This window comes from Peromyscus maniculatus, chromosome 3 (assembly GCF_049852395.1).
Source record: "Peromyscus maniculatus bairdii isolate BWxNUB_F1_BW_parent chromosome 3, HU_Pman_BW_mat_3.1, whole genome shotgun sequence".
Taxonomy (NCBI): Eukaryota; Metazoa; Chordata; class Mammalia; order Rodentia; family Cricetidae; genus Peromyscus; species Peromyscus maniculatus.
The window spans coordinates 129572506-129644594 of NC_134854.1; positions in this window are offsets into that span (position 1 = coordinate 129572506).

A 72089-nucleotide genomic window follows, 5' to 3' on the forward strand; every position below is an offset into this window, starting at 1 on the left:
ACCACAACCTTCGAATATACTGTTTTTCACCTCCTTCTCAGCATCCTGTCTTAAAATACCCTGTTGTTTTACCTCCTGGTTAAATTCTGTGTCTTAAAGAGCTTCCCTCCAAAACAGAAGGCATTAATTTTAGAGAAAAGTGCTACACACTATCTGTATTGGCTTAAGAAGTAAATGTAAGGGAGGGCCAGACATACTTCTTTTTGTGTTACATGCATTCAGTATTTTAAGGACAGTATATTGTGTAAAGTTCTGAGAATTGTCAGTTGGGCTGGTCAGTTTTATGAACCTTATAGCCAGTATTCTGTGTCAGGTAAGCTTTACTATTTCTTCCCTGATATTGAATGGATATTTTGTGCAATATCCTTATCCCAGCCTGCAGGCTTATGGGAACCAATCTTTTCTCCTTCCTATTCATGTATTGGCCCATCAGCCTCCAAAAATAATAAGCACAATGGGGGTCAATGTAAAAATGCAACTGAGGAAGATCTAGCTTAAGGTACTTGTATCTTAAAGAAAAAAAAAAGAATAGCATCTAAGAAACTTTCTCCAAGCCTTCTGAATAGCTCCACTTTGCAGCTCTTCTCTTCTTCCTTCTTTCCTTTCTTTTTTCTTTTCTTTCTTTTTTTTTGCTATTTGTCTTATGGAAATTACAAAGTAAAGGCATCTATTTGTAAATTTAACATTGATTTTTCTTTTTGTATATATGCCCAGGCATAATTGTAGTGAAGTCTTTAAAAATTTAAAAATACATTAAACAGATAAATGGGGCTCCTAAAAATGTGCATGTGAACAGTTCTTTCCTTGACAAAGGTTTCTGCTATGAAAACTCAATGCATTCTGGGATTACACTCTTGTAGAGTAAGAGTTATCACCTGACCGCTACTAATTCAGATATTGGCATTCTATAGTTGGGATGCAAATGGACTCTCACGTGTTTTGCCTCTTCTCTTTACATTTTTTTTTTCACTCAGCATGTAAGTCCTGCAGTGCGCTTTTGCAAAAATATCTCCATGTCATTATCATCTCCTTTCCACTGGCCATCACGGCAGTCCAGGCCTTCTCTGCTCTGTTCTAGGTTAACTGAAGCACATATCAAGCTGCCCTGAGAGAGTGTGCATGTCTGGACAGTGGACAGATCTCTGCACAGCAATGTTCCTTGTCTATACCTTCAGTTACTGGGTCCTTTCCCTTGCTGTGCAGACAGTATATTTAGTAGAGGATCTTGGGTTCTACAACTGAATGCCAAATGACTCTCCTACATTTGTTAGCTCTATCACTTTAGGCAAGTAGATTTGCATTTTGAATTCACTTAGAGAATCTACTTATTAGTTGTTATGAGAATTAAATAGAATGATCCCTGTAAAGAACTTTGTATAATGCATGGCATATTGTCACAATAAATAAATAAATAAATAAATAAATAAATAAATAAATAAATAAATAAATAAATAAGCAGTAGCTATTTTATCTGTGGGTCTAAATCTAAAGCCCTCCACTATATTGTATTACCTTCCCTAAACTAAGCCATCCCTTATGCCTCTCAAGTTTTTATTACGTGTTTCTTAAATGATGTTAGCAATGAATGATTCATTCCAGTCGCCCAAAGCCAAAGTTGTAAGCAATCTATCCTCAAGGAAATATGTTTCTGTGGACAAGGCCAGGCAAAGCACTGTAATTCACCATTTTGTTAATTTCTATTATGCCTCAGGCTGGGAAAATCTAATTACCAAGGTAAGGGAATCACCACTCATCACCCCAGATGGAAATGCCTGCCAACCACATTGTAGAAACACAAACATTTTGGGTCGACTGCCGTTCTTATCAAAAGGTGAAAAGCAATGTCCTCTGAGGTAAGAAATTCTGCTCTGGATAATAAGAGGGAAGCTCTGTTTTTATACATGTTGAGCCTCTTTCCCCAGCTGGACTGTAGTAAGTTCCTGGAGGTTAGAATGCAGCTCTCAAACATGTTTTATTGTTTTCAGGAACAAAATTCACTTTTTAGATGATAAAAATAAGGAAGTTTTTCATTTGTCAGTTTTGTCTAGCATACACAGACAGCAGAAGGAGAACTTGTTAGTCCCTAGTCTGTCTCTGTCATTCTTGTTAGAGAAAATAGAGAGGAAGAGTCCTGTCACTACATGTAATAGAAACAAGCTGAATCCAGCTATATATCTGGTGCATGGTTAAATCAATAAATGACTAAAGACTTATGTAGACATTTATCAAAAAATGGCACATATATGGGTAATAGGTTTCTGGGTTAGCACCTTCTACTTACCAGAACAGCACCAATCAAAAGGTCAGTGAGCTATCATCTCACACCTGTTAGGATGAGTATTATCAAAAACACAAGAGATAAATGTTGACAAAGATGTGGGAGGAAAGAAATATGTTATGCATCAACAGTGGGAATGTAAATAGATACAGCCATTGTAGATATCAATACAGAGATTCCTCAAAAACTTGAAAGTGTATCCCTATGGTGTAGCAACCCTACTTCTGAGTACACACCCAAAGGAAGTAAATATCCACAGATGAATGGATAAAGTAAATTTATATATACATACATATATATGTATATATACATATATATGTATATACAATATACACACATATATATAAAAGCCTAATACATACATGCATACATACATACTTATATACATATATTCACAAGCAGTGGGGGGTATTATTCAGGCAATGAAAGAAGGAAGTACTTTTATTGTGACAATGAAGGTGAACCTGGTTGGCACTATAATTAAGTAGAATAAATGAAAAATACAAGTACTCCTTGATCTTATTTCCTGTAGCTTCTAAAATAGGTGAACTCATAGAAACAGAAGTAGACTACAGAAAATGGGACATGTTGGTCAGGGGACCAGAGTTTTACAGGATGAGTAGTTTTTGTGTGACTACACCATGACTACCATGGTGACTACAGTTAACATGCCGCATCGTCTGCTTGAAGTGTGCAAAGAGTTCTCAGGAACCCTTACCATATCAAAAAGAATGCTACCTATGAGGAACTTTGAGTTTCATGATTATTTCATAGTGTACACAAGTATCACAAAATCAGATGAAATCTATACAATTAGTATTTTTCCGTAAAAACTAAAACAGTGAAAATTTTAAAACACTAGCTTAAGCAAAATAGATGGGCCTATTCCATCATAAATTTAAAACTTATGTTTATGCCAAGTCTGAGAATTCTAAATCCTAGAGCTCTAATGATGTCCTTGAAGACACTATTTCCAACTGTTATTACTAATCTTCTTTACACTGGCATCATCCCAGGCTCTTCCTTTATGGTCTTTTCTATGAGATCCATCAACCCCAGTCTCATAACAACTAGGCAAATACAAGCTTCATTTTCCCAAAACTGATGAGTCCTGATTTGATTGGTGGCTTGAGTCTGATGCCTTCCATAACACTATTCACTATCTTTGGGTAAGAGCAGATCCTCAAATTAGTCTCCCAAGAACGGAATTCCAATGGGAAAAGGTAATTCTTAAAGGAACAACTAGAGCTGTTCAAGATAAAGGTCAAAGGGGTCAAGGCTACTAAGATGGTCAGTAGACACCTAAAGCTTTGAACATTGCATGTATAGCCTTTGAGCCCCTAAACTAAGAGCTTAAAGATGACGAGCTTTAATACCAACAAAAAGACATAGTGCACATTTCCCTCTGCAAATTAGAGTCCTTTTGTTCACTCTATATCCTTCTGAGAGTCCATCGCTCCTGTTGTCTCTTTCCTGTTTGTCTTTGCTGCATTCCCTTGTGTGTTCTCAAGTCTGAGGAAATGATCTGTTAAAGCTGGTTTTCACAGGACACTGACTTTATCTGCTCTGAAGCCCAGTAGAATAGGATAATGACTACTTCATTTCATTTGATCTCTACAGCAATGAAGTTTTCCTCTCTTGAAATTGCATCGCTCCCTTCTGTCTCATCATTTATATTTTGATCTGTCCAACATCTCCCAACATGGATTGATTGGTTACCTATACCAAGCACTGGAATAGATATAAGTGCCAAAGGATTTTGATTAAACACTATATGAAGTGGTGGTGTGTGTGTAGTAGCAACATTGTTAGAATGGTGTTGCAAGGATTAAAGTTTACAGACTAGAAACAGATATGGGTTCAGCAAAACAATCCTAAAATTGTAAGGTCTGGAGAGAATGAAAGTAAAATGGATATATTAAAAAGGAAAGATACAGAGAGACAGACAGACAGACAAACAGACAGACACACACACACACACATAGAGAGAGAGACAGAGACAGAGACAGAGACAGAGAGACAGACAGAGAGAGTCATTCCAGAATGAGCAGGCATAGAGGTAGAAAGCAAAGGGCATCTATGAATATCTGAAAGTGATTACTGTGGTTGAAGGCTGAAAAAAGTAGGCTGCTAATTCAGAGAAGATAATGGACTAGAAATACTGGGTGAAAAGAAACCAAAGGACAGAGAGATGGAGATGGTCATCTAGATATTAGATTAAGAGGATATTATTAGGTGATGATAAAGGACAAAGTGTAAGTAAAAAAAAATCATATGAGCCACGAAATACAATATAAAGGCAAAATTTCTAATTTCAACTCCAACATAGTTTACTGACACCTTAGTGGATTTGTAAATGCAACTTTCTGCATGTTGAAGTGGAAGGATCGTTTGTATCTATTCCAAAAAGCATCTAACATGGCTTACTCTTCTGACACAGTAATTATGGCAGTTGAACTTTCTTTGTAATTCCACTGACAATTAGTGCAATAATTATGCATAACTGGTCACATAGCTAGGCAAAACATTTGTCATATTGCCCCCCTTTAAAAAGTGATTAAAAATTATTCTGGAGAGAGAGGTGTGTCATCTAATATTTTCCCCCTTTTCTTCTGTAAGCTATGTCAAGGCAGGGTGTTGGTACACACCTTTAATCCTAACACTAGGAATGCAGCGGCAGGTAGAACTCTGTAAGCTGGAGGCGAGTCTGGTCTACAGAGCAATTTCCTAGCCAGCCAAAACTACATAGTAAAACTCTGTCTCAATCAACAAAAAACAACAACAAAGTAATACCAAGTCATTTTATGATAGCACTACATAACACATAAATTTTGTTACTGTATATAAACCATTGTATTTGCTTTTTTATTGGAAAGTTTGCTCCCAAATAATAGAGACAGCAATAATCAAACATCCTCCATCTATCAAGAACCCCAGGATCAGCCTTAACTTCACAGTTATCTTTTCCAAGATCATGATCTCCCAGAAAAAGGCTTCCAAGTCTGAAGTCCTGGCCACTCTGGCCTACAGAAGACACTTGAATTGGTCTCACATGATGGAAAGACATGGCAGCAGGAATGTGATACAGTTGGTCACATCACATCCCTAGTGAGGAAGCAGAGAGAGAAGAATGCTGATGTTCTTCACGCTTTCTCCTCTTGATTCAGTCACAGACAATGGGCCACAGGATGGTGCTACCCACCACTCATAACTAGAGGTAACCATGCTCATCTTCTTTTAGCTTCCAGCATTGCTGGCATGCCTTGCCATTTTGAGCTCTACACTTATCATTGCTTGACATCTCATTATATGTCATTGGTACTTCTGCTAATAAAGTGCAACCTGCCTTATCCTGGCCAGTACCTCTGCAGCTTCAAGTCTTGTTTATGCATCCTTTTGGGGAGTCCATCCTTCCAGAGGTACATGAACCACTGAGAGCTTGATGGGTTCTGATGATAAAGTGCAAATTCTCTTACCTTGATTTGTCTACAATGCTGATCTCATAGCATTGTTACGAGGCTTGAGTACAAGATTTTCTTAGTACCACGTGTGCCACATAGAAAGACTCAATTATATAGAGTTTTCATTATGTCCAAGGTAGCAAATACACTACAATATTTACATGACAAAAAAATCTTCTGAGTTAATTTTCATTCCTGTATTTGAGGGGGAAAATGAACTCATATGCACAGCTTGTCTATACCATCCGCATTGGTAACATTCACTAGATGCCTCCTACTCTACCAAGTACTATTGTATTAGCTTGACATATATTAACTCTTTTCAGTCTTCAGCAAGGCTACTGGTAAGAATACTAGGGTTATCTTTTTTCAAAGGTAAGGGTATTAAAGCATAGGAAGATGAAAAAGTAACTTTTCCAGTGCTACACTACCAGGGCATAGTGGAGTCAGCATGTGCACCCATGCTATCAGGCCTCATCAAGAGCCCTGCCTTGGACTCACAGTCTTACACACATACACACAGCACACAATGGTAAAGTGTGTCTGAGCACATTCCAGGACTACCCTGGAAGGAAGAACAGATGCCAAGCATGATGCACTGTACTCTGAAGATGCCCCAGAGTCCAAAGAACCATTATCCCAGGAGAGCAACAAAATGCTGCTAAGTCTCATCTGTTCAACTTGGGCAAGACAAACAAAACATTTGTGACCTACAGTCTCCGTTTTGTAGCACCATCAGCAATACACCACACATTTGGTTTTAGCTAGACCTTTCCAAGCAGCCAGGGCATGGTGCCTCAAGGCTGAACACACACAGAAGTGACAGATGCCGTCCACAGAAGGCTAATGCCATTGTTCTCTGAGGCTGCAGGAAGAATGAGAATTCCTCTAGAACCTGAGCATCGCACATTTATTACAGCTCCCTCAAACTACTCTCTCTAGGTTTTTATGAGTTTGGCTGTCTTTCTTACTCTCCACAGAAAGCCTTAGTAGAACAGGTAATGAAAACACAGAGGCTTTTCTAGAGCCAAGTTTTATTTGCTGAAATTACCCGCAGGATCTTGAAGTCAGAAGACCAGATGTGTATTTTATGTTCTGTGGCTTTCCGTAGAGAAACATTTAAAATGGCCCATCTGTATCAGATCCCTAGGTCTGCCAGAACAAAATACCACAGACTGGGTGGCTTAACCAGCTCAGATTGATTCCCTAACAATTGTGGAAGCTGGAAATTTGAGAACAAGGAATCAATGGGGTTGTTTTTGTCCTAAGGATTTTCCTTGACTTGCAGATGACATATCTTGCTGTATTTTCTTATAGCTTGGGTCCTGATGTCCTCTTCTCATAAAGATACCAGTGTTCTTTGATTAGGAAATTGTAGCATGAATTCTAGTTGGTATTAACAAAAACTAAGAGCCAGATATCAAGATAAATGCTGGAAGATCAGAGACAAAGGAACAAGCCATAGCCAAGTCTCACCTCACCAGCTCCTGAGCCAAAAGAGACCCAGCTTCGGTCTTCTCCCATCTTATATTCCACTCCCTGCCCAGCTATATCACTTCCTGTCTCTACCTCCCTAGTGCTGGGATTAAAGGCCTGTGTGCCTCCCAAGTACTAGGATCAAAGGTATGAGATCCTAAATGCTGGGATTAAAGACATGTGCCTGGCTCCATTTCTCTTCTAAACTGGATCAATCTCATGTAGCCTAGGGTGGCCTTGAACTCCTGATCTTCCTGTTTCCTCCTCCCAAGTGCTCGGATTAAAGGTGTGTGCCACCACTGCCTGGCCTTTATGGTTAACTAGTAGCCTGCTCTGCCCTCTGATCTTCAGGCAAGCTTTATTTGTTAAAGTATAAACAAAATATCACCACAGGAAAAACCTAATAACTTGACATTAACTTCACTTCTGGAAAGATTCTTTCTCCAAATGCTGTCACATTCCACAGCACCAAAGGGAGGTTAGAAGCTCAACCTAGAAGTATGTGGGGTTAGGGGAGAGAGGACACAAATCACAAACTAGCCCACAACTCTCTCCAGTATCCATCCATACATCTCTAGGGTAACAGGTCCCACCACCTCATAGAAAGGAGAAGTGATTCTGAATTCTCTGAATGGGAGTATTTCTCTCAAATTTAGTGAGTTGGTGGTAGCACTGGGGATTGAATCCAGGGCTTTGGATATCCCAGGGAGGTGCTCTACCACTGAAGTCCATCCACAGCCTTAGTATATTTTTAAGCTAGTTTTATTTAGTCCATTATTCTCTTTTATTTGATCTAAGAAACAGGAAGATAAATGGAAAGGCTACCTTTCTTTGTATAGGTGTACTTGTGGTCAGAAACTAAAGAATGGTCAAGAGACAGCTGGGACTGACCTACTCTGGTGATGGGATGGCCGAACACCCTAATAGTTGTGCCAGAAACCCCACCCAAGGACTGAGGAATCTGGATGCAGACATCCATGGCTCGGCCCCGAGTGGAGCGCCGGGAGTCTAATTAGCGAGAAAGAGGAGGGTTTATATGAGCGAGAATTGTTGAAACCAAAGTTGGATAAAGCACAGGGACAAATAGCCAAATGAATGGAAACACATGAACTATGAACCAAAGACTGAGGGGCCCCCAACTGGATCAGGCCCTCTGAATAGGTGAGACAGTTGATTGGCTTGATCTGTTTGGGAGGCATCTAGGCAGTGGGACCGGGTCCTGTGCTCATTGCATGAGTTAGCTGTTTGAAACCTGGGACTTATGCAGGGATGCTTGGCTCAATCTGGGAGGAAGGGACTGGACCTGCCAGGATTGAGTCTACCAGGCTGATCTCAGTCCTCGGGGAAGGCTTTTCCCTGGAGGAGGTGGGAATGGGGGGTCTGCTGGGGGGAAGGGGAGGGGGGCAGGAAGGGGGAGAATAAGGGAATCTGTGGCTGTTATGTAGAACTGAATGGTATTGTAAAATAAAATTAAATTAAATTTTAAAAAAAAGAATGATGAAGTGCAGTTCTGACATAAAAAAAGTTCATCAATCAATCCAAAGGTGATCCACCAGCCAGTTGTAGTGAATGTATAACCAACCTCTGTTCAATACCATGGGCCATTTCTATGTAAATAGTAATTTGTAATTTCAATCTCTTTAACACTAATGATCATTTTCCAGCTTTATCCCAGGCATGTAGGACAAAGACTAGAACTCCATTAAAACAATGGACAAATGAGGACTCAGATAAAACAAGAAGTTGCTGTGTAAGGCGGGGGGGGGGGGGGGAGTCCATTTCCAAAAGTGCTTTGAGCCAGCTAAGGTCCATTTACAGATGATCACAAAAAGTTGGACCCCTGCCCTGCCAGAGTCTGATAGACTAGCCACCTGCAACCTAATCTGAAGTTTAGAATAGAAAATTATTATTAGCAGCCAAACTTGCCTGCAGATGTGACAAGGTCATACTCCTGATAAACTTTAAATAAACAGGATGTAAAATATAGAGATAAGGTCACAGAAATTGTGGAAGTGGCCAACCAATGACTGGTCCAGCATGAAACCCATGCCACAAGAGTGAGCCCAACTCTGACACCACCTGGAGAGCCAGGCCCCAGAGACTGGTTGGCCCAGAGAACTAAGATAGAACCAAACACAATTGGAGGGGGAAAGCCAATGTAATGATGTCTAACAATATTCTGCTATACGCATAGATTGGTGCCTATCCCAATTGTCATCAGAGAAACTTTATCCAGTAACTGATATAAACAGATGCAGAGACCCACAGCCAAATATTAGGCCTAGCTCTGGGAATCCTGGTCAAGAGAGGGAGGAAGGATTGTACAAGCCTGGGGGATCAAGATCATCACAAGTGAACCCACAGAAACAACTAATCTGGGCTCATCGGAGATCACAGAGTCTGACCCGACAACTAAGGAGCCTGCATGGGGTTGACCTAGGTCCTGTACATATATGTGACAAGTTGTATAGCGTGGTCTTCTTGTGTGACTCCTATCAATGGGACCAAGGATTGTCCCTAAGGCTTTTGCTAGCTTTTGGAAACCTACTCCTTATAGTGGGTTGCCTTGCCCAGCCTTTACAGGAGGGAAGGTGCTTGGTCTTACTGAAACTTGATATGCCAGGCTTTGGTGATACCCATGGGAGGTCTGCCCTTTTCTGAACAGAAATGGAAGAGGGGTGGGAGTGGGGGGAGGGGATGGAAGGAGAAGAGGGAGGGGAAACTGCAGTTGGGATGTAAAATAAAACCTTGAACTTAATTTTAAAAAGAGGCACTAGAGGTGGAGGGAATGTAAGACCCTGATGATCTCTACCCTGCTGATTACTCAGCCAGTGAGGCAGGCATGCTGAATTGGAGTCCACATTTTCAAAAGATGGCCAGATGTCTACATGCACCTTAAACTCAATAATGTTGTAGTTTTCATTACTTCCTTGCTATAACTTAAGCCATGAAGATCACCAGAACAATGAGTTACTGGCTTCATAGCACAGGGCTATGAACAGGGTAGGGACAGAATCTCTGGGATCCTCTAGTCTCTGATAACTTAAGAAGCACAGGCACTCCTTCTCTGAAAACTAGTGCACCCCACCATCTCTCTCTCTCTCTCTCTCTCTCTCTCTCTCTCTCTCTCTCTCTCTCTCTCTCTCTCTCTCTCTCTCTGTCTCTTTCTACTCTTTAATGGCCATTTCAGTTGTAGGCTCATGGCCACAATGACAGATGAGTAATGTCTCCCAAACAGAGCTATTGTTCTCCTATAAATGACTTTAAAAAAAAAGAAAAAGAAGTTATTTGTCATTTTAGGTCAGGGACTTTCAACCTCAGCACAATTGAGATTTTGGCCCAAATAATTTGTTACTAGAGCTGTCCTGAATCTTACATGCTAGTTAAAAGAGTTCTAGGCCTCTGCCAAATGGAAGCAAATAGTACCCTACCAAATAATGATGATGATGATGATGATGATGATGATGAGTTGCACATGTCATTTTCTGTGGATCTAGTATAGTTCACTTAAAATTCATGAGACTATACTAGATCCACAGAAAATGATCTGTGCAAATCTTTAGAAAGCAAATGTAATTAGCAGGTGTTCTCACAGACAAAGCCCATCATTATATGTACATTTCAGCCTAGATGTGGTATTTTATTCATTCTTCTCTAAAAAACACTAACTGGAGAAATGATTTTTGGGTGACCTAACCACTGTAAGCCCAGTAGCCTCAACTTTAAGAACAGAAATATGAGTCTTTTGGATTTTATTACTCCTTGGGTTCCTATAATTCTAGAATCTGTATTACTCATTATTCATAATTATGTCACATAAGTAACATAAGATGCTCTGAATTCTTGACTGAAATTATTTAGCAGTGGGACTTGCATAAGCAGTTCATTGTGTGTGTGTGTGTGTGTGTGTGTGTGTGTGTGTGTGTGTGTGAGAGAGAGAGAGAGAGAGAGAGAGAGATTAGCAACAACATATGTATGTATATATTTAAAGACATAGTAACAACAAAATCTTAAATGCTGTAGTCTATTTCAGAAAATGAGTTTTGCATGCCAAAAAAACCCTAAAAGAAATAAACAACTGAGAATATTGTAGAAATAAAAGCAAGACAGATCTGCAGATGAAAAGGAAATAATGTGCAACAACCCACCCTACCAGGTAGTAAAATTTCATAAGATTATCCATTATATATTTAATATATGATAAGGTACAATGACAGTGAAAAAGGATGTAATAAAATTTCATACAATAAGATCACATCAGGGATTTAGTAGAAATAATAATGTTCCAGAAATGCACACAATAATATTTAACTATTATTAATATCACAGAAATGTCAATTAGAATGTAAAATTGCAAGTATCAAATGGCAAGTTCACAGGAGAAATTTTGTAAATCATATAACATTAGCCAGATAAAGCTCTCAGAGAAAAGAAATCTTAATGATTTTCTGTTTTGTCAATTAACCATTTTTGATATATGCATAAAATAATACCTTTAATTAAAAGACAAATCTCACTTTTTTAAAAAAAATATAACTGCAACACACAGATTTTGTGGAAAACTTTGAAACCATGAATAAATATGATAAGTAATACTGAAATGACCTTAAATTCTATCCTCCACACATAGCCACTAATAATGGTGTGTTTTAAATCTAGTAATTTATTCATGTTTACGACTGTGGATGATCTTAGTGAATTTTTTTTTGTTGGTATAACAGAATATCTGCAACTCTGGAATATAAGCAAATGTATTTCTGACATTGCTGAAGGCCAGGAGGCCCAATATCAAGCTGTCACAACATGATAGGGGCCTTCTTATTTTGCCATGATAGCAAAAGGCATCACATGATGGGTGGGGGATTGTGTGAATTCAAGTATTTTGTCCTCTTCTTGAGTAGCCAGGTTCACCATGGGAATCCTACACTCATGACCACATTCAACCCTAATTACATCTCAGAGAGAAGTCTATTCTTAAATATGATCAACATACAGTTTAAAGAAAAATGTTTCTAACATGAACTTTTGAGAGACACATTGAAGCCATGACATATATTATTTTAGGTGAAACTTTTCTCTATTAGTTACTATTTGAAAATCTAGTACTAGTTACTAAGTGTTTAGATAAGTATTCTCCAAAGAGTAGGTAGTAGATGCTGGGGCCTCAGCTTGGTGCTATTAAGATGTAGTAAAAACTTTACAATATGAGGATCTTTTACTGATGGTTGGAGTCTGAGCTGAGTGCTCCCAGGTTCTTAACCTCTTATCTAAAGAGTTGAAAACAAAGGCTTACACAGATTTACAAAAGAAGCAAGATGACTTTACTTGGAACAAAGAGATAATATATATTAAAGGAAAATACAGTTCAATATTGATATCAGGTTACATAAATGAAGCTACATGATGGCCCTAGTGATTTTCAGAGCTTCCTTTTATGGGGTTAGAAAGAAGAAAGAGTTGGTTACTGTCTTAGTCACTATTCTATTGCTATGAAGAAACACCAGACCAAGGCAAGTCTTATATAAAAGAAAGCATTTAACTGGGGTCTTGCTCGCAGTTTCAGAAGTTTAGTCCATTATGATCATGTAGGAAGTATGGTGGCAGTCAGATGCTGGAGCAGTAGCTGAGAGCTACATACTGATGCATAGAAAGAGAGGGGGGAGGAAGACATACACACACAGAGAGAGAGAGAGAGAGAGAGAGAGAGAGAGAGAGAGAGAGAGAGAGAGAGAGAGAGAGAGAGGCCATTCTTAGTCAAATCACCAGAGTTAGTAAGGCTATAGTATGGGTGGTTCCCTAGTCTTATTGATAGATTACATTATATAATCCTGTCTCTACTGTGCCTCTCCCTTTCCATAATGCACCTGACTTTGATCATACATATGCCCAATTATGCATAGACATAAGATGTTAAATAGAGAATTCTATCTAAAAGGTTACTAGAGGACACAGTTTTGCCTTACTATGCATGTATCCCAAACTAGCTCAGGTCAGATCATCTGTCTTTCTATTTTTTCATACCTGGATATGATGGGAATACACTTAAATAGAAACTATCTAAATTTTATTGTTACTAGGGGTGGGGAAAATTATACCATTGTTCAGAGGTGGGAGCACATGTAAATCAAAGAAGGTGGGGATTCAAGGGTTCTGAAATTGCTAGGTATATTTTTTGAAAGGGTGTGTGCATGCAATCATGTTCAGGGCAAGGAGTAGGGCTACCTAGTACATTACTATAGAGTGACGGTGGAGGAGGAGGAAGTTGTGAAGGCATAGCCAAAAATCCAAATGGGAGTCCCAGGGATCTAAAGTGTCTTTATCACGTACCTGCCTCAGTCTAATAGGATGTATGTGGGTGCTAAGTAAACACCTTCACAGGGTATTGTGGGACCCTGGGCCTTTCCTATGTTCCCTGGCCATATGGTGAGCAGTGTTATTCAGCATCTACTCTTGCCATGTGTACAGCTCAAAAGCTGATTTTCTCAGATATTTGTTATAATAAAGGAAACTACCACATCAAATAATAATTAATATACATATATGATATATAATAGTTTAAATAGTCATATCATGAAACATTAAAAAAATGTCAAATACTAGCTTTAAAAAAGAATAAGAATAGAATAAATGATACGGTAAGCATTGCTATCAATTGCCATCATTAGTCTTATCTAGCTGTAAACCCTGCAAACTGCAGCAATGACAAGATTTGCCCATTTAATAATGGCACAAATGTTATGGGGCTAACCAACAGCCTTCTGATAGAATTTAAGGTCAATTCCACAGGAGGAAATGCATGCCTGGTACTTATAGATGGCCAAGAAGCAGTTGTTGAGGAACTTGCAAACCCCAGGAGTTAAGCTTCCAGTAATTATTTTGCTAAATAAACATAATATCAAACTTCCCTTTAAATTTTTTATCTTTCTAACTATAGTTTAATATAGCTCTGAGACCTCATCAGAAATTTAAAAACCAGTCAAAGTTCAGAGAATAAGTAACTGACAGTGGAGTGCTCAGTGCCACAAATGGAACATTCATACAAAACCCACTCCCCAGGGCTCAGGGACTACCAGGGGAGAGGTGGCAGGAAGTGTGCAACAGAAAGAGGTGGGGGAGGATAAAACCATGTCATCTGGACATGACAGAACTGATACACTGATGAACTTAGCCACTGTGGTTGCTACACCTTTTCAAAACATTCCTTTCCATTTCTGATACTAACTTCACATTAATGATTATGTTAGCACATGAGGACCCTCATGTAGTGAATAAATAATTGCTTATTCTGTTAGTTTTTGTACTAATGCAATTTTTTTTTAAATTCTCTCAAAAGAGAAGTGGTAGGCTAGAAGAACCAAACTCAGGGACAAATTAAAATGGAATAAAGGACTATGCTATAGTTAGAATGAAAAAAAAATCTAAGTTTGAGAGTTTTGCTACATTAGTTCACTATCTAGATGACTTGGGGCAAATTAATTTAATTTCTCTCACTCCAATTTCTCAAATATGAAATGGAAATAACTAATAAACAATTAAACAGAATAACCATAACACCAGTGATTAAACCCTTCCTGAAATTCCTAGTGTTTACCACACAAATGCTCAAAAGATGCCTTGTGAAATGGCTGACAATCTCTATACTCATTAGTAAATAGATAATAAATACTAGCAATTGCTTTGAGGCTCAGTGAATATAACAAATATAGAATGTAAGCCCTATATAAGTGCCAGCATTTTTATAAGTCCAAAGAACATGATGATTTTCCCACTTAAAAGATAGGAAATTCCAACCCACTGCCCATCTTTCTTTCTGCTGCAAAAAAGAAAATGGGAGAACTTGCAATTTCAGGATGGAGTTATGACAGTGGAGTTTAGGAACCAGGCTCCATGCCCCAAAGCACACAGAAGTGCTGATATGAGAGCATCTCCCTTACTCGGCTGAGACGATTCTGAAAAGCATGAGGGGATAGGCAAGGCTCTGTAGAACTGCACTGTGTCTTACAGGCACTCCTGCCTACCAGCTGAGACTCCCTCTGTCTTTCATGGGCCCTGGGAAAGGCAGCCATGTCAGAAGGGCCAGGGAAGCATATGGCAGAAGAACAGCATGCTAACAGCTGAAGCACTGTTTTATAACAACACAAAAAAGTAACAGCTATGCTAGTTAACACAGGATTACTTTTAATGTATGCACAGATACACATGGAGAGACATGTCTTGAAAACTGGCATAGAGAGACTGTCTGAAGAGGCAGATAGAGTCAGGAGTTTGCAAGCTCTTATCTGCAGTGCTAACACACAGGAAAGCTAAATAAAGTGGGGAGGGGGCCAATACCCAACTGTCTCACGTTACTGTGGTCTTAACCACTAGGTGAAAATCCTAACACACATCAGCTTTACCAGGAGCTGGGCAAACACACAGTGACTCCCTAAGGCAAAGAGTCCTGGTAAATTATTTTAGATGACATGGTTAGGGTTTGAGGTTATCAAAAGCTTCTTATTTACTTCAGGAAACTGTATCTCAGGGCCAACCTATGTGAAGATATCTGAATCTGCTTCAGAGTTTATCCCTCTATCCAGACAGGTAGACTATCATAGAACTAAAGTAAGTAGAAAAAATTTTTTTTTTTTTTTTACTGAAGAGGAAGATAAATCAAGAGAAATGAATGGCATTTAAACTAATGCTATGCCATTAGCTGCTTTATATTTTATTGACATATATGAGGAACTCCACATAGATATTATGGGAAATCAGCATGATCTCAGTATGTAATTTGTATTTGGGCATACCAACAGGGAGCCTGCTGGTGCATATACACTGATCAAATCATAAATAAGAAGGTTCACAAACTAAAATGCTTAATTCACCAAGGAATAAATAGTTGATATGACACAAGAATCCCCTAATTAGAAAGACATCATGTTAGTGTAAATTCTCAGGCCTGCTAACATGGTCATCTACCTTTAGGGCTTCCTAATTTACACACTTCTGGTTGGCATTGATTATAAAAATGCTAGTTGGACTAAGAGTTTTCAGATGTACAAGGTACAGCTTGGATAAGATTCTTCTCCTTTAGCCAAGTTCAAATACTAATGTGCCTGACTTGAAGGACATCTAGACACTTGAGGACACTGTAGTCTATATACAATAAGTCAAGGGTTGGAACTTGAGAGAAATTTCTAATTTTTATGAGTTATTATTACTATTATTATTGTTTATGATATCGTTGTTATTTTATGTGGCCGGGTATTTTTCCTGCATGTATGCCTATGTGCCAATGTATACACAGTACCTGTGGAGACCAGAAGACTGTGTCAGATTTCCTGGAACTGGAGCTATAGACAAAACAGAGTTGTGAGCCACCATTTGAGCACTAGGAATCAAATCCGGATCCTCTGGAAGAACAGCTTAACCACTGACCACAGTAAGTAATTTCTCCAGACCTTCTTATATATATATTAAAAACGAAAATTTCTTATTTTATAGATGAGAATACTGGGGCCAGGGAAGAAGAGATTCCTGAAAGCTATATGGAGCAGAACAAAATCTAGACTGTTCTAGCATAAGGCCGGTTTCCACAGCACTAAATCCTTTGTCTACCTTATTAATGACAAAATGCTCTCACCCGTCAAGAAAATCCTCAGACATGTGTTTGGCCACACTATATTAGATCCTATTAGGTTCAGACTGCTGATATGAAGCTACATTTTTTGGTGAAAATGCCATAGCTTCTGAAAAGCAGGCTAGTTATCAGTACTCCTTCATTCACTTGATTCTGGTTACTTTTCTTACCATGTTATATAATATTCTAGACAATTTTGTTTGTTTTGTTGATAGCTTAACACTTGGTCATTTGAAGATAGTAGATCATATTATTATTACTTATTGGTAATTTCAGATAGATTTAAAGAAAAATAATTATTTTCTTAGCTTCTCAATGGAAATTTCAGAAAAGATGTGTAGATTTTTCAATATGACTGCTACAATTATTAATCTCCACAATCCCCACAGTTGTATATAAAAGGAGGCTAGAGAAGAAAAGTGGAGTGGCATCTTGAGCAGGGTATGCTGAACAGTCCAAGTGAGAGCATCTGTTGTAACCAGTCTATTCCTGGAATCAGGAAAACCCAAGATGGAGGAAAGGTGACCTTACAGGCAACCAAAGATCTACCTTGAACTCTTGTCCACAACAATTCAATTCTGCCAGGCACCTCATTTCCTAATCTCACCTTCAAGAATCAATCTCTCTCTCTCTCTCTCTCTCTCTCTCTCTCTCTCTCTCTCTCTCTCTCTCTCTCTCTCTCTCTCGCTCGCCTAGAAATGCATCTAGTGGAAATAATTATGTTTATTCTCACAGCTCAGAAGTGCTTCCTACTCTGTTTACTGAAATCCTGGCATCTTTTAGAACACAGCTCAAGGAAACCTCACTTTGCATGCTAACCCTATGATTTGTTTGCTGTGAGGCTAAGGGCAAGTCAGGAAGTTCATCATTTCCCTGACTCTCATTTCTTGAGCTGTAAAATGAGTTAAGCAGCTCCCCTATTGCTAGCCACATAAAGCTGTGCACATCCCAGATGAACTCAACAGCATCAACTGGACATTGACAAGTGATGTTTTAAATAATACTTTTTCTTCCACTGAAGTCACTTTAGCACTTCAACAGGGACCTTTCACTTCAGATGGGAAAAACTGAGTTAACTGGTATGGTAATTTCTAAATCATTCTAGTGATGGTCTCAAATAATACACTGTCCTTAGTGACTAAGGAAGCTGTCCTGTTGAACTGCCCTTTATCTCGTTCTGAGAACAAGATTATATTCATTTTCTAGGTCTGCTGTATCATAACACTGAAAAGCGGGTATGTTAAACTACAGAAACATATTATTGCACAGTACCTGAAGCCAGAAGTTTGAAATCAACATATCAAAAGAGCTGTGCTCTTACTCTCAGAGGACTCTAGGGAATAAATCTGTCCTTATATCTTCCAGCTGTGCCTATTCACTGGCTAGCTTTGGTTTTCTTTGGAGATTTGGCCTGAATGTGTCCCCTAAAGTTCCAAAATTAAGTGATGCAAGCTTTGGGAGGTGAGTGTGTGGAAAGGTTTTGCTGGTTATGCCAGGCTCAAGGCTGGAAATTCCATTTCTTGCTCTCCCACCCTTGAGTCCTTGCTATCTCTTGTTTCTCTGACTGTGGTCTTCAACTTCCAGATGCTCTTGGACTTCCCATTCTGCAAAACTGTTCTGTTCTAGGTTTAGATTGAGTGAGTTTCTTTTAGCATTTTGTAAGCAGGCCAATAACTACAGTCACATCATTACATTCATCCACCTATGCATTCTTCAAAATATTTTTATTTATTCTTTGAGAATTTCATGTACACATACAAAAGTATTTTAGTCCTATTAATTATCCCCACTCTTCCAGTCCAACTTCTACTGTATCAAACTCCTACAGACCCATCCAAATTTCATTCTTCTCCCCTTTTAGAACTCACCAAGTCCTACACATACATGGGTAAGGAGTCTCCTACTGAAGCATGCTCAACCTTTAAAGGCCCTTAAAGAAAACTGATTTTCTCTATCCTAGTAGCCATCAACAGTCAATAGCTCCTTGGCTGGAAGCTCAGGAACTCCTCACCTATCCATGCTGGAATGTTGATTGGCTTGATTTTTATAGTTACTGTGCAATGAAGGCAGATGCAACAATCCTGTCATATACAGAAGAAACTGTTTTCCCCAGTCCTCCTTACCTCTGACTCTTAAAATATTTCTATCCCCTCTTTTGTAATAGTCCTGATCCTTGGGGGAAGGTGATGTGATAGAGACATCCCATTTATATCGAGCACTATTCAGACACTCCGTCTCTGCACTTTGACCAGTTGTGAGTCTCTGTATTAACCTCCATCCACTGCACAAAGAAGCTTCTCTGATGAGGACTGAAAGCTACACTAATCTGCTAATCCATTCTTTAGCAAACCCCTTGATGAAGGTTACTACTGTGAGCCAAGCAACTCTAGTACCAAGAGACGAGCCCTTGTCTTCAAGCAGGACATTAAACCATAGATGTCTGCCTCTGACTAGAATGGAAGGCAGGGACAAAGTTCCCGGAGTCTTTTGAATCCCACACAGTGGCAATGGCTTGGCTGTGTTCACAGCAGGTGCTCAATAAATAACTGGTGAGTCATAGGCCAGATGTACAGAGTGAGCTTTGTTGCCTGGGTAGCTGCTGATTTATGGCTCCATATGGTCACTCTCTCTAACCTTCACAGTGCCTTCCTATGCCAAGGCCAACACCTTATTTCTTTTTGTATCTTTTTCTTTACTTCCACAAATGTGTGCTCCCACTTTCTATCTATCTCCTGAGCAGCCCAGTCCCAGTGTAATATAAAATGTGGGCGGAATTGGGTACAAAGTTCTTGCTCTGTGTGCTAACACTATCATAGATTGACTGGGCTATTCCTACAGATGACATCCAAAGTTGAAACCATTCTTAATCACAATAACCATTGTCAGGAATGAGCCAGATAGTTACAAAACATGATAATGCAGAGGAAATTCTAATTAAAAGAAATAAAGGAATTTAACACTGATCATCTGTCATTATGCTGTCATCCTTACCAATGAAACAAATGGTAGTTCATGCCAAGAGTCTGGCTATCACTTTCAAAAGAGAACTATTTATAATTAGAGTTGTGTTGAATATTTAAAAGTTGCAAAATTACCATGTCTCCAGGGGGAAATGTCTGTGAAACCATGCAAGGGCAAATCCAGAAAGATTTCTGATACATGAGGAGCTTCCAAGTTTGTATTAAACAAGGAAAATGGGCCATAACAATTAAAAGCAACATGCATTTTTATAAAGCCATTCTGCTAATTAATTGTCATCTCACAAATATTTCTAAGCCTATAGGACAATGATGAATGTCAGTGGGTGATTATCAAGTTAATTGAAATTGGAGAATTCATTTCTCACTTACAGGCTTTATAACATAACTTAATACAACATTTCTTCCATGTCCAGTGACTATTTATTGTAGCGTATTGTCTTAGGGTCTTGATTGCTGTAATGAAACCCCATAACCAAATACAAGTTGGAGAGAGAAAGGTTTATTTCATCCTACAGCCTGTAGTCCATAATCTAGAGAAGTCAGAGCAGGAACTAATCCACAGGCCATGGAGAAGTACTGCTTATTGTCTTGTTCCTCCTGGCTTGTTCAGCCTGCCTTCTTATATCACCCAGGACCACTGCCCAGGGATAGAACTGTGGTGGTATTGTGTTCCCCAAAATATTGTGCGCCCTAATAAACTTACCTGGGGTCAGAGAACAGGACAGCCACAATATTAAACATAGAGGATAGGCAGTGGTGGCACACGCCTTTAATTCTAGCATTCCAGAGGCAGAAATCCATGTGTTCAAGGATACAGCCAAGCCTTTAATCCCAGGGAGTGGGGCAGAAAGCAGAAAGATATATAAGGCACGAGGACCAGAAACTAAAAGCATTTGGCCTGGTTAAGCATTTGGCTGGTTAAGTATTCAGGCTTTCAAGCAGCAGTTCAGCTGAGATTCATTCTGGATGAGGACTCAGAGGCATCCAGTCTGAGGAAACAGGATCAGCTGAGAAGTTGGCCAGGTGAGGTAGCTGTGACTTGTTTTGTTTCTCTGATCTTTCAGCATTCACCCCAATAACTGGCCTCAGGTTTGATTTTATTAATAAGACCTGTTAAGATTCCCTCTACATGGAACCACTGAATTGGGCCCTCCCACATCAATTATCAATTAAGAAAATGTACTACAGGCTTCCCACAAGACAATCTGGTAGGGGCATTTTCTCAGGTGAGGTTCCCTCTTCCAAAATGACTCTAGCTTGTGTCAGGTTGACATAAAGGTAGTCAGCACACATCTGTAACATAACATGAGCGGAAAAACTACACGAGTCTCCAAAAACAGCTAATACAAAGCCCACGTACGTTGGAGCACTTGTAAAAACTCAAAACTTCACAAAAACACATATGTTTATTTTGTTTGTTATTATAGAATACTCCAATCTATAGATAATTAAGTGGTGTAGTACAAGGAATCTTCCATCCATCATTACAGTATCAAATATCAATGCATGGCAGGCACAGTCTCATTTACAATCCTATATACTGCCTTCTCACTCAGATTATTTTAAAACATGTATGAGACAAAAAAAGTTTTCCTTTCAATGTTTCAGTTTGTACCTCTAAAAAATGTGTGAACTCCAAAAATGTTAGCATCATGAAAATAATCATTATCATACTGAAAAATTAACAATAATGTGTTTCACGTCAGGCATCATACATTATGCCGATAATCCTAGCACCAAATCAGGATGTTGGATGAGAAAACTATCACAACCTCAATGGGCTATATAACAAGATACTGTCTGAAAACAACAACAATAATAGTAATGTGGCTTTCTTTCCTTCAATAGACTTGAAGCAGTAATTAGATGGGATGAAGAGGAAGTGATGTAGCCACCTACTATTTGGACAATTTTGGAGAACTCATTTAACTTCCTCTAAGAATGAGTTGGACCAAAAGTAAGATGGCTAAATCAGAGACCATATAATGTATGTGTAAGCTAAGCACAATGTCAGCTATAACTAAAATAGTCAAACTAAAATTATGCTCAGTACTGCTACAAGGAAATTTAATTTCTCTGGAAAGGTAGTTCAGGAAGTCATCAATGAGTACCATGTTTCTAAATCAATAAGATTGCTTTTAGAAATTATGTGACTTCTTGTTAGCTTCTGACACTACTGTTGAACACATAACTCTTTCTGGAAGGAATCTTCTGGTTCCCACTGTACTATGCATTCATGCTAACCCCTTCTTATTCTCTGTATAGAACACATCACTGTACCATGGCCACCAAAAGCTGCAACTCTTCAAGGGCCAATCCTAATTCTACTTTGCCATATTTCCCTTATAGGCTCACTAGTTTTCAAGCAACAGAAATAGTTTAATTGCTAGCAACTCTTACCTTGGTACCCCTGGCCATGATACCATCTTTTCCCTGTTTCCTTCACTTAACATTGCCTTTCCTCCTACTCTCAACTCAGCTAATCCTTACATCTCTTCCACACCACCGCTAAAGCACAATCCTCAGAACAGACCTTTTCTCACTCTCCATTCACACACTTTCTTATATATTCCTAGGAGAAATCCAGGTTAGGTTGCAAATATCTCTGGTCATAATGTTTTCATCAAGCACCCAACTCATAACTTTGTTTTATGTGTATGTTTAAAGATCCTTTCTTTAATATATCTTATTGATTCATTAGCATTGAGCTCATGGCCAGGAGCTATATAATTCATGACTGAATGAAACAGACTCAGCGCATATATTTTCTCCATATGGCACTTCATAGCCTGCTTGCACTTAGGAACATGAAGCAACAGTTCAGGGGGTATACTTTGGGGTCATTTTAAACAGCAAAATCACCAATAAAAAAAGCACAAAAATGCAAAAAAAATATGGCATAAAACAAGCTATAAAAATGGTACTTATTTTTTATCTGAGAGCTGATAAAAGAAGACAGAGTACAGTCTTGCTCCATCTCAGCAGGAGATGTGCAGCTTGGGTGACTCCAACTCTTCATTGCTGTCTGCATGCCTGAAAACAGACATCAAAGTGCTGGGAATATTGACTTAGGGTTTACAAATAAACTTTAGAGGGTAGATGAATTTCAAATATAGACTCCAAGAAGAAGGAGGAATCAGCTTGATTTAAAAAAACCTTTTCTAGCTAAATTATAAGCTTCATAGAAATAGTAGTCTTGTCTCTTTTATACACTGTATCCCGCTATACCTGATGCATTGTAGATATCTCATAGTATTTTTCTAGTTAATTAATATGGTGATATTTTAATTGTACTGAAATGTGATTTTATTTGTATGTTAATAAAGTTGCCTGGGGGTCAGAGCTAATAGCAAGCCATAGCAGAAGCCAGGTGGTAGTGGCACATACCTCTAATCCAGGACACATGACAGACAGACCTCTGTGTGTTCAAGGATACAGCCATATGGAGACACACGCCTTTAATCTCAATACCAACCATAGAAGACCTGGGGGTCTGGATAAACAGGCAGTGATGAGGAGGTCATGTGGTTGGGTTTACGACCAATGAGAAGGCAGAACAGAAAGTCAATAAAAAGACAGATACACAGGAAGTAGGTCTCTTGCTGAGGGGAAGGACAGCAGCGGCAGAAAGGGTAAGAAGGCGGTTTTAAGTCTCAGCTCTTATCTACTGCTCTGACCTCTTGGGCTTTTAACTCTGCATTTGGCTCTGTGTTTTTTATTTAATAAGACTGTTACATCTACAAATTAACAATATAATTTTGTGATTCCAGTGAAGATGAAAAAAATCTCAGTTATTAGCCCCAATTTCTATGTAAGATATGAAGAAGCAACAGGGTGTGGCCATCAAGAATAGCTGGATTACATGAAGACCAAAGTGAGAAGAGCATATGTTAAAATTAGTAAACTGTGGACAAAACAATAGAGGAATTGATGAAAAGGAAGAGCTGAGTCTAGGTGAAAACACAGGGCTGAGAGACCAAGTATAAAACTGACTTCTAGTGTAGTGGCTGACATACCAAAGTGCAGGTCTCTAAAGCATCATCTGTTACGGAATTGTGCTTGGGACAGAGTAATTCCCACAGAAGGGTAAGGGAATAAAGAGATAAATAACCAAATGAATGAATACACAGATGGCTAAGGAAAGCAAAACACTGAACTGATCACATCTAATCATCCTGAAAGAGTAAGCATAAATGACTATGTCACTGAACCATCTTCAAGGTCCTGTGTATGGTGGGAGAGGGATTGGAATAATAAGTACTTTCACAGAACAACCCCAGGCAGTGGTCTTCAGTTATTCATCTCTAATTCAGTTCTGAGGAGAAAAAGCTAGTGTTGTGTGACTTATCCTAAAGTGATATAAACAGACATCTATTTACCCCAGGTAATGCACCAATAACAGACCAAGGAAATTATTCCACCAACATCTGGACTAATGGGCCAGTGAGTTTACTGGGCTACTCACAGAGAAGAGTGAAGGACTACTTACCAGAGCATGGTCCACCTAAAGATGAAGGCAGCTGAATAGTGGAAAAACCCGTCTCCAAGCATATGATGAATCTCAAAGCCATCCATGGAGCCCGAACAGGACTGGCATAAAGCTCACACAGTTATAATGTCTCTCTTCCTCACCAATCTGGGAATGGACCTGTGAATCTCATAAATCCCAAGTTTCCCGGGATTTATATTTTTTGTTTACTTCCTAAGCCTTGTAAATTTCATTTGCTTCCTGAATCTTAACATGCTCCTCCAGGATGGAATGTTTCAATTCAGAGAGAATAGCCACCCTAGAGTAGCCTGATGAAGCAAGATACCGAAGTTTCTAACTCACTAGTGGAATGCGAAGTTAAGGTTGCAGTTCCAGTGAGGAAATAAGCATTTATCAGGGAAGGAAATAGAAACAAAGTCATGTCTATGCTGGCACTGTCTGAGAACCAGGGCAAGGTTTAAGGTGAAAAGTTTCCAAATTCAAAGCAGCATGCTTAATCTGGAAGCCTCTTGTACTTGTTAGATTAATATCACATGACCTAGTGAGAATTTTTTAAAAAAACAGGGAACCTGTCTGTTGGGACTCATAGGTCAGAGCAATTGGAAACACTAATATGAAAACATTTAGATGTTTCTTGACTGTCTTGAAACACTAAAAGCCTCAACCAGACAAAGGACTGAAAGATTTAATCTTTTTACTCTGAAAGACTCAGATGAATTTATTTCAAGCAAAATTGATTGAACACATATTAGGCACAAAGAACAGAGGGATGTGGGATTCAGGAGAGATCAATGCAAGATGAATGTGTCCTTCAACAAGGGTGTGAAATTTTGGAATGCAAGAAAAATTCAATTATGTTAATTTCCTAAGAGATTCAAAAGACTCCAGAGGCTGATGATTTTTTAATTAGCATCTACAGGACAATTGCATACAAAATAAGTTCAGGATATATTGATGGTTCTTGAGAATTAAAAAATGTGAATAAAAATATTTGGAATGAATCAAAACAAATGAAACTTCCAGGTCCAAAATGATCCATGGGATTCCATACTTTGACAATATACTGTTCATGTCTCTATGTAGATGACACTGGTATGCATATAACTACAGGGATTGTCCATAAACACTAGCAATCCCAAAGACAAACAAGTGAAAATTTCATGTTGAGGAGCTTAATCTAATATTTTCTCACTCTTAACTCAATCTGGAAAACTAACCTCACACATGCTGATTTTCCCCCCTAAAATAACACTGCTAAGGAGAAAACCAAGATCACAGAAAAGCCTCCTGGGTTATGTTCAAGATAATCAGCTGAATTCTTTATGGATTCCTTCTGTTTCTTCATTAAAATAATAGTCTTTATCTGGAGTCTTTTAGTCCTTGGAGACAATTCATGGTTTTAGCACTGAATCCAAAGAACAGTGATTTAAGACAAGGGAAAAACAGGGGGCCCTGGTTTGCAATAATGTGTCAAACCCAATACAAAACACAAACAAAATTAATTCTCTCTTCTATCTCCCAGGGTTTGCCCATCTATTAAGCATCCCTCAACAGACATGCATTCGAACATATGAACACACATAAGCATATCCCCAGCCTAGTGTTGTCATGGGATTCTGATCTTTGGTTGCTAACAGAAGTCTGCAACTGACTCATTCGTGTAATTTTTTTTTTCTCTCCATGGTGGTAAACCCCTAAAAATTTCTAGGGGCTGTTGTTAGCTCCTTTTCCTCACCTTTTCTCTTATTAAAACATTTCTCTTATTAAAACTGGAAACAGGTCTTTCCAGTCGTATTTTCATGGTTCTCCTCAAACCCATTTATCCAGCTATTAATACCCAAGGTAAGTATCTTAAATGTCTGCTGGTGGAAGCATTGCTAGGAATATAAGATTATCAGTAAAGCTCTACAGACTGTAAGTATTAAAAAGGGGTGCCATTGGAGCTCCATAAATGCTAGGTGATGCCAGGCTATGGGTGCCTTCTCAAACTCTGGTTCTTGCTACATCTGTCCACACAGGCATGACTTCCAATCAACTGCCAGTAATGAAAGCATGCACTCAGTCATTAGAGTAGCAGATCAAAACTATGAGTGAACTAATGTATTCATGGAGGAGTCCTCAACCAAAGACTAGAAGGAAATGGAGTATAAAGACCAAGCTGTCTAGCCCATAGGTAGCAAAATTCTAGGGTTCTCCCTTTGCTTCTCATTTCCCCCACTGACCTAGGTCCCAGTGGCCCATGGCATACCAGCTGTGTAATGACATTCCTATTGGCTGACTTTCACTGGACTGTTTTCTAAGACCAGTAAATCACTAATTCTCTGACCACTAACTAGAAACCTTACAATCTAACTACCCTAAGTAGTGGTACAGAGTCCAGAGCCTAAAGAATCACTGCCATAAGACTAACAACTCCCACACCCCATCCCCATCCCGTTCATTTTGGAAACCCAATCACAAGAAGGGGACTTCCAGGTTCCCCCTGCTTCTGATTGGCTGGCTTTAAGTCAGGGAACTATGTAGCTAGAGTTTTCCTACCTGGCTCATAGTCAGGACAAATCTCTGTCACCTGCCAGTCCCACAGCCCCTCAGACCCAACCAAGTAAACACAGAGACTTATATTGCTTACAAACTGTATGGCCATGGCAGGCTTCTTGCTAAAGCTAAGTTCTTGATAAGTTCTTATATCTTAAATTAACCCATTTCTATTAATCTATAAGTTGTCACGTGGCTTGTGTATCTTAACATCTGCTTGTCATGGCGCCAGCTCAGCCTTCCTGTTCCCAGAATTCTCTTCTCTGCTTGTCCTGCCTGTACTACCTGCCTGGCTACTGGCCAATCAGTGTTTTATTTATTAACCAGTCAGAGCAACACATTTAACGTACAGAACATCCCATAGTACTTCCCCTTTTCTTTTTTTCAAAAAGGAAGGTTTTAACTTTCACATAGTAAAATTACAGATAACAAAACAATTATCAAGCAAGAATTATAGTTATACTGTTTAGTCTGTTTATAATATCTAGTCTATTTGTATTTGGGAAAATTAAAGAAGATACCCTATCTATCTTATATTTGTGAGTCTAAGGTTTCATATCTAACTTATCTTTTATCATAACTAAGGAAAATTGTATCTAGCTTCAACTATATCAAAGACCTCAGAAGGATATAATATTACCTGAGAAATGGGAGAAGTATGCAAGCAACTTTTGAGAGTATTGCAACAGTAGACAGAGACAACTGGCAGCATGGACAGTCATCCAAAGTTCTTTTGTAAAGTTGGGGCATCTGTCTTCAGCCCACAGTCACTTCCCTCTGTGTCCTGTAGAATGTCTGGCAAGTTTCCTCTGCAAAACAGGAACCCAAAGGACCATTTTGCCAAGCAAAGTTCAGTGGTCACCTTCCCATGGGTCCTGCATGTCCAGTCGATTAAGCAGTCCAGGCAGGAACAGTTTCTTGCCCAAATGGCTATTTTGGCCAAGGTGAAGATAAACTCTATATAGAGTGTCTTCAATGCCCATCCTCCTCTCTGAAGCAAATCTGGTGCTGCCATGAGCAGACATGTCTCACTGTCCAGGAAGTCTAAATTTTTAAAACATTTTAAATGCCATATTCTGTAGGTCTTTGAAGTATTTGAAGATTACCTATCTATCTGAAATATATCTATGTATACCTAGAAGACTAAACTAACATGACTATAAGTTTGATTATCATAGAAGACTAATTATAATTATCCATTACAATTTAAATGAGTTACATAAACATAATACCTCAAACAAGAGTTGAAATATATATACAGTATAACAAAATTAACTTTAGATTTCTATCAATAAACTAAAATCTATACCAATGTAAAACATTTCAAACAAGTTGCTCTTTAAAAGTAGGTTCATTAATCTATCCTTTCATCCTATCATATCTATATTATATCCCCTTTTCTTCTTTAGAAAGAGATCGCTTTTACAATCAACCTGATTTAAATAAAAATATTGGTTTTTCTCTGTCCCACACCGGAGGGCTCTTTTGATATGGGACAAAGGAATCTCTCAACCTTTTGTTTTAGCAATATGCCTGGGTTTAGAGAAGGAGTGAGCCAATTCCATCTCCAAAGCCAGGTTAGTATATTTGGGAATTTGGGCATAGCTTCTCTTACTACTTCCTGCTGGAGGGGGGCGCTGTATCTTATGTGTACACAAAGAAAATTTTAGGATTATGGAGTAGTCTGTGAGGGTGTATTGTCTGAGCCAGTTGCCTTGAAACCATTCTGGATGTTGGATCATCTGGGCCATGGTGTCATCGGAGACCTTTCAGGGGGTCTTGGCTGGTCAAACTTGTTGTGTCTTAATCTGGAACAAATCCATAGCCTCTGGCTTTCTGTGGAAACAAAAGGAAAGCCTCCTTTCCAAAGCAACATATCCTTACATCCAAATTTTGAAGTCAAGATACCTTTAAAATACACATATTAGCTTAACTCAACAGCTTTTATGAACAAATGTTTTTCTGCAGTTAAAAATCCCAAAGACAACACAATCCAGATTCTCTGTGTAATATCCATCTTTACATGGCTTATTTTTTATATTAATTTTACTGTCTCTTTAAAGACTTTGTTTTTTAAAATGATGTATTTATTTATATAACCTTTTTTGTCTCTTTCAAGCCTACATATATTTTACACACATTGTAAACTATTCCATCTGAATCTGTCTTATTGTGAACCTATTGCTTTAAACTGTAGCATTTCTAAGACTGAAATGGCACTGTGGCTGCTGGCTCTGACCACCTCAGCTTCCCAACATGGCGGTGGTACAGTTTACTGCCAGCTCTGGGTCTGGAGCCATGTGTACCATCAACCCATCAACTATCAGAAGCAGTTCTATCACAGCAGCGTGTAGCCCAGAAACCTTTTTTTTTTTTTTTTTTTTTTTTTTTGTACTAGCAAAGGCTAAATCCTTTGCAGTATAATGCATTGCTTGTAGACACCTCATTTCCGCCATACTGCAGGTCACACGCCACAAACCCACCATATAGTAGCTCAAGCCCACAGGCTGCCACTAACTTGAGAGAGACAACTAGGAAGCTGTTTTTAGCTCTGCTTTAGAACCTTTTTTTTTCAGGTTTTAGGTGGAAACTCAAGCATTGGGTGCCATTTGCAGCTAGAGTTTCCTGCTTGGCCCACTGTCAGGACAAATCTCTCTCACCCACCAGTCCCTACCAAGCTGCTCAGACCCAACCAAGTAAACACACAGAGACTTATATTGCTTACAAACTGTGTGGCCATGGCAGGCTTCTTGCTAACTGTTCTTATATCTTAAATTAACCCATTTCTATTAATCTATAAGTTGCCATGTGGCTTGTGGCTTACCAGGATCTTAACACCTGCTTGTCATGGTGGCGGCTCAGCCTTCCTGTTCCCAGAATTCTCTTCTCTGCTTGTCCCGCCTATACTTCCTGCCTGGCTACTGGCTACTGGCCAATCAGTGTTTTATTTATTAACCAATCAGAGCAACACATTCAACATACAGAACATCCCACAGCAGAATTAGGCTAGGTGAGAATTGTAAGGCTGTGTGTTTTTCTCCCTCTCCTTCTCTCTCTCTCCCTCTCTCCCCTCCCCTTCTCTCTGTACATATGTATGCCACACACCCCTTGGGTTTGTTTGATCACTGGATATCATGTCTCCAAGACAAAACTATTTACTTAGGTTTGCCTATGTTAATGACAGAAAGAATACATTACAGCCACTGGCAGATATGAGAGATGCACAGAGATGCAGAGAGTAGAGAACAAAGAGAAACCATTTCCATGCCCTTCCAGGGCACAACATCCTCCCCAGCTGCTCACTGTGCCCACTAACTCAGGAGTTTATCAGAGCTCATTGTTCTGGAGGTTTACAGAACTTGATTTCCAGCTCTCTTCCCTTATCCTCTCTTGTGTCCTTTCAAGAGATCAGATGCTGGTGATGAAAACCCTAATGTTGTAATCACTCTGTCTTTTTGGTGACAAGCATAAAGCCATATAGAAACACCAAATCCACAGCCTTTTCACAACATAAACTTTAGTATGATCACAAAGCGTTCAGTATGAATAAGAAAAGTGATAAGTGATAAGACTTCAATGTTAATTCCCTTCAAAATTGTGGTAAAATTTAATTGCCAATGTAATGGTATTAGGAGGGGGGTGAGGCATGGAGAGAGAACTCAGCAGGTGAGAGCATTTGCTGTTCAGGATGAGGACCTAAGATTGATCCCCATAATAAAGAGGTAGCTCTACTACCAGTTTTTATAATTCACCCAGTCTGTCAAAGAGTTGAAAATGAACTCAAACGCTCAGGAAATCCCAACAGTTTGAAAAACAGTATGCCAGTGACTCTGGATGAAAACTAAATGCACTATACCACACTTCTTTTCATCATTTACTTCCTTGTTCCTCATTCCTCACTAAGTTCTCTTTAACTCTCAGATAAGCCACTTGTGTCTGATCCTGTCTCACAAGGTGACCACAGAGACAACAGGTGACACCAGCAATTTAGGGTGGTTCTTTCTGTTTTTTTTTTTTTTCCAGAGAGACAGGTAAGCAGAAGATTGGACACAGAGTATTCATGCCATTCCCAAGATCTGGATGAAAATGCCTATGGGAGAACAGGATTCCCATCAGCCCCCAATTAAAGACCTTTAAAAGAAAGAACACTAACCACGCTTTACTAGGCTGCTGAAAATGAGAACCTTTCCATCAGAATCTTTTAAGATAGCATAACACTGAAGGTTCCACTCCAGAGCACTTCAAAGACCAAATTTTCAGAAAGGACAAGCTTAGTTCAAGTTTAGAATGAAGAGGAAAGTGTAATGAACAGCTCTAATTAGCAATTTTCCTAGATGTATTATAAAGGAAAAATTAATGTGTAGATTTGGGTGAAATATAAGCCAGTGTTGATTAACCCTCATGTACCTTCTCACCTCTAATAATACCTCTATTTTATTATATGGGCCACAAGTATTCTGTTGCTGGTAATTAGGTTCAGAGTGTGTGTCACAATTGTAATGGGTTATTGATTGCCTCTTAAAGAACTTCATAGCTCCTCAGGCTTTGAAACCATTAATGAATGCTGGAATTGATAAAGTTGAGTTTAATTACATACAGTATGTCTTGTTAGACATTAACCTTGCATTTATTCTGGTTTTGCTTTATGTTTTGTACAGTTGAAATTTTATTTTGAAATTTCACAAAATAAATGTCTGTCCTGGCTATACTTTATTCTTCAGAAGCAACGGCATCCATGAAAACTTAATTTTGGAAGAAAATTGGTACATTATTCTTTATGATTTACTATTTTATGTAGTGGTAAACCTATATTTGTGCCTGACTGAATATTGTGTAAGAATGGCAAGATAAGTGGGTGTACTCGGGTGCAAGGGTTTTTTTTCCTTGCTCCCTAGGAACCCTACTAAAGTTCCTTGCTCATCCAGAAAGGACATTACACATCATATACCTTCTTACAAGATGTTGATGGATAAATACCTGGCCAGAAATACAGAAGCAAACCACTCAGCTCAGATTACTGGTTCTACCCTGTTCCAGAGATAAGAAGGATCCTTGTTTGAAGGACAGTCAAGGGCTCTTTAACAAGTCAGTGGACTTGATGTGTAGCCCCAAGTGATATTTCAAACACTTATGAAGGAAAATACTGTCAAACATGGCTATCACCTCATTTCAAGGAGACTAGTTACTATTCTGAGCTCTCTGCTTTCTAGTTCTCAAATCCCAGATCAAACTTCTTCCTTTCCTGAACACACACACATACACACACACACACACACACACACACACACACACACACACACACTGTTCTCTACACACTAAATACTTTCTAAGTAATTTTAATATCTCAGATATTTTTCTTCTAATTTTGCAGTGCCAGTACACACACTGGGCAAACACTCTGTCAGCTCTATTACAGATCCATAACCTTTGTCCAATTAAGCACTTTTTGTTTCTTCCTACTCTTCATTTGGAAATGAACAGTGAATTATGTCAACCTGAAAGTCAAATTTCCTGGGGACAGGAATGACTTCAACCTCAAGCCTCCTAAAGGCAATGATCACATTGTCCCTGCTCAGAGTTGGCACTTGATTTGAAGTCTGGGGAAGCACTGAGCACATAAAATCCTCTTCTTTTGGAGCAAGACAAGGAAAGGGGGGGGTAAGAGGAGAGAGTACCAACAGAGAAATATGCCTAAAACATATGGGAAAATGTGAAAACACCCCCACGATCTCCAAGAACTTCACCAGCAAAATTCTCATGACTATACTTGTTCCAGACTACAACCCTATTTCCTAGGCCAAAGGCAAAACACAGAGAACTGGAAAAGTCTAATCAGTGTGACTACAAAAGAATCAGCTCCCTCAATGGAATTAGCATATCTGAAGAAACAGCCAGACAATTGAAGGGGATTTGTCTCTTTGGAAAATAAAGGTTGGAATGCAGAAATGAAAGAATTGGCAGCATGGCTCCAGGCCTTGGTAGAAAAGGTGGCTTCTACCACTCAGCTCTTGCAACATCATGTTAGCACCAAGAACATCATCTTGGGACTGTCACCTTTTCTTAAATACAGCAAAGCGCAGAGAAGAGCTAAAAACAAAACAAAACAAAAAAATAGGCTTAGCTGTCAGGCACGTGAGAAAAAGGTCATAAAAATTTGAAGTCTGTGATGAAAATTGAAACAACCTCTGTTTTGAAGTTCAACAAATAAAAATTTCCAATGTTGGTTATCAAAATGGACAATTAAACAAGAATCATGCTTCATCATTAATGGAAGATAAAATTAATATGCAGTTATACTGGGGTATCATATATTCTCTAAATATGATAATCACCTCCTGGAGCTTTAGATTTTTACTGTAAGATCAGCAGTACCTGGGCATCTAGAGCTGACTTCTCCAATGGGAGGTTGGGAGGTGGTTCCAGAGAAATGTGTGTGTGTGTGTTTGTGTGTGTGTGTGTTTGTGTGTGTGTGTGTGTGTGTATCTGTGTGTGTATCTGTGTGTCTCTGTGTCTGTGTGTGTGACGGTGGAGGTGAGTGCTTGAAGAAGCCATAGGTCAATGTTGGGCATCTTAGTCACTCTCCACTTTATTTTTGAGACAGGATCTCTCTCACTGAACCTAGAGCTCACCACCTTGGCTAAATGGACTGACCAGCAAGAAGCCTCAGGGTTCCTTCTGTCTCCACCTCCCCTTTGCAGGGATTACAGATACATACCGCTGCACCAGACATTTTAATGTGGATGCTAAGTATTAGATCCAAAAGGGGAGAGGGGACAGATGACAGTGATGGTGACAATGACAGGGTAAACAGAAGGATTGTTATTGTGTAAACAGAAGCCTAAACTAACCTTAGTGCCTCCAAAATAAGTCTAAAAATGCAGTTCAGAGGATTCTGCCCATAAAGTTATTCACTGGGACAATTCAGTGGATTCAGCAGGTCTTTCATTATAGGTATGAGCAAGCATTTGTTTACATATTGAAATATACAAAGGACAAATAGTTTTTGCTTTTCCCGTTGTCTTTTTACTCAATAAGAAAATAAAAATATGAATTAAAAAAACAGCATACAGTACCAGGCATGTTTATAACAGGGTCGGGAGTTAGAAGCCAGATTAGAACACATGGGAAAGTTCTGTATCTAATTTTTTTAAAAATAAATTCTAATGCAAGCACAATATACAATCATTTATGCACTGTATTATAACTCTGAAATACCTAGTTCAAAAGTGGTAGGAAGCAGAACCATAGTTTTTTTGGTTCCATGGAAGATTGTTATGACTCTGTTTCACTGGAAAGATGTTTATATTGAAATTGTTGTTAGAATTTTTAATTTTAAATTGATTTAATGTTGATTTTCTTTAACTTCAAGAAATAGCTTAGTTTCTGAAACTTTCTGGAGAGAAGGTTTTCCTCTTAAAATTCTTTGCAATTGTTGCCCGTGATTCTCATTTATCAAACATAATTTGAATGACTCGGTTCTTTCCTTTCTCTCCATCTTTCTCACTGTATAATTTTACATTCCTGGAGGACAAACACTGCACTGTTTTCATTCAAGGGCCTCCTCCAGTGGCTTGCAGTCTTGTTGCCAATCTGCTCCCATGCCGTCCTTCCAAGCCATACCTGGGGACTCATAAGGTCTATGATCTAGAAAGCCACAATTTGCCTCTGCCTGCTCCTACCATCCTAGAAAATTCAGACCCTCTCCCGAGTACAGAGAAATTCTCATAGAAATAGCTGGACCATTCCTTCTCCATAATTCCCTCCCCTAAAAGTCTTTATGGGCCCCAGGATAACTGCAGTGAACACCATCTCTGTAAATCAGTCAGCCAGAGATGTGCAGAGGGGAGTTACACATGAACAGGGTTGTAATTCAGTTATGCTCTGTTCTGCCCAGAAGCAAGAGACAGAGTTTGCATGCAGGGAGAGGAACAGCAAGACAAAGCCTCGAGAAAAAAAAAAAAACCAAAAAACAGAATATGGAATAAGACAAAACCTGCTGTGTCTAAATGGATGTCACCTATATGATTTAGGATAAAAATGTTTTGGATGTGAACTCAAGGCTTCAAAAGATGGACCTGAATTTCACAGAACTTTCTGAACACCTGTTGCTCAGAAAGTAGATTCTGGCCACCAATCAAGATGTTTCTTCCACTATACCCAATGTTTCCTCCTCTTTATGGTTTAAGAACCTGGAATCAATGCGTGTGGTGATGTGTGCATCTAATCCCAGCACGGGGTAGTCAGAGGTGGGTGGATCTCTGTGAGTTTGAGGTCAGGTAAACCTACATAGTGAGACTATGGTGGTATTTTATTTGTACTGAAATGTGATTTTAATTGTATGCTAATAAATAAAGTTGCCCGGGGGTCAGAGCCATTAGAGCCATAGCAAGAGTGTGGCGGCGGTGGCACATGCCTTTAATCCTAGCACTTGGTAGACAGAGCTAGGTAGATCTCTGTGTATTCAAGGATACAGCCAGCATTGGAGACACATGCCTTTAATCTCAATACCCTAGAAGACCTGGAAGTCTCTACAGATAGGCAGTGACAAGGCAGTCATGTGTTTGGGTTTACAACCAATGAGAAGGCAGAACAGAAAGACTATATAAAGACAACCACACAGGAACTAGGTCTCTTTCGGAGAGGTCTCTTGGCTAAAGAGGCTAGCAGCAGGCAGTAAAGCTCTTAGCTCTGATCTCTTGGCTTTCTTCTTTGCATTGGTTCTGCGTTTCTTATTTAATAAGATGGTTGGTTACATCTACATGAGACACTTTAAAACAACAACAGCCAAAACCCTCTGGAATCAAAGCTGACAAACGTAAGGGATAACATAGATGACCTTTGCCCTAAAGATTTCTTTATTAGAAATAACAGGACAGTGAGGAACCTGAAGCAGAGACAAAGTCAGGAGATATTTGGACAAAAGGGATCTCACAATTTTTCCATTGTCTGTTTTCTGAGAAAATGGGAGAAGAAATCTCATCAGCCAAAGTTGATCAATTCAATGCAAAACTTATGAGCATTTAAAAAAATTAAATTAGGGAGTATGGTGGTTTGAAAGAAAATGACCCCCACTTCATATATTTGAATACTTGGATTCAAGTTATTGAACCTGTTTGGGAAAGATTCGGGGGTGTGGTCTTGTTGGAGGAAGTATGTCACTAGGATTTTCAAAATCCTATGCCATTCCCAGTTGGTTCTCTCTCTCTCTCTCTCTCTCTCTCTCTCTCTCTCTCTCTCTCTCTCTCTCTCTCTCTCTCTCTCTCTCTCTCTGCCTGGGGCTTGTAAATCAGATTTATACTCTCAGCTACTGCTCCAGCATCATACCTGCCTGTCTACTGCCACGATCCCCACCATGATGACTATGGACTCACTCTCTGAAACTGTAAGCAAACCTCAAGTTAAATGGTTTATTTTATAAATTGCCCTGGTCAGGGTGTCTCTTCATAGGATTAGAAAAGAAACCAGGGCAGTGAGGAAGAAAATTATATTCAAAACATTTGCAGATGACCCCTCTAGCCTCATTATAAAAACATGCTTTTTAATATTCCTTCATTTTATTAGTATTTGTTAATTTCTTCACTTCATGTCCTTATGTGAGCTTCTTGGCTTTGTATGAAAATATAATGATGTAACAAAGATCCATTTGTCATGTTAGAGACTGAGAAGATACCAGGTATAATGAAAATCTAGCCCAGCCAACTCTTGCTATTTATTCAGACACTTTATCAGTCTACAGTTCTTATTTTGACATGGTACACTTTTTCTGTTTCTAATGCCACAACCCCTTCATGGCATCTTCACAACATTATGTTATTAATACCTTGAAACAAATTTTTCTTCTACTACCTTGCCCCTGTAATTCCTTAAAAAGCTTCTGGCTTTTTCCTCAATGTTCACTGAATTAATGCACTCTGAAAGCAAAGCCAGAACCAGAGGACAGAAACAATTAACAAAAAAACATGCTGAAGTATAAGAGAGTAGAGTGTAGGGAATTTTATCATATTACATGACCAGATATTATGCATATCACAGGATTAATGTGCTGCTAAAACCTTTCTATGTCCAAATATTTCCTAGAACAGAATTTCTAATTCAACCTTGTACTTTTCTTTAATAAGATAATGTAATACATTTTGGAGTATAAAGTAGAGACATTTTGCTTTCATATTTTGTTCCTGTCTGTTATGTCAAATATAAAGAAGGGAACCATGGTGAGAATGGGCCAAACCTAGAATTGTTCTGTCCATTCTCTGGGATGTTCTTTGCCTGATTTGCTCCATTTAAACCATCTCTCACTCGACACTCAACCTAGTCCTACCACCTCCAGGAACCTTTCCTTACATTGTAGCTTGCATGCTCAGCCTTACTCCTTCTTGTAGATTTGTTTATTCATTGTTCCTACTGCTTAGGGGGTAGGAACTCCCTATAAAAGGCAAAAAGAAGCAGGAGAAAGAACACCCTGATTGGATCTTTCAGAGAACCCTTAGTTAATCAGATGACAGGTGTGAAGGCCATTGAAGAGAGACTCTACTCTCACAATCAGCAGATTATAAAGCAGGAGGGAAAACATCAAGAATTTGATTACTGGCCAGAGAATGGAATTTGGATCCTCTTTCTGGCTCTGGGTGGACACTTAACTTTCTAAAATGCCTATAGCTACAATAAGGTTACCACCGAACAGGAGGTTTTCTGATAAAGGTCAAAGATAGTCCACTGTCTCCTTTTAGGAGTTAATCGAAATTACCCTGTAAAGCAAGGGAAGAGAATTCCAGGGATTATAATGAATATCATAAAATCTATCTAAAGATGTGGGTAGGTGCACAGACCCTTTAGCTATTCTGTACTCTCACCCTGTGAGAACATTTCACTCCATAATGGCCTCTTTAGTCATTGCCCACTCTCACCATTGAGAGGATCTCCTGTTATTCTATAACAAATTCTGCCAGTTTCCTATGCTATGCTGTGTGTTTCTTTTCAAAATTCATTCAACAGCGATCATAAGGACCTGGAAGCTGAGGGAGAGCAGAGTGAGATGCTGGGAGTAAGTAACCTAGGTGTTATAAAAGCCCCCATTTGTGTGTGTGTGTGTGTGTGTGTGTGTGTGTGTGTGTGTGTGTGTGTGTGTGTGTGTGTGTGTCTGTGTGTAGATGTCTCTCTCTATGGCTGGAGAGGGAGGCAAAAAGAGGAACGACAGAGAGAGACTTATTATTTTTAAAAAATTGGTCACACAGAGACTGGGAACTCCCACAATCTTCCATCTGTAAGATTGTTTTAGGTCAGTCCCAGCTCAGGAGAACAATGTTAACTGTTTGTAGACTGGAAGACAGAGGATTCTCCCTTCTGTCTTTTGTTCTACTAGACTCTCAAGGAATTGGATGGTGCCTGCCATATTGTAGAAGACAACAGGCTTTAGTCAAAAACATCCTCATAGTCACACCCAGAAATATTGTTTAACCAAATGTCTAGTCACTCTGTGAGTCAGTTAAGACATAAAATTAATCACCACAACCATTGTTTCAAAACTATAAATCATGTCACACAGTGTTTTATTACATGAAGTGTTTAAATGAATTCTTCAATTTCTCCCTAGATAGGCAAAAAATAAGAGAGGTATATAACTTATTAGAATTCACAAATGTGTGATCACTGCCTAGAGAAGAAAAATTTTACCCCTAAAACATCCTTAATCAGGAGGCTAACTCAACTGCTACCTTCTAAGAATATTCAGATGAGCCTAAGAGGCAGATTGTACCCTAGCTGACCTTTCACTTGTCACCACCTGATCTTTCTTGTTCAGGCCCATACTGGGAACATATTTCATGCTAATAATCATTACATTTCCAAAATTACTGTGACCACTACCTACTACTACAGAAATCTGAGCAATAAGCCTCTTGGCTATTATCAGAGAGCATTTCTGTGACTGCATTCATCAGCTTTCTGTTTAATGTGGCCAAAGATATAAGAAGAAATTAATAGTAAGAGGTTTAGCATGACTCACATTTTTAGATTTTTCAGTATACAATCAGTTGGTCCTATTGTTCTGAGCCCATGGTAAAGCAACAGACTATGGTAGAAGCATACGATGAAACAAAAACACTCACCTCAGGGCTAGAAATCAAAAGAGGAGGGATTTAGTGGGGAGATTCTTCAAGGGCACACACCCACACCCAAACTCCTGAGGTCCTCCTGCCAGTAGGCAATATTTGGGTTCACCATGAGATATTTATCATTTTTAGTCTGGCTAATTTTACTTAACATAATGAATTGGGGTAACATTCATTGTCCTGTGCATGACATAATTTCAGCTTTCTCTACAGTTGTACAAAATTCTATTATGTATATGTACTGCATGTTTCTTACTAATTCATTTGCTGATGCACATCTAGGCTAGTTCCATTGACTATTGTGAATATCACAGCTGGAAGTGTGAATATACAAGTATGTCTATGGTATGTTGACTTGGAGTCCTTTAGAAATATGCTTGAGAGTGTTAACACCTGGGCCATATGGTAGTTCTATTTCCAGTTTACTGAAGAACTCTGTACTGATTTCTTTAGTGACAACACAAGTTTCTCTTACCACTAGCAATTATACTTCCCAAGTTTTTTCCACCATGTATTGTTATTTTATTATCACTTTTTAAGACAGTGTCTCACTATGTAGTCTTGGCTGGCCTAGAATTCTCTGTGTAGGCCAGGCTATCCTCAGACTCTTAAGATAACCTGCCTCTACCTCCTGTGTGCTGGGAATAAAGGCATGTGCCACCATGCCTGCTGTCATTTATTTTCTTGATGATGGACATTCTGATAGCATCCCTTATCAATAAAAGTGATATTGGATGAATCAAAATATGTGATCTCAAATCATATTACAGAGCCACAGTATCAAAAATAGCATGGTCCCCTGGTACAAAAATAAACCTGTAGATCAACAGGGTGGGGTAGGACCCTGAAAAAACCCATACAGTTATAGCTACCTAATTTTTGACAAAACTGTGAAAAACACCAGAGAAAAGACAGCAACTTTAACAAATCATTCCAGGAGCACTGAGTTTGTGCAAGAATGAGACTAGATCCATATCTCTCATCCTGCACCAACATCTATTCAAAATGGATAACAGACCTGAGTATAAGAATTGAAAATTTGAAACTGTCATATTGTATTACAAAAAATCACAGAGAAAGACGATGGAGAAATCCTATCCCTCTTGTTTGGAACCTCTGCACACTCAGAACATCAAGGTTACCTATAAAGTGGAAATGAACTGAATGTTCACTGTCAGCTTGACTGGATTGAGAATCCCTGTGAAAACATGCCTCTGGATGTATCCACTGGGATGTTTTCAAAAGACTTTAACTGAAGAAATATTTCCCCTGAATTTAGGTAACAGCATTTTCAACCTGTGGGTTGTGACCTCATTGGGGGTGGGGGAGGTGTTCACATATCAGATATCCTGCATATAAGATATTTATATTATGATTCATAACAGTAGAAAACTTACACTTCTGAAGTAGCAACAAAATAATTTCATGGTTGAAGGTCATAACAACATGAGGAGCTGTATTAAAGGGTCACAATATTGGGAAGGTTGAGAATTACTGGGTTGGGGGTCTCAGACCAAATAAAAAAAAGGAAGTGAGCTGAGCATTAACATTCATCTCTCTGCTTTCCTGACTACAGATGCTACCTCCCATGTCTACCATCACGCATTTTCCATCATGACATACTTTACTCTCCATCTGTGAGCCAAAAGAAACCCTTCCATTCTTAGGTTGTGATTGCTAAGCATTTTGTTGCAGTAATGTCAAAAAAACTAACTGACTTGGGGAGGATAGATGTTGTGGGAGAATTGCCACACTGCCAGTACACTGTGCCAATAAAGCCACCTTGAGTATAAGGACAGACTCAGAGCTTGGCTGACCAGGATTAGCCATAGAGATATTGGAGGACTGAGAAAGTCGGATAGAGAGGGACAGGAAGAGAGGAGGAGTTAGGGGAGATTTTTCAGGGCTTTTGGATGTAGAAAACATGGCGAGTAGAGTCAGCCAATTTTCCCTCTGCTATTTCTTGGATTTATCAGTTTTTTTAAAAATCTCAATTTCTGACTCCCAAGTTTTTATTGATACTAGAGCAATTAAGGTAAACGCTTTAGGTAAAGATATACATGTGCCTTGCCAGTCATCACAGCCTTTCTCCTTTCTGCAGATCGAATATTGCCAAACATATTCAACTTCCTTGACCACCATTAGCCATAGTCTCCTCTTTTATGTGGCGTTGAATCATTTACCAAACTTTAGCAATACTGGTAAGCAATACTGGTAAGAGTTCCCACTGGATACAGAAACTATTGGCCATGTGAAGTGGGACCAGTGATGAGTACCCTAGAGTACAGCATCCATATAAACATTTGCCTGGAATATCTAGTTCAGCTCTTTGTTTTTCTCAGTCCCACATGGCTTAGAATCAGGGAATTATAAACTACTGAAACCAGAAATAGACTTCAAGATCATCTCATACAGGTGTTGCCAATTAAAATGTTTCAGGTACCCATGAGGTAAGAGAAAGGAGTAAAACTCAATTTAAGGCAAAACACAGCTGGAGAGCCTGGCTGGCCATTGCCCCAGTGACAGACACTGAAACACCTACTTTCGTTGAACGAGAGAAAAAAAATAGCTCAGAGTTCAATACAATATGTGTGCAAACTAAATGCAGATGACAAATCTCCACCTCCTTCTCCTTGTTTCCATCATTTCTCAATTTACAGAGAGAAAAACAGACCAAAAGAGAGTAAGACATTTTCCCAAAGTGGTTCACCCAATTAATGGGAGAAACCAAACCAAAATCCAGGCCCAGCATGACACTGGGTCACCACTGCCTAGAGTATAATTTTGCCACTTTTCTTTCTGATGTAAAAGTGAGATTCAATGTATTCATAAAATAGTTGCCTCGTAGGTTTTGTCAGAATAGATATGTTCTCTTGGAACTGGCTGTCTTTTGGGACTGGCTGCCTGGGTCAAGCCTGTGAAAGAAATGACAATTTGATTTGTGGCCCTCACCCTTGGGAACCTGGCTGTTCTGATGCTTCTACAGAGCAAGCAGGAGTCCCTGGAATGCTGGGGTGCAGCAGTCTGCATCTCTGTACTGATAATTGCCACCAGCCTGGCACAAACTGTACTTTCAGACAGCCCAAGAGACATATCTGAATCACCTCCTGACCTCCCAGAAGAGACACCAGGAAGAAGTAAAAATGGCAAGGTGGGATAAGAAAAGAAAGAAAGGCAATAAGGTTTTGATCACTCGTGGCTAGAAGTTGATGTTTTATCCATTTGTCCATAGACTGTATGGGTCTGTTTATTTCTCATTTTTAAAATGTTCTAGTTCATTCATCTTTGGTCCTAGTAGGAAATGGGTTCTTTGATTCAAGAAAATGAAGGAAATGTAACCAGTGTATAAAAATGTAGGGGAACCTAAGAATCAGAAGAAAATGTTCTTACAGGAAATCCCATCTCAAGTGTATGCATGGAAGCAAGTGGCATTTCAGCCTGCTGCTAGCTGTAGGAGACCCCTAGGAGACCTTCCAGGCAAACCCTGGATGGCTACAACAGTCACATATCCACTCAAAACTGTTACCCCTGCTTCTTCTATCCACGGAAGATTGTCAACTGATTTATGCTGATGAAACTGATAATCAAGAAATCATTCCATTCCAGTTTCTTTTTTTTTATTCCAGGAAGATTTTACTAAAACATGTGGAGGTGAAAAAAGATTAGAGTATGTAAAAGTTAACAGAAAATGAAATCAGGCCAACCAATGATCTGGTTAGATTTAAGTTCTAAGCCAGACTTAGAAATATTGTAGTCTAAGCATTGCAGCCAACTCCTTTCAGCCCAGACGTGCAAAATCAGGATGCCTGAAAGGCCCATCCTGTTCCTTCTAAAGTACTTTACAGTGTTTGAGAGAAAATGAAAGTGCCTGCTTGTCTGGGGTCCATTTGATCCAATTGAAAGAGAGATTAAAAGGCAGCAATTTGGGACAGGTGTTGTCCCCTGAGTGTTTCCAGAAATGCATACACACAGGTGGTGTCAGTCCCAGTTTTCACACTCTGCGTGCAGCATCCATCTTCTTCTGTACATCATCTAACGTGTGACATTTTGGTGCACATCAAATGAAAACTAGGAGTGTGTTGTGCCAGTATTCAGAACATACTGGTTTTGCTAAGAATGGGACCTATAAGGTATCCCACCATAGGTAATGGGCTCCTAAAAGCCTGCTCATGCCCCAGGGACAGATCCTGATCCCACTGCCAGGGGGATCAAGCTACAGAACTGTCTTGCCTATGCAGAGGAGAGGGTCAGGCTTTAAGGTCTAATATATTTTCTTTAAGGATGTTTAATCACAGCACAGTCTTAAGCATCACCATCATTGGATTACTGTAGAAGAGCTGCTGTAGACATTGGATGGTAGAGTGTAGGTCCAGTTGGGATTATTCCTTTTATTTGCATATGTGTGTCTAAAACTTATCAATTAAGATACACTAATGGAATATAAAATTATATGTATTTATTATATGGAACATGATGTTTTAATCTATGTATACATTATTAAGTGTGGCTCACTAATGAAGGTATTATGTCATAAAAAAAAGAGAATGGGACCCGTAATATCCTGAATCTTAGGATTCCTTTCTTTTAAAATATTTTTATTTGTTTGTTCTTTTTTGTTATTTGTTTATTTGCTTTTTTTTGAGACAGGGTTTCTCTGTGTAGTCTTGGCTGTCCAACAAGACCAGGCTGGCCTAGAACTCACAGAGATCCACCTGCCTCAGCCTCCTGAGTGCTAGGATTAAAGGCATGTGCCACCATTGCCCTGCTATAAAATGGTTTACTGTTGTTGTTTTAGATTTATATATTTTATTATTTTCTGTGTATGAGTATTCTGGCAGCATGTAAGTATGTGGTGCCCATAGAGGTCAGAAGAAGGCATTGGAGCTGCTTAGACTGCAGTTATAGAAGACTGTCACTTGCCGTGTAGATTGTAGGAATCAAGATCAGGTCCTCTGCAAGTGTAACGCATGCTCTTAACCACAGAGCCATCTCGCCAGCTCCTCCTGCCCCAAAGGCTTTTCAAATACCTTACTTGTATTGTTTTGGCCACCTGTGTGTGTGTGTGTGCACATGTGTACAGGTGCCCGAGGAGTGCATCAAATCCTCTGGAACTGGAATTACTGAGAGTTACCAGTGCCTACTGTGGGTCATGGGAACTGAACCCCAGTCCTTCACCAGAACAGTTGAGAAAATGGAGGAAAAATATATGAAATTCTGTTGAACTTGACTTTAGTTCTGTTTTCTTGTTTGTTTAGGCAGGGTCTTGCTAAGTAGCCCTGGCTAGCCAGGTACTCACTTTATAGCCAAGACTGGCCTTGAACTCATGGGGATCCTCCTACTTAAGTCTCACAAGTGATGAATTCACAAGCATGAGTCACCACACTTTGGCTTCATTTTCATCTGTCTTGACAAAGTATTTATTCATCTGCACATTGATTCATGCTTTTATCCCCGTTCTTTAAGCATTCTATTAAACCCTAGACTGAAACTGTAAGAATGTATAAGCAAAAATAGTGAAAAGGAAAACAAAATGCCATTCTCCATCCTATCTAAAAATGCCCATTCATCATGTAAGATGACATCATCACCAGTTATAATGTAGCCAGTGTGTCAAAAATGAGGACTTGGACATTTTGGGAGGCCCTTGTTCTGCCGTCTGCCATGCTCCATCTTCCATCACACAGAGGGAATTAAAGCCCTTGGAAATGCAAAATGCCATGATCCCCTTTTCTTCCCCTATAATGTCTCACAAACAAGTTTGCTAGAAGAGAGGGTAGAATTTCCCCTATGATAAGGGTGCTCACTTCCTTTAGGTCCAATGATGGAGGGTAAGTTGCGGTGTTGTAACTGAGAAATCACTAAGCAGTCTCTTGTGGGGAGCTGGTATCACACTCCAAGTTGATCTCTGAGACTGGCTGTTGGGATTTCTCTGTTATATGACTGCTGATGAGCCTTCTACCTATAGATTTTGTTAAAGCCACAATGACTTTGAAGCAAGAATATCAACATGACACATTGTTTAAATGTCTGGCTCTGGAAGGAATACTCACAGCTTTCCAAACAGCCCTCCCAGAGCATGTATACAAGGTGTCCTGACTAGGTTCTACGTTTACCTCTTGAAATGTGAGTTTATCACAGAAATAGACACAGGAAGCCCTGTGTACACACAGTCTGGGTTTCTACCTCATCAAGCCCTGGCTAGAAGGTTCACAACTCTGATCTTAGATGTTCCAAGAAGTTTGACTGTATCACGAATTGTCAGAAGGTATTATTATTTATAAAAACAAACCTTGGGCCAGGTACTGGGGTGAATGGTGAAAGATCAGAGAAGCAGAACAAACCACAGTGAACCTCACCTCTCCAGTTCCTCAGCTGATCTTGTTTCCTCAGACTGGAAGCCTCTGCGTCCTCATCCAAATGGATCTCAGCTGAACTGCTGCTAAAAGCCTAAAAGCTTAACAAGTCTAGTTCCTGGTCCTCATGCCTTATATACCTTTGTGCGTCCTGTCATCACTTCCTGAGATTAAAGGTGTGTGTCACCATGCCTGGCAGTTTCCAGTGTGGCTTTGAACTCACACAGATCCAACTGGATCTCTGCCTCCCAAATGATAGGATTAAAGATGTATGTGCCACCATTTTCTGGCCTCTATGTCTGTCTAGTGGCTGTTCTGTTCTCTGACACCAGATAAGTTTATTAGGATACACAATATATTGAGGGACACAATATCACCACATTTGACTCTGTTAAAAAGAAATGAATATTTTATACTCATCTTTTTGTCTCTTTATGCTGAGAGAAAACTAGATTTGTGCATATGTATACATCAGGAATCATGGCATACAGGCTGGTATCTGAGATGGGAGGAATTAAGGGTATATTTGCTCTGGCCTTCCTTGGGATCTGGAGGTTGATCTTGGAGGAACTGGATGGGCTTAGAACAACAATTAAGAGTTACACCAGAAGACATCCTTGTTGTCTTCAGGGATGGAAGCATGGAGCTTGGCCTCAATGATAAAACTTGAAACCAAGTTACTTGAAAAGCAGTTATTTTCTGTAGCCACCAAGTAATCAGATAATTTTATTAATTCTTAGTTTAATAGAGGTTTAAATTCTTAGTTATCACAAGGTCCTAGTGAGAGCTCAGCAGATAAAAGTGCTTCCCACCAAGCCTGACAGGAGTTTATTTCAATACTCCCAATCCATATGGTAGCAGAAAAGAAATCACTACAAGATGTTGCTACAAGAAGTTGTTCTATTGAATCCACATGCATGATGTGATAACTCTTCCCTACCTGCCCCTTGAACACATAAACACATACACACAAAAGGTACCCATAATAAATAAATAAATACATGTTTTAAATATTTCAGGAAATTATTAGAAAGAGTACAGATTTTGAATTTGACAACAGAAAATACTTCTTTAAGTCTTTTTAATGTTTGACATTAAATGAGACAAGAAACTAATTACTATCTTCTTCTGAGTAATGGAAATTAGTGACATTGGCATGTCATCAATCATTGTAGGATTCAAATATAACAGTAAGTATAAGTGCTTTGCAAGAAGTACCAGAAAAATACCCATAATGTTATTGTCTTCCATAGTCCTTCAAATAAGAGCATATAAGAATGCTCATTAACTTTGATTATTCACTGTGAATTCACAGTTGTACAATCATGAGCTTGTTGGCTTAGAGGATCCAGCTACCCTTTGTTGTGGAATATTAGTTGAATATGTGTTACATTTGTTTATGCTGTGGAGCATTTGTTTAATGATGCAAAGATGTATTGCATTCTTCTACATTACATTTGTTTAATTCTGTGAAACTGTGTTACTTTGCCTGTCTAAAACACCTGAATGATCTAATAAAGAGCTGAATGGCCAATAGATAGGAAGGAGAAAGGATAGCTAGGGCTGACAGGCAGAGAGAATAAATAGAAGAAGAAATCTGAGAAGAGAGATTGGGGAGCAAATGAAGGAGGAGAAGAGGACTCCAGAGGCCAGCCATCCAGCTACACAGCAAGCCAGAGTAAAAAGTAAAGAAAAGTATATAGAGAGGTATAAGACCAGAGATAGATGGGATAATTTAAGAAAAGCAGGCAAGAAACAAGCCAAACTAAGGTCAGGCATTCATAGGAAAGAATAAGACTCTGTGTGATTTATTTGGGAGCTGTGTGTAGGTCCCCTTAGTCCATCAACTATAAATTAAGAGGGGCTTATTTATTTAATCATCCCTGTTTCCTCAGTGTCTTTCCCCAAACCTGGTTCTTAGTACATAATCAAACAGTCAATGAATAAATTAAAAAGAATAGAGAGTAGGATAATAGGATGCAGAAAGGAAAGAGAAAAGGTACAGTTTTGGAAAGTCAATTACAAATATTACAAATGAATATTACAGGTAGACAAAATGTTGTCTGTAGCCCCATGCTATGCTTCCTAAGAAATTTTCAAATAACAAGAAACTAATTAGCAGTTAGTATTTAATGATCATATATTACAAAGCATTAACTGTCAGTTCACTTTTAAAACATTCCTTTGAGGGAGTGGTACTTTTTATTTTCTTTTTACTTTTGTGCTGGGGATTGAAACTTACACATGCTAGGCAAGCAGTCTGCCATGAATTACATCCCCAGCCCTGGGAGATGCTATTTTGATCACTACATTGGAGATGAGGGAACTAAGACTGAGCAAGTTCATAGAATGAATAAATAATGGAAATAGATGACAGTCAAATTGCATAATCTACCTCAGATTCTGTGCTGTGTTTTTCCATACTAAAGTTTGTTTTGTTTGGTTTGGCTTAGCTTTAAAAATACCTCAAGTTAACCTGCATTGAAGACAAATGACTATAAATAGATATATATAAGAAAGCAAAAACAAACAAACAACAACAAAAAAAAAAAGGCCATGAATCATGAATCCCTTCTACCTAAGAACACACTAGACAGAACAGAACCAGGTCAGCAGACAGGAAATACTACAGTTTGCTGCCAGATTTCTTTCAGATAAATTCTATAAATGAATTATTTTTAAAAATTCAGTTAGAAATAAATAGGTCTCTTTTAAAGACGTGGCCAGGTAAAGTGATAAATGGAGTATCACATCAGCTTCTCTTAGGCATGCAAAATGTAGCTGAATAAACATAAAAGAAATCAATCTACATGGTGCAAATGTGGAGAAAACACCAAGATCTGTGTCAGCAATAATGAAAGACATCTACTGTTCTAAAATAGCTAGCTCATTGAAAATAGATACAGATACCAGAAGAGGAAAGCATGATGGGAAAGCCAAGAAACCTCTTCCAGTCACCTCAAAGATGTCAGCATTCAATTAAGGCCATACTCTTTGAGAAAATGGTCCATAAAAATTCTGCAATAAGAACTAAATAAAGAAAAACTCCTTTTTTCCCTCTGTAGTTACCAGGAACGGAGATCACAGTATGGTTTTCAAGTAGTAATTATCTCAAAAATCCCAGGTAGTAGCATCTATATTATAGTGTTATATTGTCTACATCAAAATCTGACTGCCATATGGCTCACAAGTTAAAAAAAAAGACAGTGTTATATCTTGTGGGAAAGCAGGGGTCACTCCAAAAACTAAGGACATCACTTCCTAACTTTAGCTATCTTACTTTAGGAAGTGCAAGGTTTGGGGAAAAATCTTGATGATATGGAGATGAACCTTTACTAACACAGGGATCAAATATGGTGCATAGAGATATCTGACCACCATGGGGCTGTGACATTTTTGTTTGCTTGTTTTAATTTTACAATAATTGCTGACATGAAAAATTAGGGACATTCCAAACATTAAAAAATAAATCTAGAGTTCTCTTGAAAATGCAGAACGCAAAAGAATACTAGATCTTTATTCCTAAGTGGAAACTATCTGCTAAACTCAAAAAAGGAGAGCCCTTCCAGATGGGCCAGTCCTTTCTAGATGGGAACAGTCCCTATCACTCAGCACTATCTTACATTCATTCAACTTAATTTGTTTGTATAGTCAGCAGAATCATCTCTGGGGTCTAATCCTCTCATTTTACAAGTAAAATGTTGACATCTACCAGGTTTCAGTACTGGAGACTGAACCCTCATGTATAATAGACAAGCCATCTACCAGTGATAACATTCTACCAATTCATAACATTCACCTGTCATATGACTTCTAGTTCTGGGTCAACTGAGATGTAATCCTAGATAAATCATTTAAGTGATTCACATTTCTTCACTGATGAGATGTTAGGTAGAACAAAAATTAAACCCAGCTCTCTTCCTTGAAATAAAAATTCTGTAAGTGTACCCCAACATTTGTTTGACCATCTACCTTATAGACAAAAGTCAAACCGTACTTTGACTTTCAAGTTCCAGATTATAGTTTGATTTATGATCCAATGAAAATAACCTGAAACTACCTAGTGCATTGTGATTTGACCATGTTCAAAGAAACAGGCACAGTTTAGGATTGGGACTCAGACCCCAGTCGTGTGGTATTTCAGCTGAGTAAATTCATGTCAGTAAACTCATGAATCAAACTCATGTTGGATTCTTTGGAATCTAACAATGACCAAAAATACTCCAGGCATTCAATTCACTATTATCCCATAACTATTACTACTTCTACATGTATGTTAGTTATTTACATGTGTCCAACTGCCACTTTATTCATTTATTCTTGCAGTATTTACTGAACATTGACTATATGTCACACATTGTTCTAGACCCTGGAACCCAGAAATAGATACATTTTTCACTGTCAAGGGAAAGACAGACAGATGCATAAGTATTAATTCCTCAACTTTCCTCCAAGCTTTAAAGGCAAGACCCAAACCAATTTACATTTAAGCTCATACTTAATACAATACAATCATGTAAGGATCCTATCAAATATAGAATAAATAAAGGATTGTGTTGAGGTTGTATAAGACAGGTGGTAAGACACCTGTCTACATGCCCAGAGCCCTCCATTAGTTTCCTAGTTCCAAGAAATTGGAGTCTGTTCTTTACAACAACCTTAAAAAGGAAGAATTGTTGAACATAGAGATTGTGGCACAGTCATTTAGTGATTTGTCAATACCTGGTAAATTTCAGAGAGATAATGTGTCCATTCAACATTAGTTAAACATACACCTTTCTCTAAGGCTTTTAACCGAACAATCAGAACTAACCATGTACTCTCTTAAGAATGCTACTCTCTGATATCGTTCATACCATTCACCTGTCACATGGCTTCTAGTTCTAGGTCAATTGAGATATAATCCTAGATAAATCATTTAAGTGATTCACATTTCTTCACTGACAAAATGTTAGGTAGGACAAAAATCAAACTCTGTTTTCTTCCCTGAAAAAAATTCTGTAAGTGCACCCCAACATTGGTTTGACCATCTACCTTATATATGAAGGTCAAATCATAATTTGACTTTCAAGCTCCAGATTATAGTTTGATTTATGATCTAATGAAAATAACCTGAAATTACCAAGTTCTTCTTAATCAGCTTGGTGTATATAGAGATAACTACTTTTCATTTTGGAGCATTTTAGTGGATATTTTTGAAATATTGCCCATTTATTACAAATGAAGTCTTTATTAAATTGCTTTTGCTTTTGAAGCCCATGAAACCAAGGTTCTCCTGTAGTTTAAAGGTACTTAATATTAATATTTTATATGGAAATTAGAGAGTTATACATGCTCTGGAAATTTGAGAACCTTTATATTTTATTATGCACAGTGAAACACTAATAGATGGGCAACTAGCTGAAGGTTCATCTTTAGAAGGGTCATAATTTAGAAGCCTTATAACTTCCAGACAATATCTTTGAGCAAACTCCTTGTGTACACATTCCACTCTGGTCTCTCATATGTACTTTTGCTCTTGATCCTTCATGATAAGGGTCTATGTAACCTTTAGAGCAAAGGAATTGATATGATCACTCTCATGATATGGGTCAAGTGGGAGACATCTAGGTAAGTTTACAAGTCTCAGAAAAGGTTATAACTATAGATCTCTTATATGAAATACTCTTTAGACCCGAGACTATGATGCTGATTGCTATTTTTTTCACATAACTTCTAAATACAACTATATTAAACTGTTTCAGCCCATTTATAATATATCCATTTCTTTTTAATTTTATATTTAGTCCTATCAGATGCTTCCTTCCTTTAGAAGCTTGTATGGTGCCTTCTAGTACCATGAAAGCTAGTCCATTGGAAGGAGGCATTCAGATCAGTTCCAGCTCAGGGTCCTTTAGACCCTGTGTCTGAAGTACATACTGTCTTCAGCAATAGGGACTTGCCTTCACCGTTGGTAGGTAACCATGGGCAATAGCAATAGCTTCAAATGTTTGGAAAGTCTCTTGGACAACCATGACCAATAAGTCAAAAAATGGCTTTCCATGCCTGGTGCTGGAGTTTTTGTTAGATAGTTTTTGGTTCTTGGAGAGAACATTGTCAGCTCGGATGGGAAATTTTCATGTAAACTATATATCTGTAACTATCCACAGAGTTATATGCATTATGATTTTAAGTAGCTAGTAAATTCCTTTTGACTTTTTTAGACATACTTACTTTTATTATATGCTACTCTCTCCTTCCTCTCTATTTATCTCAGTCCCCTTCCCTAATTTAAGTCCCCACCCCATTATTTTTCTTTGTGGATGAGATCACTGTACCATATTATTCCTCTTGCTAGTGTTCCCTCAAACTACAGCCCAGCAATGGTCCCTTTTTGTTTTCCTTGTTTCTGAAGTTACTTGTGAAGCCTGTGAACCATAACAATCAAAATAGCACACTTACCCTAAGGACATAGTATTGGTACTCATACTTTGACAGTAACCCACAGCTCTCTATTTGGTCTTAATACAGGCTCATCAAGAGGGAAGTCATTCCGCATCCTCTTAACGTAGCAAAATACAAAGTGCTAGTGAAGTCACAGATCTTGGAGGAAAATTTACAGTCGGCACTTTACTCCGCCCTTACTTATCATAATCCCTAAGTCCACTCTAAATATTTGTCCTTATACTCAGAGATACATGTGGTTCTCCCCCATCATCAAGGAAACTTCTCTTTGCAACAGAGGAAGACCACTACAGAAAACCACAACAAATCAAAATGCAGAGTTGTGGAGCCTAATCCCAGTGGATACATTTATAAAACAACTCTAGCATCTATGGCTCAAACATTGTAGCAGAGGGTATGGGAAGATTATAAGAGATAGAGGATCGGGAAGTTTGCTGTGAGAATGTATATCTTAGGCATATCAGAAGCTTTACTCACAAAGTCTCACCAACATGACTACCTAAATATGAGTGAACAGGGATGACACCAAGAGACATGCCGAAATTGACAGGGGAAATCCAATGAGACCTCAACCATACACAAAAAATTACTACAGTAACTAAGAGCAACAACTAGTTTCCCTGTACCCAATGGTCAGCCCTGACATTACATGCAAGTAACATTATATAGACTGAGAAGGTTGTAGTTATGAATTTAGGAATATATACATATATATATATATATATATATATATATATATATATATATGATTAATGAGGAAAGAAGCCATGAGTTTGAAAGAAAACAAAAAGGGGTATATGGGAGGTTTCAGAGGGTGAAGAGGGAAGGGGAAAATAATTTAACTATATTATCATCTCAAAACATAAAAGAAATCTTTTTTAAAAAAGTCTATGTGTGTGGGTATTTGCCTGCATGTATGTCTGTATATAATGTGCATGCCCGGTGCCTGTAGAGGCCAAAGGTGGTGTTGGGTTTCCTCAAACTGGAGTCATGGACAGTTGTGAACCACTATGTGGGTGTTTGGAATTGAACCCGGGACCTCTAAGAGCAGCTGGTGTTTCTAACTGCTGAGTCATCTCTCTAGACTTCCTTCCCCCCCCCCCCTTTTTTTAATTTATTAACAATCCCTGGACTGGGTAGAAATTCAGTTGGTAAAGTACTTGTCATACAAGCATGAGGAGCTGGGTTTGACCCCTACCACCATGTAAACAAGGTAGAAATTGTGATACATGCTCATAATTCTATTTCTGGTTCTTGCTGGCCAGCCATTAGGTGAGTTCCAGGCCAATGAAAGACCCTGCTTAAAAACAAAAAAAAAACAATACGAACAGCATTGTTGATAACAACAACATGAACACACACACACACACACACACGTGCACACGCACACACAATCTTGGTGTTTGTCTTCACTTCTTTCTACTTCTCAATCCCTCACTCATAAACAGCCACTTCTTTTGTTATATGTAATACATTAAATGTTTCTTGTTGAAAAAATAATTTATCTACTTCTTTGAGATTCTGCCCTTTGAAACTGGACCATAAGGATTTCACTAAAAACAAATATGTCCCTTGTTCATAAAGTTGTACAATGCAACCATCACTGATCTGGTTATGGTGATGTACCAACCACAGAAGAGTAATTGCATGTCCATTTTATAACGCACAATCATCCTTCAGCTCACACTCGCTTGGAAACAATAACTTAATAACTAGCTAATAGAAGTTGGAGGTGAAAAAAATGTGCAGACCTGGCTTTTGTGGGAGGGGGACAAAACAAAACTCAAAACAGAGACAAACTAGGTTACACAAGGAGAGGAGGGATTTGAAAGATAGGTCAGACTGCAGGAATCAAGGAAAAGCAGGTCGTGCCTGGAGAGAAAAAACCCGAAAACAAAACAAACAAACAAAAAACAGATTGAGTGATGACTCCAGTATCCAACCTTCTGACCATGGAATATCTAAAGTCCCTATCTCCTCACACTTCCCAGAAGCCTTAACTCTTAACTTTCTCAAATAGGAGGCATGGGAAATTGGTGTGAAATTGCACTTTGGACCACTCAGAGAAAAAGGACAGAGCCCACTAGACATGTTCCCTATGAGTGAGAGTCCAAATAAACTTAGCAATGTTATTGTGTATGTTATTTCTCTTTAAAATAGACTTATTTTCCTCTTTTGAATTTTGGCTATTGTTTTTTCTACCTGTTATACTAGAAAAAATCTTCCAGTGCATAAAGTAATTCTACTTTCCAGACTTCCCAGGATAACAGCAGTTCATTCATCTCATACCAATATGATATTCAACTATAATAATAAATAATAAATTATCAGCTTATCAATGTTCATTTTTATCTGTAAGAATATTCCCTATCATACAAGGAAAAGTATAATTATTATCTTCCAGTAGATAACCTTTTTTTAACTTCCAAAGCTATCATTATTCTCTATTATTATTATTTTTTTGCTTCACCAATTCTTAAGGGGTTATAGTTCTAGCCTGCCTTTGTAGAACAGTGCTCAGTACTTTGTGAATATATCCTTTCTTTTCCTAGACTAAGGGTAAACACCATAGTTCTTCCTTCGTTCTTACTCATTGTGACTTGTATGCACATAGCCAAAATATATTTCCTGAACTATATTCAATCATACATAATTTTAAATATCTTTCCATTAGAAAATGTGGGAACAGGTTTTCTAGAAAATGGATATTATAGTTAATTTAACTTTTATGTACAAAGTCAATATCTGTCTCTTACTCAATAAGTTTTATAACTGAGAGCCATCCCAATGTTAGTATAGTTATTATAAATTATTACCGTTATGCCATATTCTGAAGAATTGATTACCTCTCTGGCTCCAGCTGTTCCCGAATATATGTCATAATATTTATCATGTAGTATTTTAATATGAATCACAATCTCACTAAGATACACAGGGACAGAGATAAGGTTTGTTAGCAATTATAACATAGTGTCTTCTTTATAGAGTTGCTGAAAATAAATAAAACACACCTAATGTAAATAATTTCTGATAAGGAATTTATATCTACAACACATAAAAAACATGTACCATTCAATAAGGAAAAAGGGTAAGGGGTTTAATTTAATAGTGAGCAAAATGTTTGAACAGACATATCTGCAGAAAAGATTCATGGATAGATGCCACATGAAAAGATACTGAGCACTGATAGTCACTGAGGCAACTCAATTAAAATCCATTTTAACACCACATGTCATATCCATAAGGATGACAACTTAAGAGCTGGGTGTTGATGAGACTACACAGACACTAAACTTGAACACATTGCTAGTAAGGATGTAAAATGGTGAACTCACTTTGGGAAAGAATTATTCTATAACCCAGCAATTCTACTCTTAGGTATATATCCATGACAAAGACATTATAGAGACCTGGATACAACCATTCACAGCAGCATGGTTTACAGTCACTACCCAGCCCCATCATCATGAGGACAAGAGATGGACCCTCTACAGTGCACTGTGCTGTAAAACTCTGATGTTCAGTATGTTATGCATAACATAAGGATCTTCAAGTGAGGTAGTTTCAACTTATGATGCGTTATCAGGACAAAGCCTGGTTGCACTTTGAGGAACATGTGTGCTTGAAATTACCTCCAGTGTACCCAAGATATTTAAACACAATTCCTCCTAAGTGAATTATTTCCTAATAAAACCTATGGTTTTATTCGTTAAATCAGCCCTGAGTTGAGTACCCCAAAATACATAAAGTTTGTATCAATAATACACTGATGAGGAGATGGTTCATTCTGGTAAAGTGTTTCTCTAATATGCATGGGGAACTCATCAGTTTGTATCAACAATGCAAACTGAGATCAATCCACAGAACTCATTCTTCAAAATCCGTATTTAAAAGCTCTGTATGGTAATGCATGCTCATAGTTCTAGCTCTGTATGTGCAGACAAGTAGACACCTGGAGTTCACTACTAACTGGCTAGACAGCCCAGGCACATTGGTGAGTTTTAGGCCAATGAGAAAATTTTGACTTACAACAAAGAGAACAGCACCTGAGTAACAATGACTGAGGTAGTTCACTGGCTACATACACATACATGTGCAATTCCAAACACATAAACACACTCATAATTTTTAAAGGAGTAATTGATACGTGAGTGAATTAAAATCATATTGTTTTAATATTTTCCTAAATGTTGCCCCAGAAACAGAAGAATTTCTAACATTTAAATCATGCAGATGAACAACAATGGATGTCTATAAAAGAGGTATTTGTTTTTCTCAGTGCTTTGACCAAACACTTGAGAGAAGCAACTTGAGGGAGCAAGGGTTTGTTTGGGCCACAGTTCATCACAGTGGTGAAGGCCACAGTAGAAATATGATGTGGCAACATTTAAGACCACAATTAGGAAGTAAGAGTGGACAAGAAGAGACATTGCACTGTAAAAACATCAAGGTCCATTCTTAGGGACCTGCTCCATCCACAAAGGCTCCATTCCTAAAGGGTCCACAGCCTTCCAAAACAGTGTCACCAGCTGGCAAAGAAAATCCCGGAGTCTACTGGGGACACTTCACATTTAAACCAAAATAAAAGGTAAAAGAAGTTCATTCTTATATCCCAAATACATATTTGAAATTAATTACTGGTTGGGTCTGATGCTACTATACTAACCAATTCCAGTTCATTTTAACCTCTGTAAGTTAGAGCAAACATACATTTAACAATTAAGGCAATAAGGATAAAATGTGGCATACCACTGGCTATAATTGTTAGAAGAAAAGTCCTGAGCAATTACCCACAAAAGCCACTACTTTAGCTCAGCGGCTTACGGGTTTTGTTTTTGTTTTTTTTTTTTTTCTCTGTGTAGTTTTCAGTCTTTGGAATGGTATAATAGTTTCCAGGCAGGGCAGTTGAAACTCTAGTTATTAAAACCCAACTATGCTATTCTCCTTTATTCCCCCTTCATAAAACAGAACTTAAAAATAGCAGCTAAGTGCAAATCAGCCCATGATGCCATTTTGCTGGGCCTAAATGACTTTATGCAACTTCCAGAGAAGGAATTAATGTCCTCCATAAATAAAACAATCCAAGTTTAAAGCCTCCAGCTGGGTTCCTCCTCAGACCACCCACTCTGATCTCACAACTCCACTAGAAATAAGAAAACAGGCAGCCTAATTTATTAGATAGAACTGGCAAAATTTTCTCAGTGAATCTGTTGAGTCAGGAGAATATAAGAACTACTAACCCCCTTCACACATACACACACACACACACACACACACACACACACACACACACACACACGAATACTTCAAGAATTTATGGGAAGTCTTGTAGTTCCTAAATGAGCCTGTCTAGAGAACAGGATAATTGGAAGTTACCCACGACACCCTAAAACTGACATAGAATTTCATTGTGGTTACAAGATCGGATGAGGAAAAGATTCCCACCCATGGTCCTGGGATTTGCCTGGTTTGAACTTTCCATTGGGTACAAGGGAGGGCCCTCAAGGATTTCTAGGCTTTTTCGGAGAAAAGGAAGATGAGAGTGAGGGTAGGATTTGAAAGTTGTCAGTGATCACCCATTAAAAATGGAAAAAGATTTTTATTACATCCTACATGTTAAAGGGTGACCCTCATAGCAGTGATTTTTCACAGTCCTAAATTTCAATGATGGTTAGGTTGAGAATCTTTGCTATGGAGGAAACCTGCTCTGAGGAAAAGAGTACTAGATCATAGCTTTGTGGATGTAATAGTCTTATTAAATAAGAAACACAGAGCCAAATGCAGAGTTAAAAGCCCAAGAGGTCAGAGCACTAGCTAAGAGCTGAGACTAAAACCGCCTTCTTATCACCTGCTGCTGCTGCCGTCCTTCCCCTGAGAAAGAGACTTACTTCCTGTTTGTCTATCTTTTTATTGACTTTCTGTTCTGACTTCTCACTGGTTTTAAACCCACCCACATGACCTCCTCATCACTGCCTGTCTATACAGACCTCCAGGTCTTCTATTGTATTGAGATTAAAGGCGTGTTTCTCCATGTGTCCTTGAACACAGAGAAATCTGCCTGTCATGTGATCGAGATTAAGGGCATGTGCTACCACTGCCAGACTTTTGCTATGGCTTGCTATTAGCTCTGACCCCCAGGCAACTTTGTTTATTAACATACAAATAAATTCACATTTCAGCACAAATAAAATATCACCATATGTGGATGTTGCAGAAACTACTAAACTATCCCATTCATAATTGGGCCTTGCATTTCTAATGCTATGCAAACTTCTGGGAATTCACAACACAGCCCCTTCAGACTATGAAAAAAAGGCATATATTCAAGTCAGCAAACCTCCTCTGGGAGCATCCACTCTCACATCATCACAGAAGCACCATAGTCCTTCTACATATTTGTTTGACCATAAGATAATTATGTGGGACCAACTGAGGCCTATGCTGTGATCACATCTCTGTTCAGTTGCTCCATCTTCCCAGGCCTACTTCTTCTCATAGCTGTGACCCACATACTGTATTTCCTAATGAATTTACTCCACACAAATCTTCACCTCAGAGTCCATTTCCAAAGATGAATCTTCTCAACAGACATAGACAAATAAAATTTGCAGCATGAGTAGGAATGCATATATACACACAAATCTTCACAAGCCAATAATAACTGTTATTATGGAATAGCAACTATTCCTATTCTGGTCCATTTAATTTTATAAAATGCTGGTTATGATCCAACATGCTGACCTCACATGTTAATACAGCATGGTCCAAAAGCTAAAAAAGCATTTATTTATACTTACAGCCAGACTATGTTGGTACAGTGTATATATTTTTTAATATAACTAATTGGATTTCTTTTTACACCTTACTCAATCTTATAGGCCAATTTGGATCCAAAGACTTTTACTAGTACTATGTGTATAGCCACAGAGGAAGAAAAAGAAGAAAAATTCAAATGTATACTACTATTAAAGAAAGGGGCCTAATTATCTTCAATCATGTGAATTCATCTAACTGAGGCCAACACACTGTACATTTAGTAATGTTGTTTTTACATCATTAGGGATTAGCTGGCTACCACTACTGTAATTCTTGGAGTTAAAGCACAAAAATATCCTAATTCTAAAACTTTTCAAAAGAAAACTTCTGTTTCATACTTATACCTACCCCTTTGTTGTGCCAAGATTTTACCAATCACCCTGTCTCCATCCCCTACCTTACAGTCAAATAGGAACCTACCTAATCTCTTGCTCTGTGTATTCATATGCCATCATAAGGTTCTGTCCTGCCTACCCACTCCCAAATAACCACATGAAGACTTTTTATTAATTATGAAAGCTCAGTTATAACTTAAATTAACCCATTTATATTAATTTATGTGCTGCCACAGGGCTCATGGCTTGTTACCTCTCCTCCTACATGTCTTGCTTCCTCTGCATCTGACTGACGACTTCACCTTCTCCTTCCCAGCATTCTCTCTGCCCTGAAAATCCTACCTAACTATTGGCCACTTAGCTTTTTATTAAGCCAATCACAGTGACATATCTTCACACAGTGTAAAGGAATATTCTACAACAGTTCTCCCTTTTTGTCTATATGAAAAGGAAGCATTTTAACTTTAGCATAGTAAATCTATATATAACACAAACAAATATCAGGTAAGGATTACATTCACAATATCCAGTCCATTTGTATTTGGAAAATTCAGAGAAAATACACCATTATTCATCCTATCTTGGTGAGTCCAAAGTTTTGTGCCTAATTTACCTTCTATCATAATGAAAGAAAACTGTAACTATAATTATCTAGTCTTCAACTCCATCAAAGACCCCAGAAGGTTATAATATTACCCAAGTAAACAGAAAGTACAGTGCAAGCAACTCCCCAACCAATGGAAATGGCAGACATCTTGCTGCCTAGACTGTCACCCAAAGTTTCTCTGCCATGTTGGGGCATCCATCTTTGGCCTGCAGGCCTAGAATATTTATCAGACTTTTCTATGAATCAGGAATTTTGAAGGACTGTCCTGCCTTGTTTTGGCAAAGTGTGACAATCTTTTTCTCTTGTGTCCTGCTTGTCCAGTTTTTACAGAATACTGTAAGCAATCAAGGCAAGAGCAGTGCCTTGCTAAAATGGCTAACTTTGCCATAATGAAAGCAAACTCCATGTGAGTTTCTTCAGTGCCCATCATCTTCTCTTAAGTAAACTGGGGCTGCCAGGAGCAGACATGTCTTGCTGTTATGAAAAAAAAATCTTAAGCTATTAAACATCTTAGATGCCATATTCTGTAGGTCTTTGAAGTGTTTGAAGACCATCTACCTATTTAAATATATCTAAACTTTGAAACATACCTAGTATAACTACAAGTTTGATTATTATAGATAATCAATTACCAACCTGCATTTAATTATACATTATGTTTTTAAATGAGCTTCATAAGCACAATACCTTAAACAAGAGTAGAAACATATATTCAGTATAACAAAAATGACTTGTTGTCTTTTTATCCCATATTCCTATATTCCACTGAACAATGACAAATATCCACAACCCACAAAATGACCAAAACTCCCCACCCCCCACCCTCTTAGGAATGTGGGCATTGTGTTCTCTAGACTCCATACTGTTGTTTGGGGATGCTGGCATCTTTGTGGGACTCTGAGAAAATTAGGATAATGGTCAAGTCCTGGCTAGAATAGTCTGTGAGTCTGAACTATCTCAGCCAGCAGCCCTGAAGCTGTTCTGGATACAGAGCTCTGAGGAAACTGCAACAGAAGCATTCTGAGGGGTTGGATCACCTAGGTCACCTGTTTTCACTAGTATCTAGTTCCCTTGTTCTGAAAACACATAAAATTTCAAAGGTAACATACAGATCTGCATTAACACTTAAAAACTATATTGAAGCTGGGCAGTAGTGAAGGCACATCTCTCTGAGTTTGAGGCCAGCCTGGTCCTCAGAGTGAATTCTAGGACAGCCAGGGTTAAGTATAGACTATGCATTATATACAAGCAAGCCAAAGATGATATTTTGTTTTATGTTTGGGCAGGTAAAATATATATGTAACTTATCTTGTAGGTTTTTTTAGGCTTATTTCTTTATGTCTGGAGTCAAGATTTTCATGGGTTCTCCTCTGATCAAATCTGATATCTATCAACGTTGAATGAATTCACAGCCTTTTGCTTTCTGTAGAAACAAAAGCATAATTTCTTCCCCAATGTAACATATTTTTTTACTTCCATTTTGATGTTAAGACATTTTAAAATATATAGGTTGGTTTAATTTAGTAGCTTTTGTAATCCATTGTCTCTCAGCAGCTATTGTTTGCTCATCAACAATCAAAAAATTTAAAGACAATACAATACCATTCAGGATTCAGACCCCCATCTCTACAGTTTTTTATTACTTTATTCTTTCTTTAAAGACTTTACTCTAGGCTGGGCGGTAGTGGCGCACGCCTTTAATCCCAGCACTCGGGAGGCAGAGGCAGGCGGATCTCTGTGAGTTCAAGGCCAACCTGGGCTATAGAGTGAGTTTCAGGAATGGTGCGAAGCTACACAGAGAAACTCTGTCTTGAAAAACAAAACAAAACAAACACACAAAGACTTTACTCTATTATTTTTAAACTATTTATTTATTCATTTATTTGTTTATTTTTATGACTGTCTATACACTTTCTTTTTTTTTAAAGCCTACAGACATAGTTAAATATACTACAACCTGTTTAGAGGTTTTTTTTTTCCATCTGAACCTGCTTGGATACCTATAATTCTTTTTGTCTGCATGAGCAAAATCATATGACTAAGACCTAGTACTCACACAATGTAAAGAAATATTCCACAACATTTTTTTTCTCTTTTAAAGGCATGCATCACCACCACCCAGCATATATAATTTATTTTTATTTTATGTTAATTGGTGTTTTGCTTGCATGTATGTCTGCATAAGGGTATTAAAAGCTCTAGAACTGGAGTTACAGACAGATGTGAGCTGCCATGTGGTTGCTGGCAACAGAACCCAGGTCCTCTGGAAAACCAGCGAGTACCCTTGACTGCTGAACACTCAGCCCCCTTAAAGACTGTTAGTGACCTTTTTATTTTATTTTTCTGAATGAGAGCAAAGAAAGATTTTGATAAGGTCACAATAAAGAAAGTTTTATTGGATATAATTTTAGACACATGGGAAAAGTGATTAAAAAGGTGAAGGATTTATATGTGTACCTCATGTCTTATAAATATCATTTACAAGGATATAAAGGAGCAATGTCCCATAAAGATGCAATGTCTTTGGAAGGTGGGTGCAGAAGGAAGTCTGGGAAAGAGCCCAGTGGACACACCAAGAAAGGACATAGATCAATAAAATACCAGAGAAGCATTAGAAAAGGAGAAACTGAGGCCCAGACTGGGCACATGGTTTATCTCACACTGCTTACACAGACAGGCATATATAGGCAAAGCCAGCACTGCTGATTATTTACCAAGCCCTGATGCCATCTGTTTCATTGTGGGATTTCTCACAGTGAGCTTTCCTTTTATCATAAAGAACTTACTCCTTATGATTTCCCAGTAGATATATTCAAAATATGCTCAAAGGAGCAAGTAGGGTTGTTTGCTTCTCAAAATATCCTTATCATGGGGCTTGCTGCCAACAGGAGAAATATTTTGACATCTCAGACTCACCTCTAATTTCTTTTCTTCATGTTTTCTTTGGATGAAACATGATCCCTAAATCTATCTTCTCTTGTGGAGTCCTAGAAAATCTGCTAAAACCTGCTGTCCCACCCCCAACATTAACAGAGTCCCTGGCAATGAAAAGAATTAGCTAGACTCTAGCATAGCATTTCAGGGAAATTATGGCTTCTTAGCTCGTTTTGCAGGTGTTTGGGCTGATGTAGACTCTTCAAGTCAAGATCTTAAGAAAGTTATTAATCTAAATGGGTCTTATTTCAGGATTGCCCTTTCCAAACTCCTATCTGATTCTTGAAGAGGCTTTGTAGGGAAATCCCTTTATCTCTTTTGGATTTGGGGAAATCCTGCTGGTTGGACCCAGAAAAGCAAGCAATTTTGGTTAAGTAAATTTCATATCTTTAGCAAAACTAATGTGACTGTTTGCTGTGAGGATACGTGTAAATATTTTACAAAAGGATGCATGTCTAAAATAAACATTTTGAAAAGATCAAATGAAACTTTTATTTAGAAAGCACCTTCCTCCAAGGGGCTCAGAAACACTTTTCAAACACTTGCTTGATCCAAAAATCAAGCTTTTTTTTTTCATTGTGGAATTATCAAAGTGAATCCCTACTGTTGTGTCATGCTTAGCTACAGTATCTATTGGGGGCAGGTATCCATGATTTTATTGGAAACTCTGAAGGAATAGTTTGAGAATCTAGAAGTCTAGACAATGTATCTTAAAACAAGGAGATTGTCCTCAAAACTCTGAAAAGTATTTCTAGCCTGATCAGTAAAATCACATAACCAGATAATGAATCATTTAAACCTCTCCATGTTTATGATTAACTATAGCAAGGAGACATGTAACTCATTTGGCAAACATAAACCCCGCTGAGACCAAATCTCAATTTTACTTTTCTTTGTTTTGCATATTCATAGTTTTCATTTAAAAGTTTGGATTACATGGTCCACAAAATGTGAGAGTTGGGGAGCTGGGTAATGGATAAAGCACTTTCTGTGGGGCATGGTAGAATCTGAGTTAAGATGCCCAGAACCTACACAAAACAGGGTATAGTGGTAATGTTCATAATCCTATGGCTCCTTCAGGAAGATGGGCTGTGGGGACAAGAGAATCCTTGGAAATTCCTGGGCAGGCTACACTAGTGTAACCTATCTCAAAGTAGAAGGTGAATACCAACACCTGAGGATATCCACTATCCTTCAAATGCATGGTCATGCCTGCACTCATACATACTAAGCAGACATCCACACAGAGATTTAAAAAACATAGTCCAGTGCCTTCACTAATAAGCTGAGTAGCACTGAAGAAATGACTTATTTTCTATGAGCCTCCATTTGCTCACCTGTATATTGGAAATAGCAAACACATGCTGAACTGTCATGAGCAATAAATACAGTATGGAAGGCTTCTGGACAGGGAGTATTAGGAGACAGGAAAGACATGCTCAGCTTGTGAGAGAAGTGAGGTTTATCAGTTATTTCCAGAATAAGTTTCAGTAGAAGAAAGATATGGTTAGAAAGGATACCAAGAACAATATTATCCATTTTGAGAGCAAAGAAAATAAATGAAAGAAAGTAATATGGGAGTAAAAGGACTTCATAAATGAGGAGAAAGTTATACTATGTGGTTCAAAATAATATAGGTTAAAACAGGTTGAGCTGGGGCTTGAAATCTCTTTCTTGGAGAACGGATCATCTATTTGAAAAATAAAATCACAAATTGACTAAAGATTCTCAGTAAGTACATAAGACACTCCATGTTGACATTCCATCAAATGACAAGTCCCAAGAATAATTGAAATGGTATTTACTAACCAGTGAAAGGAAAGATGCTGAAAATGATACAAAAACAAATCATATTACCACTAAAAATCAAATCAGAAACATCCATCTGAACTCCAAATACTATTTAGCATAGATTTTTTAGCCATTAAAGCACAAATTCTATATAACTGTATAATATTGCACTAATTAACATTCAACCTTGGAAATTACATAAACTTCTCACTCATTTGTTAGCCATCCAATGACTACCAGCCAAATGTTATAATAGTTCAAAGACAGAATAAAACTAACAATTCTAAGAATTGTTCTTTAGAATTCTAGAATCATCTATCACCTACTCACCAAAAATGTAAAACTCCCTTAAGCAATCACTTAGTTCTGGCTGTAACATGCCAGGTACTATGCTGAGTATTCCCTTTAATCATTTATCCTGACAGACGTACACTTCTGACTTGGCTGTATTATGACAAAGTACTTTCTAACCCATGCTGTGCTCTTTGCTTGGGAACAGAGGCTGAAATAAAAATCTGCATCCCTATCCATTCTGCCTAATCCCCTGAAGTCACAGGGTGCTGAGCTAACTCTTCTTGTAATGTCAGCTCTTCAGATGATGTCAACCAGCAAAGACCACATATCATCTCTGCATTAATCATCCACACTTTCCAGAAATTCCATGTTTAACTTTGTTCAATACTCTGTCTGTCTCCAGTGTCAAGGACAATATCTAGCAAGTGAAAGTATTGTTTTAGCTTATAAATTAATACCATATACTGGGGTTAGAGAGATGAGTCCATGGTTATGAACACATGCTACTATTAGAGAGGACCAGAGTTTGGTTTCTAGACTTTATATCAGGAAGCTCACAACCACCTGTAACTGTAGCTCCACAAGACCCAACAATATTTTCTGACCTCCTTGGGCAACTTCACTCGTGTATGCATGTATACACATAATTAAAATAATAAAATGATGCTGGAGAGTTGGCTTAGCTGTTAAGATCATTTGCTATTCTCATCAAGAACCTGGGTTCAGTTCCCAGCACCTACCTCCAATGGCTCACAACTACCTATAACTCCAGATATAGGAGGATCCAAAGTCCTCTTCAGGCCACTGTGAGCACTGCATGCACATAGAATATATACCCACAACACACACACACACACACACACACACACACACACACACACACACACACACACACACAAATGCAATTCTGATGTTAACTCTGGGTCCCAAAACTTCCTCAAGGGGTGGATATTTAGACAGACCTAGCTAGCCCTTCCCTTGCACAATTAATTTTTTAAAATTTTCTTATTAAATTGGCATACGTTTTCATATTTGTTCTTGTATGTATTTCTGTGCGTGTATGTGTGTGTTCATGTGAAGGGTGGACATATGTGTGTAATATGCATTGACCTGTGTGCACATGCATATGGAGGACATATGGAGGAAACCTCAAGTGGCTTTCCTTAGGAATGCCATTTATCTTATTTTGTGGTAGGGTCTCTTATTGGCCTAGGGCTTGCCAGTCGGGGTAGACTGTCTGGTCAGTGAACCTTGGAGATCCACTTACCTGTACCTCCATAGTACTGGAATTATAAAGCAGGCCAATATGCCTGGTCTTCTTTATGTGGGTTCTGAAAATTGAAGTCAGGTCTTCATGTTGAAGACAAGCACTTCACCAACTGAACCATTGCCCCAGCCCCTCATATATTTTTATCATGTTGAATATGGTTCAGTGTGCTTCCCTCACTGGTTTCATTTAAGTTGGCCAAGTATTTCCTGGCATGCTTTTTTCCACCTCCAGTTTCAACCCTCTTACAGAGTTCAATGGCAAGCTCTTGTATACCACACCTAAATCTTTAGCAAAACTATTGGACAAAATAAAATCACACTAAATGTCACTAGCAAATGGTTCAATAATGGTACCTATATATCAATCAACCTTTGAATATCCCAAAGACATCATCATATGCAGATGTTGTCCTCAAGGACATTATGTCAAGCTTTGTCAAAGGTTTGGCTCAAAAGCTACAGAGCCCAGATCACACTGTAATAATCTGAGAGACCTAAGTATACTGAGTGTATCCTGCATTTCAACCTATCTTATCTATGGTGTATTGTGTAAGTTAGACATTCTAAATCTTTAGAGCTTCAATTTTTCAAACCCATTCCAGGCTCTTAGGACTCAAAAGACTTTATTTTGAGCATATTGTGAGTAGTTCCTCTGTCTTTCTACTACATTCACCTCTTATCTGGAGCAATGAATACTTCTGATTAAATAAAAGAAGAGCAATTTGTTCAAGGGAATGGGGGATGAAAAGGGTCATGCGAAGAAATTGCCAGTTTAAAAAAAAAACACCTCAAAACACTATTAGAATATTATCTGGCAGTATGGTTTAGAAACATCTCCCTTGCAAATGGTTTCCTTTTCTTCCTGACAATAATTTTAATGCATAAACAGAATTTATAGCAAGACTTTCCACTCAACTATTTATGTGGATGAGTAGTGCAAAAAACACAAGAGGAACATTGCTTTGTTTTGCACATTGATTGAAGATTAACCTAGTGGTGCATCTTAAAACATTTTTTTAAGAAAGAAGATTATAGTATTTTAACGAAAACGGTAATTAAAATATTTACTGATGTTATTGTCTTTTGATGAATTGATTTTGGGGGTAATTTGTTCCATTGAGTTGTTGAGGCTTTACTATATTTTGGATACAGCAATCGGTTTTTCCTAGGGAAAATCTAATATCAATGGCACGTTTGTGGTTGAAGGCAATTTCTTTGAGTTGGGATAAATCACAACCCTTTATTTCTACGTTTGTCTTTTCTAAAGGATTTCCATGGCATGCAAGTGTGCGTGAGCACACACACACACACACACACACACAAAAAAATGTCCATTCAAAACACTGAAATTCTACCATGTCTATTTACCAAAGATGATGTGAAGACCTTGTTCTTAGCAGCTTAAGCTACAGGAAGGAATAATGTCAGATCAATTAAAATTGGTAAAATAAATATCAAAAAGTCTCTCTTTTTTTTTTAAACTTGGAAACATTTCCATATAATGTTTGACACAGAAATCATCAAATAGAAGTATACAATGTTGACAGGAGGCAGTACATTTATAGTTTATAACCCCAAATGTATTTATAAATTAGAAATGGAAAGATCTACAAATGAAATTATGAAGGTTCACCAAAGTCATTTAATCTATCAGTTTCTCATTCATTTTTATGTCTTATAATATTCTATTGTATGAATAAGCCACATTTTATTTTCTCCAGTATTTGATAGCTATTTGAGTTGTTTTAACTTTTTTACTATTAGCAACACACTGCTGTAAACCTTCATGTACATGTTTCATAGGTGCACATTTTCAGTAGTTTGAGGATATATTCCTAAGGGTAGAATTGTTGAGTAACAGAGTAACAATGTTTTGCATTTTGACCAAACACCAAACTGTTTTGCCAAAGTGGCGCACCATTTTACAATCTCACCAAATCCTTGTTTTTAAGGCTCTGATTTTTGTACAAAAGCATTCAATCATTCTGTCAGACCAAACCAGGAAAAGTAAGCTATAGTTCAGAGCTGTTCTATTCCATTTACTATGCAAAGCCATTCTTGGCGTTTGCAACTCTCAGCCCTTTTGAGTATTCTTGCTGTGTTCACCTTTTCCTCCACCACTTTTTTTTTCTTCTTTTTTTCTGGTTTATTTCTATCTATTACAAATGAAAAAAAAAAATCCTCCATCAACGCTGCTGATAGCAGCAGAACCTTGAGAAATATACCTTTGGTTTGCCTCAGAAAAGGAACACATATTGCACTGTAAAGTTTATAAAATTGGCGCAAAACATTGTGATAATTTTACAATACCAGTTTTAAGAGTTCAGTGACTAATGGGGAGCCGATGGGATACATGCAGAACTGTGAAAGCGATCTCACTTAGCCAGCTGTACACGTAGACTGTAAATCTACATTCAGATCATTTCTGAACTAAGACTATCATCTCAGTTTATTTGTTGAGGTCAACCAGGAAACCCTAGAATATACCTTGATTTTTGCAAAAAAAAAAAAAAAAAAAAATAGGGGGAGGGGTTTCTTCAGCATTTCAGTCCATGAGTAACAGTATCCTAACAGGCAAAGTGTTCTCTCACTGTCAACATAGAATGAACTGCTGCTGGAGGTCAACTTGGGCTTTAATTTGCATTAGCACTTACATGCATAGTAGTCCAAGTTGTTGACCTCATGACTTTAAAAAGTAACTCTAAAAAAGTAAAATGGCCCTTCTTGGAAGACTAAAGAAAGACATCCAGCCACAGTTGTAAAAAGTCTCATCAAAACAATATACTCTTTTATGAATTACGCCTCAATTAAAAAAAAAAAAGTAGCCCCAAATAAGAAGCAGCTCTGAAAAAGAAAATATAACTTAAGATATTTGAAAAAAAACAAGGTGAATACAAGTTCAAAAATAATTAAGATACATTTTCTTAAGGCTACCTAGAATTAGGCTTTAAAGAATTTTACCATTTCAAGTTTACCACTAGTTACTAGATACCTATTTACAAACAAGATGTTCACTTTTTTTGTTCCTTTATCAAGAGAAAAATCTACCTTCAGACTATGAGGGTGGTGATGGGGAGGGACCAGAAAACAAGGTTCAAACAATCCCATGCAAATATCACATTTTTCAAATGGAAGAACTCCAAACTGCACTAGAAGTTCCAATCACTAAGACACTTTCCATTGAAATGATTTAAGTACAGCCACATGGCACCAAGGTTTAGGCCTAATATAGGCCTGACAACCAAGTCCTTGTTTTCTGGAAGAAAGGCCTCAAAAGTCCCACTCAGTTCCACATAACAATACTTCAAAGCTCAAATTAGGTTTTCCTTTCCTTAATATTTTTGTTTTTGACTTCTAATCTTAAAGACTAGATTAAAACTTAGCTCATTTCCCAGAAGGCATTGCTTCCCTTTGCTCTATGAAAGAGTCCACCAAGACCTCTTCCTCAAAACCATCTAGCCCCCAGCCTCTAGCCTGTGCTTGTGATGCATCTTTCTCAACATCCTGAAAAGGTAATGTAGGTAAAATATGCTCATAAACATTAAGAGTTATTAAGAGTCTCTTAATAGTTAATTTGTTTTTCATCTAATTGATTATGTTATAATACTAGACTTTTCTTCAGAGGTCTTATGATGTGAAAAATAATGAGTTGCTTGCTTAGTTTTTAGTGTTCATCAAAATATTCCACATCAACATCTGTGTTCTTCTTGAAAACTATTTTGTGCACTTAAATCTATCATTTTTCTATGTTTAGCTTATCATACACATTAATAAAAATATGGTGCCAACATGAGTGGTGATGCAGGTCTTTAATCCTAGTACCTGGGAGGCAGAGGAAGGAAGATCTGTTTGAATTTAAGGCAAGCCTTACCTATACAGTGAGTTTCAAGCCAGTCAGGGCTATAAAGTGAAACATTGCTAAAGAAAAAATGGGGTGCCCAAAACTTCAATGACATCATGGTCATTTGTTAAAAACAGTATCTGTGACAGCAAAGTTTCTAACATAAATTATTTAAAACTCCTCTTGTAAGTTCAGCCCTTCTATTGCCCCTGTGAATACAGTATTGCTTATGCTGGTATGGAGCTTGTATGATAAATAGGAAAGTGTGACATTTTAGACCATAAATATGCATTAGAGGTTGTTCACTGGTCAATCTGTGCATCTAATTTTAGTTTGTATTGTTTCCCTTCAATCTTTTCAGCTCTTTTTGCTAGAAGCCAAGTGGTATCGTCATACTTCTGCAGGATTTGTGCTTTCCTGGTGAGGCCACTAAGTGTACAACTCAGGAGAGGCAAAAAGATGAGGGAAAAGTTCACTGATGTCCAATGTCTTGCTTGTTGATTTCAAATGAAAATTGGAATAAATTATCCATTAATGGTATTGTCTGAGAACTGCCAGTTTTCTGGAAATATTAACAAAATGGTACACAATCACCAGAATTTGTTCATTTTCCAGTTAAAGATATTTAAAGGTTTTAGAATGAGAAGATGCATTACTTTGAATTTGTCTCCAGGTCTGATAGACTTAAAAACATTTAAATTGAATAAAAAAAGAGGTTCTTAATGTATTAACAGTGTTCCCATGTAATTTATCAGCACTATCATTTACACATGATTTACTTCCAAGTTAGGCCAATCCATTATTAAGAAAAGGAGACCCAGGTGATACCCTGGTTTAAGCAAAGTGTAAATAAACAATTAAAAAACTGGTTCAATGAAATGAATGGAAAGCTGGGCATGGTGGTGCACACCTTTAATCCTAGCACTTAAAAGGCAGAGACAAAAGGATCTCCGTGAGTTCAAGGACAGCCTGGTCTACACAGCAATTTCCAGGCCACCAGAGCAATAGTGGGACTGTGTCTAAAACAAACAAACAAACAAAGTAGAATAGAGTCATTGGATTAATCCTAGAAGAAAGTTAAAATTAAGTCCTGTGTAAAATTAGATCTCTAGTTTTAAAATAATTTGATTCTATTAAAATTAACCCAATTCTAAGATGTCAGCACTTGAATATATTTTACAATTTTACAAAACCTCAGAGACACCATTATGTCACTGAAATGTAGAAACACTGATTTTCTTAACATTACAAATATTGGTTATGTGCCTATTAGTATCAGGCTACATGTTAGGTACAAAAGCAACCCTTACAGAAGGAATCCTATCCAGCCTGAGAGGAGAAATACATATGCATTGTGCTAGTCACAATGTGTCAGTATAATCAAATACCTGACATAAACAACTTAGGAAAAGGAACGACGTCATGGTTTCAGTGGATTCAGTCCATGGTTTCTTGGGCCCATATACTTGGACAGAATATCATGGGAGCAGGAACTAAAGAGTAAATAGAGAAGCATAAAAGAAGAGGACTTGGTAGGATAGAGCCCCCAAATACAGGACAAGTTGGAAGTGACCTACTTCCTCCAAATAGGTCCTCACCTCCTATTTTTCACCACCTGCTATTTATGCATCATCTTATAAATCCATCACAGGATTAACCCTTTGATTAGGTCAGAGCCCTCAGAAGCCAATCACTTCAAAAATCACATCATCTGGCAACCAAGTCCCCAACTATGAACTTATAAGAGAGATTTTGCCTTTAAATTGTAACAGCACATAAAGGCATACATGTAAAATGCTTAGGACTTCCCCAAAGACCCTGTTACAAAGACATAATGCAAGAGGTTTATTTGGAACACAAATAGCCCCACTGTCTGTCACATGGTGGCCTGGGCAAGGGAGAGTTACCACCCTCACCCCTCACCCCTTGCCACCCACTTCAGGTGGCAAAAGCTGGGCCCAGGGTCACAACAGTGAGAGAGTTGACCCTGCCCCTTGCTCGGTGCAGCACTCAGCAATGCAGGCCCTGCACCGTGCCCAGGCAGTATAGTAAGCTGACACTGTTGGGGGTGGGAGGTTTGTGGATCTGGCCTGTGAACTTGCATGTGCTTGGGAGATCTGGCCCCACCCCTCATCTGCCATAAGGTGGAGTGGGCAAGGAAGGGAAGATCTTCCTCTCCCTCAGGTGGGAGAGCTAGCCCTGAGGTCATGAGAATGGAAGAGATGCCATTGTTCCTCATCAGCATTTGGGAAAGTGGGGCCCTGCTCCTCACCTAGGCAACACAAGAGAGCTGACCCTGTTGGCCAGAGTGCAGGTGAGCCAGTCCTGAAAGTGTGAGAGCAGGAGAGTTGACCCCCCCCCCCTTCATATGCTACTTACAAGCAATTGGGAGATGAGGCTCTGTACCTTGCCTGGGCAAAAACCCTAGAGCTGGCATTGGTGGGGTGAGTGCAGGTGAG